The 57,434-nt window shown below is 41.8% G+C and overlaps 3 protein-coding genes and 2 pseudogenes across 3 annotated transcripts; 4 read left to right on the forward strand and 1 right to left on the reverse strand.

Moving 5' to 3' along the window:
• The first annotated feature begins 2,351 nt into the window (after positions 1 to 2,351).
• LOC138434599 (interferon omega-1-like) lies at positions 2,352 to 2,937 on the forward strand (annotated as a pseudogene).
• Positions 2,938 to 9,455: 6,518 nt separating this feature from the next.
• On the forward strand, positions 9,456 to 10,025 carry LOC138434600 (interferon alpha-H). The gene has a single exon (XM_069579412.1). It carries the CDS (start codon positions 9,456 to 9,458, stop codon positions 10,023 to 10,025), a length of 570 nt encoding a protein of 189 aa, XP_069435513.1.
• An 11,982-nt stretch (positions 10,026 to 22,007) lies between these two features.
• LOC138434601 (interferon omega-1-like) lies at positions 22,008 to 22,595 on the forward strand (annotated as a pseudogene).
• A 17,790-nt stretch (positions 22,596 to 40,385) lies between these two features.
• On the forward strand, positions 40,386 to 40,766 carry LOC138432386 (interferon alpha-H-like). Its single transcript, XM_069573732.1, has one exon. It carries the CDS (start codon positions 40,386 to 40,388, stop codon positions 40,764 to 40,766), a length of 381 nt encoding a protein of 126 aa, XP_069429833.1.
• A 9,083-nt stretch (positions 40,767 to 49,849) lies between these two features.
• Positions 49,850 to 50,437, reverse strand: LOC138434602 (interferon omega-1-like). The gene has a single exon (XM_069579413.1). The coding sequence runs from the start codon at positions 50,435 to 50,437 to the stop codon at positions 49,850 to 49,852; it is 588 nt and encodes a 195-aa protein (XP_069435514.1).
• Positions 50,438 to 57,434: the final 6,997 nt, after the last annotated feature.

Here is a 57,434-nt window from a genome sequence, read left to right on the forward strand (position 1 = left end):
GTTCAGTTTTTGGGAGGACTTGCTGCGGATTATAGCTAGGAGGACAGCATCTCATCAGCTCTCAGGAACTGCTCCAAGGAGGTCAGGGGAAGTCCATATATGTCATTGCGGTGAAGGGGTTACATGAAGACACCTCACGTCTTGGTAGAAGGTGGATTTAAGTCAGGATAACAAATGTCTCTATGAATGAGTTTAGTGCTTTTCTATGTATACGTTGCAAAAAAGTTAGCTTCGTAAAACTTTCTCCAGAAATGATCTACGTATCTTAAGGCCTATTCTGCTAATTTTCCCAGAGCACAGAGTGTCTCATTCCTGATTTCCAACCTGAACCTCTATCAGGGCGAATTGGAGATCAGGGACTGCAGTGGCTAGTGACTTCATTCACGTAGAACAAGATGGTGAATGATATTTTAGACATCATCCTGAAGGAGAAATGTTGGAGCTCATGTGGCAAGAAATTGTTAGGTACTTTTTCTCTGTTCATAAACTCATGAGAAAAGGGTGTAAAATACATAGATTATAGGGTTCACCTCTCATACAGTTAATAAAGTTAATTTACTATATTTTGCTGAAGAAATCACTCATAAAATTTCAGACTTTGTGCCTCAAGGTTTGTGGGATCTTGGTTTCCTACCAGGAGTTGAACTCAGACCTCAGAAGTGAAAGTGCTGGATCCTGACCACTAGACCACTAGATTAGAAAACTAATGCTTTTTTTTTTCTTTCATTTGGCAGAAAAATCTATACTCTTCTAAGTATTTATTAGTCTATTTTTGATTAAAACTTAATGTCAATTCTGTTGACTCAGATCCCATTCCGAATTGCCTTACAAAACCATAGAATGTAACCCTTTGGCATCTGAAATCGATTACAGGTCCTTCGTCACCTCACTCCTCCATGTACCTGTTTCATTGGTTCCTAAATATCATGTTCATCTGCACTCTTTACTTTTTCAAATGGGCTTGTTCAGACAAATCATTGCAAAGCTCCTAAAATGTGCCTTTGTACCTTTGGTATACTAGGAATAGTTCAGTGGTTCAGATTTATATTTCTTTCCAGCTGGATAAGTGGGTATGATCCCAGCAGGATTAATGACAGGATTGATTTAATATTTTAAAGACCTTAGAAAGTGCCTAGTGTGCTAGTAGCAAGCAATAAAATTCAGTTACTTTTTAACATCATGATTACTACTACCTGGGGATTAACATAAGTATATTTGGAATCATTTGATTCCCTTCTTTTTAACTCTAGTTTTTGCAAAGCATCTTCTCATTGTCTAAGTGGATTTATCATCTGAGACAGATGCTCAGCAAGGCTGGTGTCCATGATCCTGCCAGAGAGGGTTAATGTTGCAGCAACTGGGGTTCTAGTTGCCCACCTCTTGTGAGCATGTGGGTGTGACTTCTTCCTTCTCTCCTGAAATTGATCCTACATGGATTAAAAGAGAAAAATGATGTAGCTGATCTTGAAAAGCAAAGAGCAGTCAACTGACCCAGGACTTGACCTTAGCTGAACTTCTGTCAGAAGCAGCCATGTCCCAGTCTCTCTGTTCATCATACCAACCTCATCCTTCCCCTCTGCCACAGCCTCGTCCCCAGCTTTGCTGCACTGAAGTTTGCTAACTCAGGATATGTCATTGTGTCAGACTACTTCCTTTCTATAATATCCATGACATTGAGACTTACACTTGTTTACTTTTTGCCCACCAAAAAAATCTCAAATTTTAGTTTCTAGGAAGAGCTGCAAGGGAAAACAAGAAATCTAAAGTCTTGAAGGTGATAGAGATACAGCCCCTCTGCCTGTCTTTACTTCCCTTTATTGTTCTTGTCTCATCATGAATTAGAACTAGAGCAGGAGCAGCAGGACAAATCTAGCGCAGTGAGTCAGTAAATGAAAATGCATATATAAAGTTTAAACGAAAAATTACACTCAAGTAAAAGAAAGAAGGCTGTTTCTCCTAATCTAGTAGCCTGATCCTCAGACCCTGCATTCTCAGAGATGAGACAGAGGGACAGAGATGCCCAGTGAAACTTAGAAACCCACATCAATTCTGACGTAAGACAAAGATCTTTCTCATTTGATTGATAAATATCCACTTGGATGGGTACATTTGAAGCTGTTGGGAGATAGATAAAATAATAGTTTAGATTGATGACATTTTCTTTGACCATATTCAGAATACATAAACAAAAACCAAAAAAGGAGGTAAAAGTGCATAGAAATGATTAGAAAATGAGAACTATCATGTTCCCTATTTAATGGCCTCGCTTAGAAAGCATGGCATCAGAGAACCTACCTCAAGATTCCACCAGACGCCGTCTCAGCCAGCCCAGCAGCAGCCTCATCTTCCCCATGGCCTTCATGCTCTCTCTACTCATGGCCCTGGTGCTGGTCAGCTACGGCCCGGGAGGATCCCTGGGCTGTGACCTGTCTCAGAACCACGTGCTGGTTGGCAGGAAGAACCTCAGGCTCCTGGGCCAAATGAGGAGACTCTCCCCTCGCTTCTGTCTGCAGGACAGAAAAGACTTCCCTTTCCCCCAGGAGATGGTGGAGGGCGGCCAGCTCCAGGAGGCCCAGGCCATCTCTGTGCTCCACAAGATGCTCCAGCAGAGCTTCAACCTCTTCCACACAGAGCGCTCCTCTGCTGCCTGGGACACCACCCTCCTGAGCAGCTCCGCACTGGACTCCATCAGCAGCTGGATGACCTGGACGCCTGCCTGGGGCAGGTGACGGGAGAGGAAGACTCTGCCCTGGGAAGGACGGGCCCCACCCTGGCCGTGAAGAGCTACTTCCAGGGCATCCATATCTACCTGCAAGAGAAGGGATACAGCGACTGTGCCTGGGAAATCGCCAGACTGGAAATCCTGAGATCCTTCTCTTCATTAACCAACTTGCAAGAAAGGTTAAGATGATGGATGGAGACCTGAACTCACCTTGACATGACTCTCACTGACTAAGATGCCGCATCATCTTTGCACACTCACCTCACACTGGTCATTTCAGAGGCTCTGATTTCTGCTTTAGCCACCAAATTTACTGAATTTGGCTGCCGGTGCATCAGTTCCGAAGTGAAGATTGTCCTGATGTTATTGTTTGTTTGCTTATTTATTTTGTTATATTTATTCTTTTATCTTCTCATTTATTTTTCCATATAAAATATTTTTGTTTACATTGTATTAAAATTTAGCAAACACATTCACATTTATTTCATTAAATTTGTAATTCATTTTATTTATTAAATATTATCAAGGTGAACTTCTTGAGTTTTTTGTTGCTTTTTGTTTAGTTGCTAAGTAAAGTGCGACTCTTTTGTGACCCCATAAACTATAGCCCAGGCTCCTCTGGCCATAGGATTCTCCAGGCAAGATTACTCTGCTGCTACTGCTGCTAAATCGCTTCAGTCGTGTCCGACACTGTGCGACCCCATAGACGGCAGCCCACCAGGCTTCCCTGTCCCTGGGATTCTCCAGGCAAGAATACTGGAGTGGGCTGCCATTTCCTTCTCCAATGCATGAAAGTGAAAAAGATTACTCTAGTATGTTGCAATTTCCTTCTCCGGGGGATCTTCCCCAACCAAGGATGGAATCTGGAATCTTCATTTCAGGCAGATTCTTTACTGTCTGAGCCACTAGGGAAGGCCCTTGGTTGAAAGACATGAGAGAAAAAGGGATTTTGTAAACTGAATAGTTACTGGCTCATAGGTTAGTCAAATATGGCATTTGTGCAATGAAGTGAGATAAACTAGGAAGCAATTTTCAAAACATTACTGATGATTTTGCTTCCACTGAAGCCAAGAACTTAAACTAAAGTTTTGCTTGGTCATAAAATATCTTACATTGATATTTTAGACTTACTTATACATTTTAAGTTATTTATAATTACTTTTTTAAATTATAAGAATCCGCCTGTAATGTAGGAGACCCCAGTTAGATTACTGGGTCAGGAAGATCCCTTGCAGAAGGGACAGGCTAACTACTCCAGTATTCTTGGGCTTCCCTAATGGCTCATCTGGCAAAGAATCTGCCTGCAATGTGAGAGACCTGGGTTCGATCCCTGAGTTGGGGAGATCCCCTGGAGAAGGGAATGCCTACCCGCTCTAGTATTCTGGCCTGGAGAATTCCATGAACAGTGTATAATCCATGGGATCTCAAAGAGTCAGACATAACTTAACGACTTTCACTATAAATTCTGAAATATTTTTTAACCAATTAACATTGCAAGAGAAGTTAGCCATTTATATTAATATTAAATGAAATACTTTTCCCGTTAAGTTTCAGTCTTGTCCCCAAGTCTTCCCACTGGAGGGGCCGAATATCTCCTAGATTCCTGTCCAGACTTCACGTGCCTTTCCCATTCCCTGAATCCCTGAAAGAATTAGTCTTTCTCCACGGAAACAATCCTGAATTTCAAAATACTTCACAACATGCTCTGATTTCCAGCCATCAATCGCAGCATAAACGGGCACCGGTGTAAACCGCTCTGGCCAAAATTTCCTCCTAGGAAGGGGAGGGTGGACATGAGGGCAGGTGCAGAAATCTAAGAATCTGAGAAAAGTAGCATTAAAGCTCCCCTGGGCAGTGGGACCGAAAAGGAAACTTCCTTACTGTTTCCGCGGCACCACGGGCTCCCCGGGCTATAGAGGCGCCTCGCCGGGGTCAAGGCTCTTGACGGGGACTCCTTGGTTCTCCCCTGGATCCTGCGCAGGAGTTCGTGGCGCTGGACCTGGAGGCGAGTCCGGTCCATTACTGAGAGTTCAGGTGCACATCCCGGCCGCTGGGGCGCAGCGAAGGGCGCTTGGAGGACTTAGCTTAGTGCAGGACCTGAGCTGTTTCACTGAGACCCAGATGAAGTGCTGAATTTCTGAAACTCTGGTCTCCCTGCTGATGGCAACCGGGATGCTCTGCTCCATCCCTAACGTTTCACCCCTTAGCATATGTCGTCTTCTGTTCTTCCAGTCATTTCCCATATTCATGTATTTGGTAGCATTAAGTGTTTTTAACCTAAATCCACAAGAGCCCTGTCAGCTTAGTGTTTTCTACAGTTCTCATTGTTTAGTTGCCAAGTCTTATTCGACTCTTTGTGACCCAGTGGACTGTAGCCTGCCAGGCTTCTCTGTATGGGATTTCCCAGACAATACTGGAGTGCCTTGCCATTTCCTTCTCCAGAGGACCTTCCCAATCCAGGGATCTAACACCCCTCTCCTGCATGGACACGTAGATTTTTTAAGCCACTGAAAAATTCTTTCCCACAAGGGAAGCTTGTTTTCTACAGAGGCTCACTGAAATGTTTGTAATCCAGTCTCTTGCAATGGCTATAATTCTCAAGGGTCTTATTTATCATGCATCTCAAGTTTATGGTGATGGTTAATTGAGCAGTGTATATAAATAATCTTGGACAGTTAAATATGATTATTTTATAATTATTAGAATCATTAATTTTGTCAATCACATTTAGACTCTCAGGAAGAATTACCAGTTGATAATTTCATTTTGCTTATTACATAAAATAATCAGGATTCTTTGTCAATTGCTCAATTCATCTAGAAATTTGGAGGTAGATGATAAACTAATGAAAATATAGAGTACTGTAACAGCAACATATGGAAAACAAAGGCACAACATGTGTTAGTGAAATAGGAAAATAAGCGATGGTTCAATAAAGACAATTTGCACAGGTGTTTATGGAATGGATAGGGAGGTGGAGTTTGGAATTTGACATAATAGGTTTTGAAACCTGGACTTGCCATTTTCTCATTAGATTGCTTTATTCAAATAAAGTCTTAGCAGCTGGCTCCTAGAAATGAGAATATTTACAACTCAGGTTCAACTATGTTGGAAGGATTAAGTTTCCCTTTGAAGGGCTAAGGAATTTGTAGTTGCTGTCAACGTTATTTTTTATAAAGACTGAAAGTCTGTGGAATTTGTTTGGCAAGTTCTTGGTAATCATGTGCACAGTAGCATTGTAACATTTAATTAGTAATCAATTCAGGATGAATGAGCCATAATGAGGGATGACAGCATCAAGGAATGTGTTCTCCTCAAACAAATATCAAGAATGAAACATAGTCTAATGAATCTTCAATAAACACAATGCCTGGCTATCTTCTTGTTACCATGTTACAGGTTGAATGTGTGTGCGTTTCCCCCACCATGTGATCATATCAGGAGGTGGGATATTAGAGAAATCATTAGGGTTAGAGGACGTTATGAGGGGGATTTCCTCATGCACAGGATTACTGTCTTCATGAGGCTCACAAGACTCTTTGCTTTGTGTCTGCTCTCCACCATGTGAGGACATAGAGAGACGCTGGCAGTCTGAAACCCAGAAGAGGGTTCTCACCAGAACTCCATCCTGCTAGCACCCTGATCTCACACTTGCAGCCCCCAGGATTGTGATAAATGAAGTTCTGCCACTGATGAGCCACCAGTCTCTGGGACCTGTTAGAGCAGCCAGAACCAAGACACAGGGCATGGCACATTGAGCTCCTGCAGTCCTCTAGTTGAGGTTGTGTGTAAATACTTCATGTTCAAAGCATACATGACAGAGAAGAAACTGTCATGTGCAATTATTCTCAATCCCCTTCTTCAGAAAGAAAACTGATAATCTGCACTCACAAGTAGAAACCATAGAGTCTGAATCAGAGAGAGAAATGATGGCCCACCTGAAGGACATCTAAAGGACATTAAGAGCACTGATGAAAGAAAGGAAACAGCAAGAAAAATGAGGCAACAGGGAAGAATGCTCTGCCTTCTGGTTCTTCGCAAGGGATAATGGGAGAAATATACCTAAAAGAATTTTTATTTTAATGTATTTTGAAAAAAATTGGATATTTTAAAAATCATTTAACTGTTTAGCCAATAGTGTTCCCTATCCATTGCTTGATCCAAATCTTTGCATGAACCATTCCTTTCATCAGTAACCAGTCAGAGAGGGAGCAGTGAAATTAACCAATTTGCTTGACTTCATGTTTCTGTGAAAGTCAGTAAATTCAGTATCTTGAGAATTAAAATATTTCCCCTTAATTCCTGAGTTTTCCTGCCAACTTGATCAAGAAGCAATCTGCTGGTTCCATGTTCTAGATTAATTTATTTTATTTCCTTATTATCCATGAATATAGGAAATATTTTTAAATTTAATCTGTACAGGGATAAATATTCTTAAGACAGGAAATAACACCTCCTTGGTCCTTGGTGCTGGTGGTGGCTGTGCTCTGACACCCCCAGGACATCCTGGACACCTTCCAGAGGTCCCATCACCACCAGCTTCCCCTGTCTCTGAACTGTTGCTGGATGGTGCCAGAAGTGACCTGAATCTGTAAAATCGACCCCAACTTGTTGACTCCCCACCTGAAGTCCCTCAGTAAATGGGATCGTTCCTGGAAAATAAAGCACAAAACTCTAGGGAAGGCTCAGAAAATGCAAGGTTCTGAGCTCCCAGAGAACATTGTCACTGGCAGGGCTACAAGGCTCTCTCTTCAGCTCTCAGCACTGTGAAAACAAAAGGTTTTTCCCCCAGTAGTAAATCAGTATGAAAAAACTCACTTAGGATGCTGTGCCCTGACCGTCTGTAGAGCCCAAAACTCTGCAAAGAGTTTTGTAGAGCCCTGCAAACTCTCCAAAGTGGGCATCCCAAAGGAACCCGAGAAAAAGAGCTCTTTGGCCCTCCTACAGCTGCCTGGAGAAGTGCGCTGTCCAGGCCTCAAGGGAAGGGTATTTATTGCTATTTTTGAGTTGCTAAATCCTGTGCTCAATCCTGTCTGACTCTGTGATCTGATGGATTGTAGCATACCAGGGTTCCCTGTCCTTCACTATCTCCTGGAGTTTGATCAAATTCATATCCATTGAGTTGATAATGCCATCCAACCATTTCCTCCTCCTGCCCTCAATCTTCCCCAGCATCAGGGTCTTTTCCAGTAAGTTGGCCCTGTACATCAGATAGCCAAAGTACAGGGCTTCCCTGGTAGCTCAGATGGTAAAGAATGTACCTGCAAGTGCGGGAGACTTGGGTTTGATCCCTGGGTCAGGAAGATCGCCGGAAAAGGGAATGGCAACCTACTCCAGTATTCTTGCCTAGAGAATTCCATGGACAGAAGAGCAACTGGCTGGCTACGGTCCATGGGGTCACAAAGATGAGACATGACTGAGCAACTAATGTTTACTTACTTATTGGAGCTTCAGCTTCATTATCAATCCTTCCAATGATTTTCAGGGTTGATTTCTTGACTGGTTTGATCTCCTTGCTATCCAAGGGGCTCTCAAGAGTCTTCTCCAGCACCATAATTTGAAAGCATTGATTCTACTGCACTCAGCCTCACATACATACAAGACTATTGGAAATACCACAGCTTTGACGATACTGACGTTTGTTGTCAAAGTGATGTTTACTCTTTTTCACACGCTGTCTATTTTTGTCACAGCTTTTCTTCCAAGGAGCAAGTGTCTTTTAATTTTGTAGCTGCAGTCAATGTCCACAGTGTTTTTGGAGACCAAGAAAAGAAAATCTGTCACTGTTTTCTCTCTTTCCCCCATTTATTTGCCATAGATGTCAGAAGCTTAGGTGTTTTAATGTTGAGTGTTATGCCAGCTTTTTCAGTCTCCTCTTTCACCCTCATCAAGAGGCTCTTTAGTTCCCCTTCACTCTCCTCCATTGGATTGGTATCATGGTATTTTATTATTTATTCCTATCAAAGTTGTTAAGAACATCCGTAAGTATGTGAAGAGCTAAACAAGAAAAAATGCTGATAAAATTGAGATGAATATTCAGCAGACAGGAAATTAAAAATTGGTTTCTGATATGAAACAAAGTTAAAAGTGCCTCAAAATAAATAAGAGGAAAATAATCTAAGATTTTCAATGATTTTGAGTTTTAAAAGATTTTTAAGTCTATCTATACTGTTGTATTATTATAATTTTTATATGAATTTCATATGAGTATTCAATGTGGTACATTACTATTTATATAAGTATATATCCTCCATTAAAAGTCATTCTTCAAACTCATTCATAAAGTTAAATCAAACTCAACAGCTTTGCATTTATTGTACACCTTTCATTTTATGGCATTGTTAACCCTAGGGTGAATACAACAAGGAGTTTTGCACTTTCTTTTCCTATGTATAAAGATATGCATGGAGTGCGAAGATGGATCCACAGCATAACTGTGTTGTCAAAATTTCATGGTGGGGGTAATTAGGAAAAAAAAATCTCAGAAGACTCTGTCAATAGGGGAAGGGGGGGCAAGAGTGAAAACAACGTTTGCGAAATGCTGCCCTAACCCACTGGAGAGTGCAAATTGAAAAGGAAAAACAAAAGTAGAAAGTAAGAGGGAACTTTCAGAAAATGGAAATCATTGGCTCCTATTTAAGCCCCAGGCCTGAAGGAAGGTCTTCAGAGAACCTAGAGAGCAGGTTCACAGAGTCACCCACTGCCCCAGGCCAGAAGCATCTGCAAGGTCCCGATGGCTGCAGCCTGGTCCTTACTCCTGGCCCTGCTGCTGCTCAGCTGCAACGCCATCTGCTCTCGGGGCTGCCACCTGCCTCACACCCACAGCCTGGCCAACAGGAGGGTCCTGACGCTCCTGCGGCAACTGAGGAGGGTCTCCCCTTCCTCCTGCCTGCAGGACAGAAAAGACTTCGCATTCCCCCAGGAGGTGCTGGGTGGCAGTCAGTTGCAGAAGGCTCAAGCCATCTCTGTGCTCCACGAGGTGACCCAGCACACCTTCCAGCTCTTCAGCACAGAGGGCTCGGCCGCCGCGTGGGACGAGATCCTCCTGGACAAGCTCCGCGCTGCACTGGATCAGCAGCTCACTGACCTGCAAGCATGTCTCAGGCAGGAGGAGGGGCTGCGAGGGGCTCCCCTGCTCAAGGAGGACTCCAGCCTGGCTGTGAGGAAATACTTCCACAGAGTCACTCTCTATCTGCAAGAGAAGGGACACAGCCCTTGTGCCTGGGAGGTTGTCAGAGCAGAAGTCATGAGAGCCTTCTCTTCCTCAACAAACTTGCAGGAGAGATTCAGGAGCAAGGACTGATACACACCTGGTTCAAAACGGAAATGATTCTCATGGACCAACAGACCACACTTCCTCCTGTGCTGCCATGTGGAAGACTCATTTCTGCTGTCATCATGCACTGAATTGAATCAATTTGTCAAATGATTTCAGGTATATTAAGTGACATCATGATCTACTCTACAGGCACTACTCCATTGCAGATACTCAAGCTGATCCATCTACTTATTTATCTATTTGGACTTTTATTTATCTAATTTAGTATTTATTTACCTATATATAAAGAATTAAATTATTTTGTTCACATAATTATGTATGTATACTTAAGGGAAAAATATATTTTGTATTTAGTCAATGTATGAGTTTTCTTCATTCATTAAACCTTACTATAAAAAACTTTCTTTGTTTTTCTTTAAAAAAGAAACACCAAGACTGAGTATGCAACTTGATTAAAGAATGTATTTTACAATTCCTTCACCCATCTTTATGATTTGCGCATTACAAGTAAAAACATACTTTCTCTAGCCAGGTGGTGTGTTGCCCTCAGGACCTAGACATGAGCATCATTAATCCAATCATTTTTGTAACTTTGATTTTTTAAATGGAAAGTAACCTAAAAACAATAATGAGTTAATTTATAATAAAATGTTAACTATTTTGAAAATAGTATAATTAATAGTAGAAATGACTATCAGTTAGCTTGAATGCTACAATGAGAGGGAGAAAAGTGGAATTCCCCTAGTAGAAGGTGGATCAAGCTGTGAGAGGATGTAAAAATAAAAGTTAACTACTTTTCATTTCAGTGCAAATGTTCAATGGATATTGGAGATGGCAATTTACAAGCAATTTCATAAAGCATAAGGTGTAACAGAAGTACTGATCAAATAGGAGGAGTATAGAATGAGAAAAAGTATAGAAATAGTATAGAATGAGAAAAGGAGTTAAAATTGAGTGCCATGACCTCAGTCTTAAAAGGGAGGGAATGCCACAAAGGAAGCAGAGATGGAATGGCCCTATGTTAACTACACAAGAGAGAATGGTGAGAAGACAGAGATGCAAAGGCGGCAACCACTTAAGACTCAATGCATTCACGAACATGTAGATGGAAAGTGCTTTCTACTTGGAAAAGAGATGGCATGGGCCACCTTAATGAGAGCTTGCTTGGTAGAATTAATCAACAGACACCATAGTGGACAAAGTGGAAAGATGGAGAAGAGAAGGTAATAGTAATATGTATAGAAAATGGTTTTGAGATATTTGCTGTCTCATTTGAGGAGAGAATAGGGTGGCACTTAGAGTGGAAGGTGTTTTTTTTTTTTTTCCCCCCCCTGCTCTGCAGTGTTTTCCCTTTTTGGAATACTTTGCTTATGAAGAGAGTTCATGGATTTGATGCATTGAAAACACATATCACTGTTTAAGATCTGATTTACTTTAAATTATGAAATTTAGTAACACATAGTGATAAAGTATCATTCTTTTGATTGCATTATAGAGTGTTGAATGTCAGGAAGATGCTCTGTGGTTGAAAGCATTCACTGCACGGAAACAGATGGAACTGACCTGATGATGGGGTGGAATTAACCACCAGGAACTATATTGGGTTAGGTGGCATTTAATAAGAAACAAAGTCCCAATGTCACTGTTTCCTTTGGGGATTCTCTTTAGTTCTTTCACTCTCACCATAGTTAGAATAGCATTTGTTTTCCTTTTACCTGAGTGCTTCCAACACAGTGACAGCTTTCCAAGAAAGCTGAATGGAGAAGAAAATCAATGATGTATTGAACGTTATGGAAAATCATGGTACAGGCCCTTCCTTTATGTTTCCATTTTTACTTTCTTATTAAGCTACAACCTCAAAATGATACAGAAAGTAATTCAGAAGTAGCAAGACAACCACTGCCCAGAAAAATACTAAATGAAATAGAACATATAAAATTACAAAGACTCTGAAATCAGGAAAGCATGAGGGCTGATTACCTAGCATCACAGACCCTACAGCTCCACTGTGAGATGAAAATGATGATCCAAGAGGCTCAGTAGAAATGTACTCAGTCAGCTAATGATGCTTATTAACTACTTCTCTTAAGAAGGTCAATAAGTGATTCAATAGAAGATTCGGATGGGAGGTCTGATGGAAACTCTAGGAATACTCTGTGAATTTGGTGTAGTTATTATGAACTCTAGGCTCATGACAGAATGGTGAACAAGACATACACCTTTCTCCTATGGTGGTGACTTGTCAAACACATCTAATAAATCTGTTTTCAAGAAGACCAATCCAGTACAGTAAGCCAGTGTAGTTGATATAAAAAATCAAGAGGGCAGAAACAAAGGCAGAACTAGAAGTAAACACAGCCCAACTCCTCCCCAAATGAATGCTAATGATCACTGTCAAGGCCAATTTACCTCCGTTCCTTTTGTCCAGTCCATCATCATCAACTTTTAACAGACATTTATTGTACTAATAGCTGAAGAATGCACTTTGAGGACACACAGCAAGTATCCCAACTAGTCTCAGATACACTAGAGGTTTAGGAATTATCAGATCCAGAGTCAAAATAACAGCGATTAAAGTGCAAAGGGCTCTAATGTATTCACCTACTTACCCCTGTACTTTTCCTCAGCCATACTATGTATGGTGTTTAGAATAGTTTTGTTCATATAATATCATGTTCAAATTTATAATGTATTCAAATATAAGAAAAGATACTTACCTTTATTGTTTTTCAAATTATTTTCTCCTTTAATTTATGAAACTCTTCTCCAGAAGATAGCTTGGAATTGTTATTCTTATAAAAAGAAATAGCTTAAATTCACAATGCATGCTGAAACATAGATGAAAAATTCTACTCATTACTTCTTTCAGCAGGTTATAACTTAAAACTGCATATTTCTATATCAGATATATGATTTAAAATTGTTTATTTCTATATCAGATATATTTTAAGTTCTGAAAACACAGAGGTGGAAAAACCAGATGAGAAACCTCTTCTTTTGGAGGGTTTCATTTGGAAAAGAAAGGTTATAATTAATAATTAAGCAATAATCATGCTTAATCATTTAAGTTTCCTGTTACAATGAGAGCTAGACAAAAGGGGATTCTCCCACCAGAATCTGGTTGAGGCCTCTCGAGAAGGGGAGAAAGCTGATTAGTCTATAAAGTGCCAAGAAACACCTAAAAACAGATTTCCCATTTCCCATTGGTAGAAGCTTATGTGGATGTTGTGCTTTAGGATTAGAGTATAGAATGAGAAGATGACCTAAAGCTCATGAGGACCTGCCACTCTGAAGACTGAGAAAGTAAAGGAGAGTCTGCAAAGGGCCCAGAGGTGGAGCATCCAGTGCACTTGGGAGCCAACCTGGAGAAACGATCTCCCCAAAGCACCAGAGAAGAACACAAAGGGTTGAGAATCACATGGGTTAAAGTTAAAAAATGGTTCATGTTTGGGAACGCATGTAAGAATTAAAGATATTAAAATTTAAAAATAAATAAATAAATAAATTGGTCTAAAATTCACACACACAAAAAAGCACATCTGTGCCAGATTAAAAAATAATAATAATAAAAAATAAAAAATGATTTCTATGTGATATGAGGTCCTGCATAGAGTCTAGACTCTGTCAGGACATACGGGTAATCAAGGAAATCACTGAACTTCCCTGAGCCTCAGTCTCCTCAAATATGAAGTAAGTGAAAATGTTCATAGTGTTTGGAGTGTCAGACAAAGCAGAACATTTAAGAGCACTTAGCCAAGTATCACCTGCTGAGTGAGGGCTAAACAGGTAGTGCCTGTTTTCTTTTCTTTTATACAAATCTAAATAGGAATAATGAATTCTCCTACCCTCCCTCTTTCACTGACTGCAAAACAATAACAACCTAAATAAAAGTATTGGGGGAAGGTGTTTCATCAATTGTATGTAATTATATACATGATAAAATAATAATATATACATGTGTGGAAACAAAGTAATAAAGCATACTACATATATAACATACCATATACCTATCTGCTTATTCGGATACATGGCACCATTCTGCTTCATCTCTGCTCCCCTGGGTCTCATTGTTACACTCAAATATCACAATCATTCACTTCCTTCCAGTGTCAAAATCCCCAGTGTGCTCTCCTCATTCACCCTGCATGAAGGTGTCCTCTCCATTCATACAGCTGTGTCCTTCTCCATTACGCTTTCTGGTTGTCAATTTACCCTTTAGACAGCAAAGCCAACAGCCAAAAAGCAGAACCTGAGTTAATGTTCTAGGTCTGTCAGACACTCTCCGATGACTTTACCCACTCTGCCTGAAAGGCACTGCAGGTCCAGACTGTCCAGCCTCCCAGAGAAACACAGTAAATAGAGGGAACTGCAACACAGTGAACAATGGTGGAGACTCCAGGGGCTCCTCTGTGCCTCTACCTGGGCTCTGCCATGTGCTGATTACACTAGGAGGAGCTTGCCTGGGTCAGGAGTCTCATTTGCTCAAAAAGCCCAAAGCACCGGAAACTTGGAGTTGAAAGTCAGCAGCAGCTTGAGAACTTGGAAGGAGAACAGAGATGTTTAAAGTGTTCCCTGGAGCAGCAGCGGGTCAACACGGAACAACACAGATGAGCTGCACTGAGGCAAGTGTTTCTCCACAACATTCCTTTTCAGAGACGGAGAAGACTGAAGCGGATGCTGAGAGCAGAGACAGAGCACGAAGGCCTGGCCACCAGCTGTGTCCCCAGCATGGGAGATGCTCACAGCACAGCAGTCTGCAGAGTCCTGGAAGGGGCGACGGCCACTCCCATCACAGCTGCAGACTCGTGTCTTCCTTAGGACCCAGCAAGTTATCACAGAGCAGGGCAAGAGGTGCCTGGGGACAATGCAATCCAAGGAAGTTCTTAAATTCCATCCTGGTGTCTTTGCATCTCTGAAAGACAAATGCAATCAAACAAGATTGAATAGAAGGGGCACAGGCAGGGCTTTTAATACATTTAGCAACAGTGGGACAGAGCCTTCCTCGCAGGACATATGACAGTAACATGCACACTGGAAGATCACGTTTTCTAAGGTAGCAACGATTTTCGTAGAAATTCATTTATTTAGTGTGGGCAATTGAGAAAGAAGACATTGATGGATTGATTCTCTCTCTTCTCTCCAGTTGGTACATATAGCACTGAGTAGATACTTTTAAAGATAGAAGACATTTAAAGTACAGTTTAGGTTTGGAACCCTTCCAGAGGATTAGGGCCCTAACACTAGCAAAAACCATTCCTTTAATCCATTGTATATTCTTGCCTCCTTTGTCAAAGATAAGGTGTCCATAGGTGTGTGGATTTATCTCTGGTCTTTCTATTTTATTCCATTGATCTATATTTCTGTCTTTGTGCCAGTACCATACTGTCTTGATGACTGTGGCTTTGTAGTAGGGCCTGAAGTCAGGCAGGTTGATTCCTCCAGTTCCATTCTTCTTTCTCAAGATTGCTTTGACTATTCAAGGTTTTTTGTATTTTCATACAAATTGTGAAATTATTTGTTCTAGCTCTGTGAAAAAATACCGCTGGTAGCGCGAAGAGTCGGACACGACTGAGGGACTTCACTTTCACATTTCACTTTCATGCATTGGAGGAGGAAATGGCAACCCACTCCATTGTTGCCTGGAGAATCCCAGGGACGGGGAAGCCTGGTGGGCTGCTGTCTATGGGGTCACACAGAGTTGGACATGACTGAAGTGACTTAGCAGCAGTAGCTTGATAGGGATTGCATTGAATCTGTAGATTGCTTTGGGTAGTATACTCATTTTCACTATATTGATTCTTCTGATCTATTAACATGGTATATTTCTCCATCTATTAGTGTCCTCTTTGATTTCTTTCATCAGTGTTTTATAGTTTTCTGTATATATGTCTTTAGTTTCTTTAGGTAGATATATTCCTAAGTATTTTACTCTTTTCATTGCAATGGTGAATGGAATTGTTTCCTTAATTAAAATTAAAAGCTTCTGCACAACAAAGGAAACTATAAGCAAGGTGAAAAGACAGCCTTCGGAATGGGAGAAAACAATAGCAAATGAAGCAACTGACAAACAACTAATCTCAAAAATATACAAGCAACTTATGCGGCTCAATTCCAGAAAAATAAACGACCCAATCAAAAAATGGGCCAAAGAACTAAATACACATTTCTCCAAAGAAGACATACGGATGGCTAACAAACACATGAAAAAATGCTCAACATCACTCATTATCAGAGAAATGCAAATCAAAACCCCAATGAGGTACCATTTCACACCAGTCAGAATGGCAGTGATACAAAAGTCTGCAAGAAATAAATGCTGGAGAGGGTGTGGAGAAAAGGGAACCCTCTTACACTGTTGGTGGGAATGCAAACTAGTACAGCCACTATGGAGAACAGTCTGGAGAGTCCTTAAAAAATTGCAAACAGAACTGCCTTATGACCCAGCAATCCCACTGCTGGGCGTACACACCGAGGAAACCAGAATTGAGGGAGACATGTGTACCCCAATGTTCATCGCAGCACTGTTTATAATAGCCAGGACACGGAAACAACCTAGCTGTCCATCAGCAGATGAATGGATAAGAAAGCTGTGGTACATATACACAATGGAGTATTACTCAGCCATTAAAAAGAATACATTTGAATCAGTTCTAATGAGGTGGATGAAACTGGAGCTGATTATACAGAGTGAAGTAAGGCAGAAAGAAAAACACCAATACAGTATACTAACACATATATATGGAATTTAGAAAGATGGTAATGATAACCCTGTATGCAAGACAGCAAAAGAGACACAGATGTATAGAACAGACTTTTGGACTCTGAGGGAGAGGGAGAGGGTGGGATGATTTGGGAGAATGGCATTGAAACATGGATACTATCATGTAAGAAATGAATCACCAGTCTGTGTTCGATACAGGATACAGGATGCTTGGGGCTGGTGCATGGGGATGATCCAGAGAGATGATATGGGTAGGGAGGTAGGAGGTGGGGTTCAGGATTGGGAACTCATGTACAGCTGTGGCGGATTCATGTCAATGAATGGCAAAACCAATGCAGTATTGTAAAGCAAAATAAAGTAAAAATAAAAATTAAAAAACTAACCATTCCTATATTACTGCCAAAAATATCATTTTGTTAACAAATGATTTCTTAAGTAATATTTTTATTTCAACCCTACAGTATTATTTTTGATGTTTAAAAGACTGAGGTTAGAAGTTTAAATAAACACAACCATGCAAGATCATAAGGCTGACTCTGGAGTTCATTCCTGACCCTCCCTGCTAAGGAGCCCATGCAAACTGGTGCTGCTGTGCTCACCTGGGCAGCACATACACTAAACCTGCACTGCTTCTGTCCAGGAAGCCTGTATGCTCTTCCATCTTGGTCACGCATGAGGTCTCTTCATAACTAGTAGCTGGAAAAATAAAGAGCAGAAGGTCTTCACTGGACTCAGTGGACCACAGGATGACCCGTCTGGACTGGAGGTGGGAAATGGAAGAGAATGAGAGTGAGAGCAACAGGCTGACCTGAGGCGGTCTCCTGGGAGAGGTCCTTGTCGACTGAAAAACATCCAACAGTGTGAGAGCCAGGAGTTCAGTTTTGGGGAAGACTTCCTGAGGACTACAGGCTGGAAGACAGCCTCTCCTTGAGGACCTGCTCAAGGACTTGGTGGGAGGTCGGTGTATACGTGTTTGTAGTGAAGGGGTTACATGGCATCAAGCTCACATCTTGGTAAAAGGTGGCTGAGAGTCAGGAGGAACAGATGTCTCTATAACAGCTTTTCTAAGTATGAGAAGTTGCAAAAATTGGGTTCAAAAATTTTCTCTGCGAATTATCTAACTCTCTGCTGGCCTGTTGTGTCAATTTTCCCAGCCTCATTCCTGATCTCCACCCTTAATTCCTATCAGGGTGTATTGGAGGTCAGGGACTGCAGTGGGTATAATGACTTTATTCGTGTAGAACAAGATGGCAAATGACATTTTAGTTGTCATCCTGAAGAAGAAACATCAGAGCTAAAATGGGTAGGTGCTTTTTCTTTGTTCTCAAACTCACTGGAAAAGTCAAGAGTTAAAACGACAAAGATTTCAGGAGTTAGTCAGCTCCTGTAGGTTTAATAACATTATTTTACTAAATTTCATTGATGAAATAATTCATAAAATCTTAAGAGTTCTTGCTGTGTGGCTTGTGGGATCTCAGTTCCCCAATCAGGGATTGAACCTGGCCTGCAACAGTGAAAATATAGGATCCTGATGACTAGACCTCTAGGAAACTCTAGGAAATGCTTTCTTTTCCTTCTTCATTTGGCAGACATATTTATTCTATTCTAACTACACAATAGTGATTTTCTGTTTTTGATTAGAACTTAGTTCTGTTCACTCAGACCACACCCGAATCACCCCACAAAACCATAGACAGCACCCTTTGGCGTTTGTAGTGGATTAGGGTCCTCTGTCATCTCACTCTCCTGGATCTACTTATTTTGTTCATTCCTAAATATCATCTTCAACTGAACTCTTGACTTTTTTAATGGGCTCTTTAAGAAAAAATCATTTCAGACCCACTAAGGTGTTCCCTTATATATTTGGTACCTTAGGAATAGTTCAGTTGTCAAGATTTACATTTCTCTCTAGTTGCATGACTGACTATAACCTAATAATGTTAGTGAGAGGACTGAGTTAAAATTTGAAAGAACTTAGAGAAGTGGCTAGTCCATTAGTAGCAAGCAATAAAATTCAGTTATTATTTGTTAATATCACAATTACTATTATCTAGAATAAGATTAGAATCTTTAAAATCATCTAATTCCTTTCCTTTTAATTCCAGCTTTCCCAATCGTCTTCTCAGTGCCCAGGGGTATTTATCACCTACACAAATGCTCAGCAAAGCTAGATTCCACGATCCTGCCAGAGAGGGTTATTGTTCTAACAACTGGGTTCTGCTTGTCAGTCTCTTGTGAGCTGGTGGGTGTGTCTTATTCCTTCTTTCCTTATTACTGATCCCATGTGGATTATATGAAAGAAACATCAGATGACTATTATACAAAGCTGAAAGCAGTCAATAGAGCCAGGGCTTGGCCTTTATTGAGCTTCTGTCAGAAGCAGCTGTGCCCCAGCCCTTCCTTGTTCATATTGGCCTCATCCTTCCCCTCTGCCACAGCCCTGTCCCCAGCTGCGCTGCACTAAAGTTTGCTAACTCAGAATATGTCACTGTGTCACAGGAAAACCACTTCCCTTCTTCCACATTCATGACATTGAAGACTTAAACTTGCTTTGTTTTTGTCCACAAAACACATCTCCAATTGCACTTTCTAGGAAACTGGCAAAAAGAAACAAATTGAAAGTGATAGAGATGCAGCCCCTATGGCTTTCTTTACTTTCCTTTATCTCATCATGAATTAGAACTAGATCAGGACCACTGAGATAAATCTTGCCCAGTAAGTCACTAAGTGAATATAGGGTATTAAAAACTAAATGAAATATTACATTCAAGTAAAGGAAAAAAGGGTATTTCTCCTGACCTACTAGCCTGGTCCTCACTGCCATGAATTCTCAGAGGAACAGAGATGCCCATGGAATTCAGCTGGCTTAAGCAACAGTTAGAACTGGACATGGAACAACAGACTGGTTCCAAATAGGAAAAGGAGTACATCTAGGCTGTATATTGTCACTCTGATTATTTAACTTATATACAGAGTACATCATGAGAAATGCTGGGAGGATGAAGCATAAGCTGGAATCAAGATTGCCAGGAGAAATATCAATAACCTCAGATATACAGGTGACACAACCCTTATGGCAGAAAGTGAAGAAGAACTAAAGAGCCTCTTGATGAAAGTGAAAGAGGACAGTGAAAAAGTTGGCTTAAAGCTCAACATTCAGAAAACGAAGACCATGGCATCTGGTCCCACCACTTCATGGCACATAGATGGGGAAATAATGGAAACAGTGTCAGACTTTATTTTGGGGGGCTCCAAAATCATGGCAGATGGTGAGTGCAGCCAAGAAATTAAAAGACACTTGCTCCTTGGAAGAAAAGTTATGACCAATCTAGACAGCATATTAAAAAGCGGAGACATTACTTTATCAACAAAAGTCCACCTAGTCAAAGCTATGGTTTTTCCAGTAGTCATGTATGGATGTGAGAGTTGGACTATAAAGAAAGTTGAGCACCAAAGAATTGATGCTTTTGAAATGTGATGTTGGAGAAGACCCTTGAGAGTCCCTTGGACAGCAAGGAGATCCAACCAGTCCATCCTTAAGGAAATCAGTTCTGAATATTCATTGGAAGGACTGATGCTGACGCTGAAACTCCAATACTTTGGCCACCTGCTGTGAAGAACTGACTTATTGGAAAAGACCCTGATGCTGGGAAAGATTGAAGGTGGGAGGAGAGGGGGACGACAGAGGATGAGATGGTTGGATGGCATCACTGACTCAATGGACATGAGTTTGAGTAAGCTCCGGGAGCTGGTGATGGACAGGGAAGCCTGGCGTGCTGCAGTCCATGGGGTTGCAAAGAGTCAGATGCAACTGAGCGACTGAACTGAACTGAATTGAATGAAACAAATGAAGCTCAACCCTTGGCTCTGTGAAATAGCCTCTAATCAAAAACAACATCATCATTGAATCTCCTACCTCAAGCTCAGAAAATTTCAGTAGAACAAGTGCTCACCAGTAATAGGGTTGAATAATTAAATCTATACTTGGTCAAATAAAAATTATTTGTCTGCTAAGGCTAGGGCTTCCCTGGGAGCTCAGATGGCCAAGACTTGTTCTGTGATGCAGGACACCCAGGTTCAATACCTGGGTCCTTTTTATTTTTATTAAGATTAAGGGAGTGCAGTTGGATTAGTTCCTCCACTTACTTGCACAAATACACATTTGCTCTTAGTGTTTGAGGGCCGCTGACACTATGGACACCTGAGGACACGGATCAGGAGAAGAGGAAGTCACCTCAGAGTAACAGGGTCCTTCACACAAACACTACGGGGGAGAGGAAAGGGGTTCTGGGCAATGAATTTTTTCTCAACAAGTAAACAGGCCCTCCATAGAAAGGAGATTTTCAAGTCCTCAGGATTCTGAGGATTGAGCCTGCTCTCAGGGAGGGAATCCATCAGGTTTGGAAGCAGACCCTATCACTCTAGAGGACAGGGTGAGTCTCCATGTCATCTCTCCCTTACGAGGTGCTGCTGGGAAAATACCATTGTCCTACATTTAGAGTCTCCTCACCCATGTTCCCTGAGAAGAACCAGGATTCTGGTGGAATTATTGGCTCAGTCTGTGGAGGAAAACAGGTCTCCAGTAAGAAAATGGTGGAAAGAAAGGGTGATGTCTGTAACAGTCCTGACCTCAAGGAAAAATGGACTGTCTGTAACAGTCCCTGACCACAACCACAGGGACCTGCAGGAAATTGTTCTAGAAAGAACGGATACATGGAAGAAGATCTTGGACTCATAATAATCAGCCTCTTCTGTAAATCAAACACTGAAGAAAACCCATCATTTGTTTTAAAGAGCTTAATTGCCAGAGTGATCTGGTAAATTCCTAATAAATATGGAAACCACAGAGCTGAGACAGACTAGATTCCCATGTAAAGTAAAAGGGGAAAATGGAGCCTAAGATCAGGGCTACAAATGTGTTCTTGGATAAGAGGAGAGCAACATTTATGCATGAGAGACAGTGAGCAATAATGTGTGTAATTACAAAAGTACATCTGACTTAAGACAAAGACTTTTCTCAGTTCATTGAAAAATTTCCATTTGGCTGGGAACATTTGAAGTTATTGGGAAATAGATAATAGTTTAGATTGTTTTCCTTGATCATACTGGAATACATAAATGAAAATCAAAAAAAGGAAGTAAAAGTGTAGAGAAATGACTAGAAAATGAAAACTATCATGTTCCCTATTTAATGGCCTCGCTTAGAAAGCCTGGCATCAGAGAACCTACCTCAAGGTTCCACCAGACGCCGTCTCAGGCAGCCCAGCAGCAGCCGCATCTTCCCCATGGCCTTCGTGCTCTCTCTACTCATGGCCCTGGTGCTGGTCAGCTACGGCCCAGGAGGATCCCTGGGCTGTGACCTGTCCCAGAACCACATGCTGGTTGGCAGGAAGAACCTCAGGCTCCTGGAGCAAATGAGGAGACTCTCCCCTCGCTTTTGTCTGCAGGACAGAAAAGACTTCGCTTTACCCTAGGAAATGGTGGAGGGCGGCCAGCTCCAGGAGGCCCAGGCCATCTCTGTGCTCCATGAGATGCTCCAGCAGAGCTTCAACCTCTTCCACACAGAGCGCGCCTCTGCTGCCTGGGACACCACCCTCCTGGAGCAGCTCCGCACTGGACTCCATCAGCAGCTGGACGACCTGGAGGCCTGCCTGGGGCAGGTGATGGGAGAGGAAGACTCTGCCCTGGGAAGGATGGGCCCCACACTGGCCGTGAAGAGGTACTTCCAGGGCATCCATGTCTACCTGCAAGAGAAGGAATACAGCGACTGCGCCTGGGAAACCGTCAGAGTGGAAATCATGAGATCCTTCTCTTCATTAATCAGCTTGCAAGAAAGGTTAAGAATGATGGATGGAGACCTGAGCTCACCTTGAGATGACTCTCACTGACTAAGATGCCACATCATCCTTGTATACTCACCTGGGGTCATTTCAGAAGACTCTGAATTCTGCTTTAGCGACCAAATTTATTGAATTAACTCAGCCAATACATGTCAGTAGTAATAAGCAAGTAGATACAAAAATAATCAAGTATGGGGATATCAATCCATAAATGATGACTTCCCTGATGTTATTTATTTATTCTTTATTTCATTAATGTAATATTTTATCTCATATTTATACTTTCATATAAAAGATGTATATGTTTACACTGTATCAAAATTTAGAAAATATATTTCCCTATTTCATTAAAATTGTTATTTATTAAATAGTTATCAAGATAAATTTCTTGAGTTTTTATTTTGAAAACCTAAATCCTATTCTGTCTACATATACCTATCATAAAATAGTATTTGTTCACTTTATACTGTGGAACATTTCTATAATTTTCTAGGAAATGTTTGTCAAAAGGTGGAATTTTGAGAATCTTCTGTGGGTGCAGTTGTTAGGACTCTGAGTTTTTCCTCCAGGGAGCCTCGGTTGAGGAACTAACATCCTATAAGCTGTGGAGGGTGTCAAAAAAAAAAAAGTTAGAAAGGAGATTGTGAAATTGTAGAAAATGGTTAGTCTTGATGTCACAGGTGTAACTAATTTGTACCCACTCATTAAAGAATGGTTGATGTACATATCTGAGGGAAGCAGTCACCTCCTGCTAGGAAGCTGATGCCATATGGTGTTGACTGGCTGCTCCTGACTCCTATTACTTGGCCTCCCACCTTCTCCTCAGTACTGCCTGCCTTACGGAGCAATTCACTCCCTTCCACAGTAACTTCATTGCCTCCAACACAGGAGCTCTGTTCTGTGCTGGTTTCTAGCTGCGTGGTGTAGTCAGAGTGGAAGCCCAGGAAGAGAGCCCAAGTGAGAGGAGAGTTCTTGCCTGGAGAATCCCAGGGATGGGGGAGCCTGGTGGGCTGCTGTCTTGGGGTCACACAGAGTCGGACATGACTGAAGCGACTTAGCAGCAGCAGCAGAAATTCCAAAACCTCTGAATCCCAGCTCTGCTATTTACCAACAATGTGACTCTGAAAAATCTCACAAACACAACAGATCAGTTTCCTCATCTTTAATATGGGGACAATAAGAGTAGTTTTCACAGGATTACTGTTTGGATTCAGTGAGTCCATATCACACAAGAGGCATCACGCGCTCCTGGCAGAAATCATCAGGACCGTGAGAATCACGGAGTGGCTGCCCTCAGCGAGGAAACAGGACAGCTGCTCTGAGACAGCGACTGGAGGGCAGCATGGAAAGGTGCTGGCCCCTGACAAAGGTATTTTCTTTTCACCTTGGGTGCTAGTTTCATAGTGTTTTCAGTGTGAGAACTTTCCTTTGCTGTATGCTGAAGAGCATTCCAATTTCTGGGTTTCATATCTCTAAAAGCACTCCTATGAGTTCATAAAGAGCTCTTTGAGAAAGATGAATTAGTAGAAAATGCTTAGAGATATCATAACAATCCAGAAAATCAAACACATGCAGAGGCAGGAAGGAAAGAGCAGGCAGTCTGAAATGTATTTCTGCCCTCCAGTCCTACGCTGTAAAGGTTGGATCCTAGTTATCTTTTCAATAAAGTCCCTTGTCCATACTTGCTGGCAATGTCACCTCTTGGAGCCTTTGCATTGCTGCTGCTGCTGCTAAGTCACTTCAGTCATGTCCGATTCTGTGCGAACCCATAGATGGCAGTCCATTAGGCTCCTCTGCCCCTGGGATTCTCCAGGCAAGAACACTGGAGTGGGTTGTCATTTTCTTCTCCAATGCATGAAAGTAAAAAGTGAAAGTGAAGTCGCTCGGTTGTGCTTGACTCTTAGCAACCCCATGGACTGCGGCCTACCAGGCTCCTCCGTCCATGGGATTTTCCAGGCAAGAGTACTGGAGTGGGGTGCCACTGCCCTCTCCACATTGCTACTGAAAGGCAAAACCCAACAAAGAGTTCAGAAACCAATTGTTACCCTTCTCATACTAAAGATGTGAGAAACATTATTAATGAATGAAGTGTGGTTTTCTGAAATCCCCAGGGGACTCACACCAAGGGGCACCTTCCAGGATTGCTGCTGCTAGTGCCCTTGTCCCCACGGCAAGCCCCTGCTGACCCACCTCTACAGGAGACTCCACTTTAGGAGGTAGGTCTGCTTCAGTCTCCTGTGGGGTCACTGCTGCTCAGTTCCCCTGCATCTTGGTGCTCGCAAGATTTTGTTTGTCCCCTTTAGAATGGAGTCTCTCTTCCACACAGTCTTGTGGAAAACTTGTAATCAAATGTTGCTGGCCTTTAGAGTCAGATTTCCTGGGGATTCCCAGGCCCTTTGCAGACCTGGAAGCCTGATGTGAGTCTTAGATCCTTCACAGCAGTGAAAGAACTTTTTTGGTTGTATTGTTTTCCAGTTTGTTGGTTTCCCAACGGGCAGGTATGGGATTTATTTTTATTGTGCTTGAGCACCTCCTACCATCTCATTATAATTTCTTTTTTGTCTTTGGACATGGGGCACCTCCTACCATCTCATAATTTCTTGTCTTTGGACATGGGGTACCTTTTTTGGGTGGGCTCCAGAGTCCTCCTGTGGATGGTTTTTAACAGCTCCTTGAGAATTCAGTGCTCTTGCAGGAGATGTGCCCCCAGCCACAGAGGCATGGGGAAGGCAGTTTTGTGCTCCTTGTAGAGCTGTAGTCCTGGGACTCAGTTTCACTGAAGCGCTGAGTTTGGCGATTCCTGGTCTCTAGGAGGATGGCAATGGTGATGATCACCATTCTCCAGGGCTGGAGAACATCACCCTCTGTGTCATCAGGGAAGGGGTTGGCATCTGGTGAGCTTGGCGATGCTGCAGATGTTGGGCTGTGCCAGCCTTTATCCAGCTGTTCCCAACACCTGCCTGCAAATAAGATCTTTAAATAGGGCAGAATTGTCATTTTCTGCACTTTTGTCAATATTATTTTCATGGAGAAACTTTTCCCTTGTATTCTGGGCATCAGAGAATGTCACAGCTTCGATGATTCTTTTGTGTTATTGCACTGGAAATGAAATATATTCATGGAAACATCTCAATCAAAAAGGAGATATTCATCTATATGAGTCAACTCAGCTTGAAATAAAAACCCGAGGCTCAATCTAACTCTCTTTTTAGTCTAAAAGAAAACTCAGAGGTGTGACTACACAGTCTATTTTGATAGTTTAAATTGCACAAAATAAATTTAGGCACAACTTTCTGCATTTCCTTTTTAAGGTCTAATACATAAGGTTTGAATTCTTTCACAGTAATTTACAGGACCATAGTCCTCATTTTCTGATGGTCCACAGATAGATGGTCTGATAGATAGAGTGCCTGATGAACTATGGAATGAGGTTCGTGACATTGTACAGGAGACAGGGATCAAGACCATCCCCATGGAAGAGAAATGCAAAAAAGCAAAATGGCTGTCTGGGGAGGCCTTACAAATAGCTGTGAAAAGAATTGAAGCAAAAAACAAAGGAGAAAAGGAAAGATATAAGCATCTGAATGCAGAGTTCCAAAGAATAGCAAGAAGAGACAAGAAAGCCTTCTTCAGTGATCAATGCAAAGAAATAGAGGAAAAGAACAGAATGGGAAAGACTAGAGATCTCTTCAAGAAAATTAGAGATACCAAGGGAACATTTCGTGCAAAGATGGGCTCGATAAAGGACAGAAATGGTATCGACCTAACAGAAGCAGAAGATATTAAGAAGAGGTGGCAAGAATACACAGAAGAACTGTACAAAAAAGATCTTCATGACCCAGATAATCACAATGGTGTGATCACTCATCTAGAGCCAGACATCCTGGAATGTGAAGTCAAGTGGGCCTTAGAAATCATCACTACGAACAAAGCTAGTGGAGGTGATAGAATTCCAGTTGAGCTATTTCAAATCCTGAAAGATGATGCTGTCAAAGTGCTGCACTCAATATGCCAGCAAATTTGGAAAACTCAGCAGTGGCCACAGGACTGGAAAAGGTCAGTTTTCATTCCAATCCCAAAGAAAGGCAATGCCAAAGAATGCTCAAACTACTGCACAATTGCACTCATCTCACATGCTAGTAAAGTAATGGTCAAAATTCTCCAAGCCAGGCTTCAGCAATACGTGAACCATGAACTTCCTAATGTTGAAGCTGGTTTTAGAAAAGTCAGAGGAACCAGAGATCAAATTGCCAACATCCACTGGATCATGGAAAAAGCAAGAGAGTTCCAGAAAAACATCTATTTCTGCTTTATTGACTATGTGAAAGCCTTTGACTGTGTGGATCACAATAAACTGTGGAAAATTCTGAGAGAGATGGGAATACCAGACCACCTGACCTGCCTCTTGAGAAATCTGTATGCAGGTCAGGACGCAACAGTTAGAACTGGACATGGACCAACAGACTGGTTCCAAATAGGAAAAGGAGTACGTCAAGGCTGTATATTGTCACCCTGCTTATTTAACTTCTATGCAGAGTACATCATGACTGCCGGGAGAAATATCAATAACCTCAGATATGCAGATGACACCACTGTTATGGCAGAAAGTGAAGAGGAACTAAAAAGCCTCTTCACGAAAATGAAATAGGAGAGTGAAAAAGTTGGCTTAAAGCTCGACATTCAGAAAAGGAAGATCATGGCATCCGGTCCCATCACATCATGGGAAATAGATGGGGAAACAGTGTCAGACTTTATTTTTTGGGGCTCCAGAATCACTGCAGATGGTGATTGCAGCCATGAAATTAAAAGACGCTTACTCCTTGGAAGAAAAGTTATGACCAACCTAGATAGCATATTCAAAAGCAGACACATTACTTTGCCGACTAAAGTCCGTCTAGTCAAGGCTATGGTTTTTCCAGTAGTCATGTAACGGTGTGAGATTTGGACTGTGAAGAAGGCTGAGCGCCGAAGAATGGATGCTTTTGAACTGTGGTGTTGGATAAGACTCTTGAGAGTCCCTTGGACTGCAAGGAGATCCAACCAGTCCATTCTGAAGATCAGCCCTGGGATTTCTTTGAAAGGAATGATGCTAAAGCTGAAACTCCAGTATTTTGGCCATCTCATGCGAAAAGTTGACTCATTGGAAAAGACTATGATGCTGGGAGGGATTGGGGGCAGGAGGAGAAGGGGACAACAGAGGATGAGATGGCTGGATGGCATCACTGACTCGATGGACGTGAGTCTGAGCGAACTCCGGGAGTTGGTGATGAACAGGGAGGCCTGGCGTGCTGCAATTCATGGGGTCGCAAAGAGTCAGACACAACTGAGTGACTGAACTGAACTGAACTGAACTGAATACTGAACATGGGTTAATTCAAAGTTTCTTTATTCTGTCACCAAAGTGTGCTGACCGCACACACATGTGACAATGTGCTTGATGATGTGCATTCCAGAACAGTCAGGTACGAATGGTGACTGCCCTCCTGGGAGCAGGGAAGAGGACATCAAGGCAGGATGAGGAGGAAGGAGGCAGCACGTGCTCAGAGAAGCTGAGGGCCAGTACTCAGAGCTGATGAAGAAGAGGGAGGGAGCAGCAGGAAGTTCTATTCTCACACAACCTGGGGCTCCTGAGTGTAGCCGTTCCAGACTTTCACTTCCTCTTCTAAAAGATGACGAAAACTTTAGTAGCAGCCACAGAGGACATTCGTTACTTCAAATAATACAGTTTGCAAATTAGGCTGAGAATATGAAACTTAGTGAATGATAATAGTCTTTCATACCAATATAACCAATTCAATTCAGTTCAGTTCAGTTCAGTAGCTCAGTCATGTTTGACTCTTTGTGACCCCATGAGCCCCAGCATGCCAGGCCTCCCTGTCCATCACCAACTCCCAGAGTCCACCCAAACCCATGTCCATTGTGTCGGTGATGCCATCCAGCCATCTCATCCTCTGTCGTCCCTTTCTCCTCCTGCCCTCAATCTTTCCCAGCATCAGAGTCTTTTCAAATGAGTCAGCTCTCTCCACTTCAGGTGGCAAAGTATTGGAGTTTCAGCTTCAACATCAGTCCCTCCAATGAACACCCAGGACTGATCTCCTTTAGGATGGACTGGCTGGATCTGTCTCTCTCCTTTTCATTTCCCTCTTTTATCCTCCTGGCCACCTCTGTCTACTGCCTCCCTCTCCAAGGGACTCTCAAGAGACTTCTACAACACCACAGTTCAAAAGCATCAATTCTTCTGTGCTCAGCTTTCTTTATAGTCCAACTCTCACATCCATACATGACCACTGGAGAAACCATAGCTGTGCAAGGAGATCCAACCAGTCCCTTCTAAAGGAGATCAGTCCTGGGTGTTCTTTGGAAGGAATGATGCTAAAGCTGAAACTCCAGTACTTTGGCCACCTCATGTGAAGAGTTGACTCATTGGAAAAGACTCTGATGCTGGGAGGGATTGGGGGCAGGAGGAGATGACAGAGGATGAGATGGATGGATGGCATTACCGACTCGATGGATGTGAGTTTGAGTGAACTCTGGGAGTTGGTGATGGACAGGGAGGCCTGACATGCTGCAATTCATGAGGTCACAAAGAGTCGGACATGACTGAGTGACTGAACTGAACTGAACTGACTAGACAGATGTTTGTTGGTAAAGTAATGTCTCTGCTTTTTAATATGCTGTCTAGGTTGGTCATAATTTTCCTTCCAAGGAGTAAGTGTCTTTTAATTTCATGGCTGCAATCACCATCTGCAGTGATTTTGGAGCCCAGGAAAATAAAGTCAGCCACTCTTTCCACTGTTTCCCCACCTATTTGCCATGAAGTGATGGGACCAGATGCCATGATATTAGTTTTCTGAATGTTGAGCTTTAAGCCAACTTTTTCACTCTCTTCTTTCACTTTCATCAAGAGGCTCTTTAGTTCTTCTTCACTTTTTGCCATAAGGGTGGTGTCATCTGCATATCTGAAGTTATTGATATTTCTACCCACAATCTTGGTTTCAGCTTGTGCTTCCTCCAGCCCATCATTTCTCATGATGCATATAACTAATAGTAACCTCTTTACTCCACTCTCAGTCCAACCAAGAGAAGTTTTGCCTGCAAGTCTCTTAACACTGCCAAGGGTCTTCATGTTGAGGCTCAAGTATTAATTATAGGAAAGGGACCGCCTGCATGGCTCTGAAGGAGCCCAGGAGCCCACGTTTCCTCCCTTTTGATCAGTGCCTGGTACATTATGGAGGGAAATACCACAGTACTTTAAGTTCTTTGCAGAGAAACAGATGCTAGGAAAGTTGTCTAATAAAACACAATTGCTCTGCTAATAAATGAGATAATAAGCAGTCCCTTTCCTCAGTCTCAGTATGTTTTAGACCACCTCTGATGCTACTTTTAAAGCTACAGATTATGTTATACTTCAAAATCATACTGAGAGAAAAAGAAATCAGATTTGTCACTAGGAAATTTTTTATAAAGAAATTTTTTTTTTCCTAGAAGGAAAAAAATGAGGGGGCAGTCCTAAGATGGTGGAGGAATAGGACGGGGAGACCACTTTCTCCCTCACAAATTCATCAAAAGAACATTTCAACGCTGAGTAAATTCCACAAAACTTCTGAATGCTGGCAGAGGACATCAGGCACCCAGAAAAGCAGATCATTGTTTTCAAAAACAGGTAGGAAAAAATATAAAAGACAAAAAAGGAGACAAAGGAGGTAGGGAGGGAACTACATCCCAGGAAGGGAATCTTAAGGAGAGGTTTCCAAACACCAGGAAACACTCTCACTGCTGAGTCTGTGGTGACCCCTGGAACACAGAGGGCAACATAACAGGAAGGAAAAATAAATAAATAATTAAAACCAACAGATTACAAGCCCAACAGTAACTCTCCCAGCAGAGAAGCAGTGCAGACGCCTGCATCCACCACTAGCAAGTGGGGGCTGGGCAGGGAGGCGCAGGAGGTGCGGGCTGCAGGGCTTTGTAAGATACGGGCCGGAACGCCCCGCGCATAACCAGAGCGAACTAACTTGGGCTAGCAAACCAGGCTGTGGGATAGCTACCACGCAAAAAGCTCGAACATAGGACACCACCAGGACTGCACACAGAACAAAGGACGGAACAGAAATAGCCAGCTGCAGACCATCCCCCTCCGGTGACAGGCAGCCAGAGCCTGGAAGGGGGCAATCGCAGCCCAAGAGAGACATTGCCTACCAAAATGCAAGCAGGCTTCTTTGCTAACTAAGACTTATGGGGGTTCTGGACAGTCATCATCCGCCTGAGAAGGGACGCCAGCGATTCACCCAGAATACTGAGCAGCAGAGACGGGAAAGGCGATAAGTCGCAGCGACTGCACTCGCCAAACAGTTGAGCTACTCGGACCTGGGAAGGGCACAAAACGCAGGCCCAACTGAATCTGTGCCTCTGAGGGCTACCTGAGTGCTGAGCCTGAGCGGCAAGGACCGAGGAGGTGCATGCAGCCTAGGGCCGGCCTCAGACGGTTCCGGAGGAACAACGTAGAGCCTGAGTGGTGCGTGCTGTGAGCAAGGGGAGGCCCAGCGGGGCTGAGACACTGCGTGCAAACACCAGTGTTATTTGTTTGCAGCATCCCTCCCTCCCCACAGCGCGACTGAACAAGTGAGCCTAAAAAAAAAAAAAAAAGTGTCCACCACTGCTTCCCCCCGCCCCCCGCCCCGCCCCACTGTGTCAGGGCGGAAATCAGACACTGAAGAGACCAGCAAACAGAAGAAGTTAAACAGAGGGAACCGCCTTGGAAGTGACCCCACACTGCCCACAACACCAGTGAAAGGCCTAGATATATCTTTGCTATTTTTACGATCATTCTTTTTGTTGTTGTTGTTGATATTGTTGTGTGATTGTTTTTTCTTCTCTTTTTCTTCTTCTTTTTTTAAAACTTTTAAAAGTTTAAGTCCTCTATTTCTCCTTTAATTTATATTTTTATAACCTACTATTACTTTTCCAAAAAAAGAGACCCTATTTTTAAAGCAAATGCTGTATATAGTCTTTTTGTGGTTGTTGTTGTTTTTAAATAATTCTTGTGGCTTTTTTCTTTTTTTCCTTCTCCTTCTTCTTTTCTTTAATATTGTATTTTTGAAAATCCAACCTCTACTCTAGATTTTTAATCTTTGCTTTTTGGTATTTATTGTCAATTTTGTACATTTAAAAACCCAAACTTCACTACCCAATTTTACCTGAGAGCAAGATTACTGGCTTGACCACTCTCTCCTCCTTTGGACTCTCCTTTTTCTCCACCAGGTTGTCTCTGTCTCCTCCCTCTCTCTTCTCTTCTCTACCCAACTCTCTGAATCTCTGTGTGTTCCAGATGGTGGAGAACACTTAGGGAACTGGTTACTGGCTGGATCTGTCTCTCTCCTTTTCTTTTCCCTCTTTTATCCTTCTGGCCACCTCTGTCTACTTCCTCCCTCTCCTCTTCCCTATATAACTCTGTGAACACCTCTGAGTGGTCCAGACTGTTGAGTGCACATAAGGAAGTGATTACTGGCTAGCTTGCTCTCTCCTCTTTTGATCCCACCTCATCTCATTCCAGTCACCTCTAACTCCCCCCTCCCTCTTCTCTTTTCCATGTAACTCAATGAACCTCTCTGGGTGTCCCTCAGTGTGGAGAAATCTTTCATCTTTAACCTAGATGTTTTATCATTGGTTCTGTATAGATGGAGAAGTCTTGAGGCTACTGTAAAAATAAAACTGAAAACCAGAAGCAGGAGGCTCAAGTCCAAATCCTGAGAACATCAGAGAACTCCTGAATCCAGGGAACATTAATCGATAGGAGCTCATCAAACATCTCCATACCTACACTGAAACCAAGCACCAGCCAAGGGCCAACAAGTTCCAGAGCAAGACATACCATGCAAATTCTCCAGCAACACAGGAACACACCCCTGAGCTTCAATATACAGGCAGCTCAAAGTTACTCCAAAACCATTGACATCTCATAACCCATTACTGGTCACTTCATTGCACTCCAGGGAGAAGAAATCCAGCTCCACCCACCAGAACTCCAACACAAGCCTCCTTAACCAGGAAACCTTGACAAGCCACTGATACAACTCCACCCACAGTGAGGAAACTCCATAATAAACAGAACTCCACAAATTCCCAGAGTATACAAAGGCCACCCCAAACTCAGCAATATAACCAAGATGAAGAGACAGAGGAATACCCAGCAGGTAAAGGAACAGGAGAAATGCCCACCAAACCAAACAAAAGAGGAAGAGATAGGGAATATGCCTGAGAAAGAATTCCAAATATTGATAGTGAAAATGATCCAAAATTTTGAAACCAAAATAGAATCACAGATAAATAGCCTGGAGACAAGGATTGGAAGATGCAAGAAAGGTTTAACAAGGACCTAGAAGAAATAAAAAAGAGTCAATATATAATGAATAATGCAATAAATGAGATCAAAAACACTCTAGAGGCAACAAACAGTAGAAAAACGGAGGCAGAAGATAGGATTAGTGAAATAGAAGACAGAATGGTAGAAATAAATGAATCAGAGAGGAAAAAAGAAAATGAATTAAAAGAAATGAAGACAATCTCAGAGACCTCCAGGACAATATGGAACGCTCCAACATTTGAATTATAGGAGTCCCAGAAGAAGAAGACAAAAAGAAAGACCATGAGAAAATACTTGAGGAGATAATAGTTGAAAACTTCCCTAAAATGGGGAAGGAAATAATCACCCAAGTCCAAGAAACCCAGAGAGTTCCAAACAGGATGAACCCAAGGCGAAACACCCCAAGACACATATTAATCGAATTAACAAAGACCAAACGCAAAGAACAAATATTAAAAGCAGCAAGGGAAAAATAACAAATAACACACAAGGGGATTCCCATAAGGATAACTCCAGATCTTTCAATAGAAACGCTTCAGGCCAGGAGGGAATGGCAAGACATACTTAAAATGATGAAAGAAAATAACCTACAGCCCAGATTACTGTACCCAGCAAGGATCTCATTCAAATATGAAGGAGAAATCAAAAGCTTTACAGACAAGCAAAAGCTGAGAGAATTCAGCACCACCAAACCAGCTCTCCAACAAATGCTAAAGGATATTCTCTAGACAGGAAACACAAAAAGGGCGTATAAACCCAAACCCAATACTATAAAGTAAATGGCAATGGGATCACACTTATCAATAATTACCTTAAACGTAAATGGGTTGAATGCCCCAACCAAAAGGCAAAGACTGGCTGAATGGATACAAAAACAAGATCCCTATATGCTGCCTAGAAGAGACCCACCTCAAAACAAGGGACACATACAGACTGAAAGTGAAGGGCTGGAAAAAGATATTCCACGCAAATAGAGACCAAAAGAAGGCAAGAGTAGCAATACTCATATCCGATAAAATAGACTTTAAAACAAAGGCTGTGAAAAGAGACAAAGAAGGCAACTACATAAGGATCAAAGGATCAATCCAAGAAGAAGATATAACAATTATAAATATATATGCATCCAACATAGGAGCACTGCAATATGTAAGACAAATGATAACAAGTATGAAATGGGAAATTAACAGTAACACAATAATAGTGGGAGACTTTAATACCCCACTCACACCTATGGACAGATCAACTAAACAGAAAATTAACTAAGAAACGCAAACTTTAAATTATACAATAGACCAGTTAGACCTAATTAATATCTATAGGACATTTCACCCCAAAACAATGAATTTCACCTTTTTCTCAAGTGTGCATGGAAACTTCTCCAGGATAGATCACATCCTGGGCCATAAATATAACCTTGATAAATTCAAAAAAATTGAAATCATTCCAAGCATCTTTTCTGACCATAATGCATTAAGATTAGATCTCAATTACAGGAGAAAAACTATTAAAAATTCTAACATATGGAGACTGAACAACACGCTACTGAATAACCAACAAATCACAGAAGAAATCAAAAAAGAAATCAAAATATGCATAGAAACTAATGAAGATGAAAACACAACAACCCAAAACCTGTGGGACACTATAAAAGCAGTGCTAAGACAAAAGTTCATAGCAATACAGGCATACCTCAAGAAACAAGAAAAAAGTCAAATAAATAACCTAACTCTACACCTAAAGCAACTAGAAAAGGAAGACTTGGAGAACCCCAGAGTTAGTAGAAGGAAAGAAATCTTAAAAATTAGGGCAGAAATAAGTGCAAAAGAAACAAAAGAGATCATAGCAAAAATCAACAAAGCCAAAGGCTGGTTCTTTGAAAGGATAAATAAAATCCACAAACCATTAGCAAGACTCATCAAGAAACAAAGAGAGAAAAATCAAATCAATAAAATTAGAAATGAAAATGGAGAGATCACAACAGACAACACAGAAATACAAAGGATCATAAGAGACTACTATCAGCAATTATATGCCAAGAAAATGGATAACGTGGAAGAAATGGACAAATTCTTAGAAAAGTACAATTTTCCAAAACTAAACCAGGAAGAAATAGAAAATCTTAACAGACCCATCACAAGCATGGAAATTGAAATGTAATCAGAAATCTTCCAGCAAACAAAAGCCCAGGTCCAGATGGCTTCACAGCTGAATTCTACCAAAAATTTCGAAAAGAGCTAACACCTATCCTACTCAAACTCTTCCAGAAAATTGCAGAGGAAGGTAAACTTCCAAACTCATTCTATGAGGCCACCATCACCCTAATACCAAAACCTGACAAAGATGCCACAAAAAAAGAAAACTACAGGCCAATATCACGGATGAACATAGATGCAAAAATCCTCAACAAAATTCTAGCAATCAGAATCCAACAACACATTAAAAAGATCATACACCATGACCAAGTGGGCTTTATCCCAGGGATGCAAGGATTCTTCAATATCCGCAAATCAATCAATGTAATTCACCACATTAACAAATTGAAAAATAAAAGCCATATGATTATCTCAATAGATGCAGAGAATGCCTTTGACAAAATTCAACATCCATTTATGATAAAAACTCTCCAGAAAGCAGGAATAGAAGGAACATACCTCAACATAATAAAAACTATATATAACAAACCCACAGCAAACATTATCCTCAATGGTGAAAAATTGAAAGCATTTCCCCTAAAGTCAGGAACAAGACAAGGGTGCCCACTTTCACCGCTACTATTCAACATAGTTCTGGAAGTTTTGGCCACAGCAGTCAGAGCAGAAAAAGAAATAAAAGGAATCCAAATTGGAAAAGAAGTAAAACTCTCACTGTTTGCAGATGACATGATCCTCTACATAGAAAACCCTAAAGACTCCACCAGAAAATTACTAGAGCTAATCAATGAATGTAGTAACATTGCAGGATATAAAATCAACACACAGAAATCCCTTGCATTCCTATACACTAATAATGAGAAAGCAGAAAAAGAAATTAAGGAAACAATTCCATTCGCCATTGCAACAAAAAGAATAAAATACTTAGGAATATATCTACCTAAAGAAACTAAAGACCTATATATAGAAAACTATAAAACACTGATGAAAGAAATCAAAGAGGACACTAATAGATGGAGAAATATACCATGTTCCTGGATCGGAAGAATCAATATACTGAAAATGAGTATACTACGCAAAGCAATCTATAGATTCAATGCAATCCCTATCAAGCTACCAGCAGTATTTTTCACAGAGCTAGAACAAATAATCTCACAATTTGTATGGAAATACAAAAAACATAGAATAGCCAAAGCAATCTTCAGAAAGAAGAATGGAACTGGAGGAATCAACCTGCCTGACTTCAGGCTCTATTACAAAGCCACAGTCATCAAGACAGTATGGTACTGGCACAAAGAAAGAAATATAGATCAATGGAACAAAATAGAAAGCCCAGAGATAAATCCACACACCGATGGACACCTTATCTTCGATAAAGGACGCAAGAATATACAATGGATTAAAGACAAACTCTTTAACAAGTGGTGCTGGGAAAACTGGTCAACCACTTGTAAAAGAATGAAACTAGATCATTTTCTAACACCACACACAAAAATAAACTCAAAATGGATTAAAGATCTAAACTTAAGACCAGAAACTATAAAACTCCTAGAGGAGAACATAGGCAAAACACTCTCCGACATAAATCACAGCAGGATTCTCTATGATCCACCTCCCAGAATACTGGAAATAAAAGCAAAAATAAACAAATGGGATCTAATTAAAATTAAAAGCTTCTGCACAACAAAGGAAACTAAAAGCAAGGTGAAAAGACAGCCTTCGGAATGGGAGAAAATAATAGCAAATGAAGCAACTGACAAACAACTAATCTCAAAAATATACAAGCAACTTATGCAGCTCAATTCCAGAAAAATAAACGACCCAGTCAAAATATGGGCCAAAGAACTAAATACACATTTCTCCAAAGAAGACATACGGATGGCTAACAAACACATGAAAAGATGCTCAACATCACTCATTATCAGAGAAATGCAAATCAAGACCACAATGAGGAACCATTTCACACCAGTCAGAATGGCTGTGATCCAAAAGTCTGCAAGCAATAAATGCTGGAGAGGGTGTGGAGAAAAGGGAACCCTCTTACACTGTTGGTGGGAATGCAAACTAGTACAGCCACTATGGAGAACAGTCTGGAGAGTCCTTAAAAAATTGCAAACAGAACTGCCTTATGACCCAGCAATCCCACTGCTGGGCATACACACTGAGGAAACCAGAATTTAAAGAGACACGTGTACCCCAATGTTCATCGCAGCACTGTTTATAATAGCCAGGACACGGAAACAACCTAGCTGTCCATCAGCAGATGAATGGATAAGAAAGCTGTGGTACATATACACAATGGAGTATTACTCAGCCATTAAAGAGAATACATTTGAATCAGTTCTAATGAGATGGATGAAACTGGAGCCGATTATACAGAGTGAAGTAAGGAAGAACGAAAAACACCAATACAGTATACTAACACATATATATGGAATTTAGAAAGATGGTAATGATAACCCTGTATGCGAGACAGCAAAAGAGACACAGATGTATAGAACGGACTTTTGGACTCTGAGGGAGAGGGAGAGGGTGGGATGGTTTGGGAGAAGGGCATTTAAACATGTATACTATCATGTAAGAAACGAATCGCCAGTCTATGTTCGATACAGGATACAGGACGCTTGGGGCTGGTGCACGGGGATGATCCAGAGAGATGTTATGGGGTGGGAGGTGGGAGTGGGGTTCAGGATTGCGACCTCATGTATACCCGTGGCAGGTTCATGTCAATGTATGGCAAAACCAATACAGTATTGTAAAGTAAAATAAAGTAAAAGAAAAAAAAAAAGAATGTAATCAATCTGATTTCAGTATTGACCATTTGGTGATATCCATGTTAGAGTCTTCTGTGTTTTTGGAAGAGTGTGCTTGCTATGAGCAGTGAGTTCTCTTGGCAAAACTCTGTTAACCTTTGTCCTGCTTCCTTCTGAACTCCAAGGCCAAATTCGCCTATTATTCCAGGTTTTTTTTTTTTACTTCCTACTTTTGCATTCCAGTCCCGTATAATGAAAAGGACATCTTTTGGGGGTGTTAGTTCTAGAAAGTTTTGTAGGACTTCATAGAACTGTTCAACTTCAGCTTCTTCAGCATTACTGGTTGAGGTATAGACTTGAATTACTGTGATATTGAATGGTTGGAAATGAACAGAGGTCATTCTGTCATTTTGGGGATTGCATCCAAGTACTACATCTCAGACTCTTTTGTTGACTATGATGGCTATTCCATTTCTTCTCAGGGATTCTTGCTCACAATAGTAGATATAATGGTCATCTGAGTCAAATTCACCCATTCCAGTCCTTTTTAGTTCACTGAATCCTAAAACGTCGATCTTCCCTCTTGCCATCTCGTTTGACCACTTCTAACTTGCTCATCCACTTCCAATAGATGAGGTTATGAGGAGGGGTTCCTTAAGCACGGGATTATTGTCTTTATGAGACTCACAAGACACTTTGCTTCCTCTTTCCTCTACACCATGGAAGGACAGAGAGAAGCTGGCAGTTTACAACCCAAAAGAGGTTTCTCACCAGAACTCAACCCTGCTGGTACACTGATCTCACACTTCAGCCGCCACCATTCTGACAAACTTCTATCTCTGATGAGCCACCCAGTCTTTGGGATCTTGTTAGAGCAGCCTGAATTAAGACACAGAGCATGGCACATTTAGCTCCTGAAATACACTAGTTGAACCTGTACATAAATATTTCATGTTCAAAACACCCATGACAGAGAAGAAATTGTCATGTGTAATTATTCTCAATCACCTTCTTAACAAAAAGAACTGATAATCTGTGCTCACAAATAAAGATCATAGAGTCTGGATCAAACAGAGAGGAATGATGGCCCATCTTAAGGACATTAAAAGTATTTTGAGAGGAAAAAAAAACATCAAGAAATATGAGGCAACAGGAAAGAATGCTCTGCCTTCAGGTTCCTCCTAGGGGATAATGGGAAAATATACTCAAAATAATTTTTAATTTTTTTAATTGTATTTTTTAAAGGCATTTAATCTTTTAGCCAATTGTTCCCTATCCATGGCTTGGTCCAGATATTTGCATCAGCCAATCTTTTAATCAGTAACAAGTCAGAGAGGGGGAATGACATTAACCAATTTGCTTAACTTCACGTATCAGTAAGAGTCAGTAAATTTCAGCATCTTGACAATTAAAATATTTTCCCTTATTCCTGAGTTTTCCTGCATCTTTTGGTTCCATGTTCTAAATTACTTTTCTTTTCTTTTCTTATTATCTGTGATAGGCCAAGAAGATTTTTTAAAATTTAGTCTGCGCAGGGATAAATATCCTTAAAACAGGAAATCACAGCTCCCCAGTCCTTGGCCCTAGTGGTGGCCACCCTCTGACTCACCCCCAGGGCATCCCGGACACCTTCCAGAGGTCCCATCACCACTGCCAGATTCCCGTCTCTGAGCTTTCACTGGACCACACCAGAAAGGATCCGAATCTGTAAAATAGACTCCAACTTGCTGACTCCCCACCTGAAACCCCTCAATAAGTGGAATTCTTCCTGGAAAATAAAGCACAAAACTCTAGGGATGGCTCGGAAAATGCAAGGTTCCATGCTTCCAACCAGAGAACACTGTTGCTGGCACGGCTATGACAAGGTTTCTTGTAAAAAAGAAAGGTTTTTCCCCTGACAGTAAGTCAGTATCAAGAGGCTTACTGAGGATGCTATGCCCTGGTTGTCTGCAGAGCCCAGAACTGCAAACTCTCCCAAGTGGGCATTTCCCAAAGGAACCCAAGAAAAAGACCTTCTCCCTCCTGCAGCTGCCTGGAGAAGCTTACCATTCAGGGTTCAATGGAAGGAAATCTTACTGTTATTTTTGAGCCACTAAATCCTGTCTGACTCTTTGCGACCCCATGGACTGCAGCACACCAGGATTCCCTGTCCTTCACTATCTCCTAGAGTTTGCTCGAATTCATAGCCATTGAGTTGGTGATGCCATCCAACTGTCTCATCCTCTGTCGCCCCCTTCTCCTCCTGCCCTCAATGTTCCACAGCATCAGGGTCTTTTCCAGTGAGTTGGCTCTGTACATCAGATGGCCAAAATATAGGGCTTCCCTGATAGCTCAGATGGTAAAGAATGTACTTGTAATGTGGGAGACCCGAGTTTGATCCCTGGGTCAGGAAGACCCCTGGAGAAGGGAATGGCAACCTACTCCAGTATTCTTGCCTGGAGAATTCTATGGACAGAAGAGCAACTGGCTGGCTAGAGTCCATGTGGTCGCAAAGATCAGACACGACTGAGCAATTAACACTTGTTTATTGGAGTTTCTGCCCAACAGGAGGGTCCTGATGCTCCTGCGACAACTGAAGAGGGTCTCCCCTTCCTCCTGCCTGCAGGACAGAAATGACTTCGCATTCCCCCAGGAGGCGCTGGGTGGCAGCCAGTTGCAGAAGGCTCAAGCCATCTCTGTGCTCCACGAGGTGATCCAGCACACCTTCCAGCTCTTCAGCACAGAGGGCTCAGCTGCCGCGTGGGACCAGAGCCTCCTGGACAAGCTCCCCACTGCTCTAGATCAGCAGCTCACTGACCTGCAAGCCTGTCTCAGGCAGGAGGAGGGGCTGCGAGGGGCTCCCCTGCTCAAGGAGGACTCCAGCCTGGCTGTGAGGAAATATTTCCACAGAGTCACTCTCTATCTGACATGTCTCCTGCACTGGGAGGTGAATTCTTAACCGCTGTACCACTAGGGAAGTCTGATAATTTCTTTCTTAGAAAGAATTCCTTGAAAGCATATGCTCACTGGATATTTTTTTCTCTCTGTGGGCTCACAGGAGCTATGTCATGATCACAAGCACCACAGTTTTCAGAGCCAGAAGAAAATTCACTGTGGGAAACAAAAATACACACTGATATGAGTAGCTCATGATGAGGCTAGAAATGTAATTTTTCCAGCCAGATTCAACAACCTTCCTGTAAACATTCCAAATCTCTGGACTACAGAAAACCAGGTTTCAGCTCCATCTCTTGGAGCGCAGTTTCCAGGCCCCTTTCAAGGAAGTTGGACCTGACTATACCTACACCTGCTGACAGTCCTTCCCCAAGAGGTTGCCCCACAGCCCTCTCCTGAGATGACATCTTAGCCTAGCCCAGCCTGAGTTCCTATCCCTTTGTAGAACTCTGAGGCGGAAAAGATAGGAGTATGATGAGTGAGCAATCCGCCCTTTCTTCCACAGTTCTGCTGACCCGGAGTTCAGATTCGTGTCAGGATTTGAGCAGACTTCTGCTTCTGGAATGTGGTGACCTGTCTTCTGGGATATGGTGACCTGTTGCATCTGAGGGGTACTGAGGGGGATGGCAGTGAGACTTCTAGCTTGAAAGATGGTAGGATGATGAAATCTTTCACCTACTCAGTGATATCAAGGGGAGAAACTAACTAGGCTTTCATTTTTCATGCCTGAGTCCCATTCATGAGTGCTGTTAAGCTGGAAGAAGCAGGCACAACAACACCCTTGTCAAGGATCTTCGGTAGGTCTAAATTTCATATTGTTACCGAATCCATGCTTGCTCTGCTCACCACACAACAGGTCAGCGAATCCGAGGGAGGAGGTGTTGAGGCAAGGAAGAGACTTAAATCGGGGAGCCGGCAGCCAGAGAAGATGGGAGGCTAGTGCCTCTTTAAACATCTTGTTTAGGCCTAGATGCCAGGTTCTTTTATGGAACAGAGATGCAAGGGAGGAAACAGAGTAAAAAGACTTTTAACTCTGCACACTTGCAAATGTCCCCTAGAATGGCAAGCCCCTGGCAGGGATATGTGTTCGTTTTACTTCCTTACAGTTAGTCATTCACAGATGGGCAGGGTCAGGTTATCTCCCTGAGGCAGGCCATTATGGATGTTTATAATAACAAAAATGGGTTAAAGTCACAGAAGCAGATCCAGTGCAAATTTAAAATTAATTCTTCCCGGTTATAGTATCAGTCCTCATCTGGACTCCAAGGCTGCAGTCACATTAACAAAATGCCTGTGTTGAAAGCTGTTGTCCACATCGTCCACAGTGTAGGAGACTTGCTTGTGTTTCCCACCATAGAAGGGCAGCAGATCAAGTGGCAAGATTGTGCTGGATTTGAAGTCAGAAAGACCTGGATTCAATTCTGAGTACTATTTCGAACCATTTGAGCTACAAAGAAAATCACTGAAGCTGAGTCTGTATTTTCTCATCAGTAACAATTTCCTACTCACGTCTGGTTGTCTCTAAGGTTCTACAAGTCCTGTTTGATGGGCTCAGAGACAGATGACTTTTAGAAACGAAAGTTCACAGAACCTGAGGATAAGAATACTGGCAACAATGACCGTCTACCTTGTCCAGTTCCTAAAGCCTCCAGCCTGTGGAAAACGAAAGCAGGAACACTGGTGACAGCAACGCTGCAGAGCTCCTGAAGGGTTCGGATTTCTACTCTCGTTTTTCATCTTACTGTAAATTCACCTGATTGTAAAGTGTACGTCAACACTTCTATAATGTAGATGTATCGTTTTTATTATGTACAGTCTCCAGAAAAGACAAAAAGCTTTAGAAATACTCAGTAATTTGCCTGAGGCCACACAGTTACCAAGTGATGAAGTCAAGACTGAAACTCAAGGTAGTCCATCCGGACTAACCCCTTCTACCCTTATACATTGCGCAGGGAGCAGAGATGAATGGATAAGCTCTTAGCCTACAGCTTACAAGTAATTAATAATAGGCCAGAAGCATTTTGCCAGGGCCTTGCTGAAAGGTCGAATGAATGAATGGTAAGGAAGAGCTGTAGGGTAATCAGCATGGCTACGAGCCAGCAGAGACTGATTTGTAAGGACCCCACCTAAGAGCTGGACATGACCAAGTGACTAAGCACATGCACACACATGCTCTCAACCCAGAAGCAGGTGTGTTTCAACTTTAACCTATGCCCTCGGGAACCACAGGGCCAACAATGTTGTAAACACCTGTGCATTCTTCTCTCATTCTCACATGCCTTGCCTGGTTTTAATTTGTGGAATCAGATCTGCAGTCAGAATTTCTTGGGTAAAACGTACACCAGCAAGAAAATTAGCTCTTTCTTCTAAAAACAGCGTTAGTGCACATAGTTTAAAAATGAACAGGGTTCTTCTTCAGCAAGCTTGAATCTTCTTCCCACCAGCCACAAAATTAGACTCCCGTTCCTAGTCTCTTTACAGTGAGGAATGGTCATGAGAATGAATTCTGGCCAGTTGAACATGGTTGGAAGTCATGTTTTCCTTGCACAGGTCTGGCCCTTGAAAACACAGCCATGTACTCCATCAAGCTTTTTCCCTTTACCAAGGAGAGGAATAAACCCAACACCACAGAGACATTTAAAATCACATATTGTTGATAGCAAAGGCATTGTAGGGAAGTGTCCCTGATTCACTGTTTGGGAGAGAACCATCTGGTCAGGAATGCTTACACTGAGGTGTTAACATGGATGAAAGATAAACCTCTATTGTGCTCAAAATGCAGTTATTTTCATGTTTTTCTGTTTGAGCAGCTAATATTAATTGCCTTAACAGACCAAAGTCTGTAACAAAATAATGAAGAAAGTTTGCCATGAAAAGTTACATCTCAGCTTCTAGTAAGAAATGGAATATTTCCTGCCATATTAGTAAACAAGGATGTTACAGTCATCAGCGATTGCAGCCCTTCCCAGGAGCCTGTGAGCCCTGAGGGAACTCCGGAAGGAGAACACATGCCATCTAGCAGCCCTCATACTGTAGCCACTCCCTACAGTGAGCCCTGAGGAAAAGAAGATCAGGATGTGTCAACACAAGAAACTGGCCCCAGACAGCCAAGGTGCAGAGCAAAGGAATGATTCCGGTCAGCCCAGACTCTTGCATCTTCCATACATAGAAAACTGCTAAATTCCTTTACTGGGCATATCTAATTTTAGTTCAGGATAATCTTTTGATGTTCAGACTACCTGCCCTTTGTTGCAAAACTTCTAGGTAACCTGGGTTTTCCCCATTCCTCCTCGGGGCAGTCCTCTCAGGATGACTCAAGATGTTGTCTCCCAGGCTTGAAGTCCTAAAATTTCCCATTGAATAAAACATAACTCTCAATTTTTAGGACATGAATAATTTTAAAGTTGACACAAGGGACAGCATATACCTTCCAAAAAAACAAAAAAGATAAATGATTTATTACAACGAGGTTAAAGAAGCATAAGTTTAAAAAAATAGCGTAAGTCATTTACATTTCTGAAACTTTCTTTTTTTGGAAACCCTATGTACTTTAAATATAAAGCCTTGAATTTCAGATTTTTGTAGCTGATACAGAAAATACAATCTAGATTGCTTGCTTGGATTTGACAAACAGTAGTATTAACATAATTGATTAGAGAGTTATGAGAATCATTTTATTATTTTCTGAATTTTCTGTGAAATTTATTCAATGGGGAAAACACACTTCACTCATCCTTTGGACAATCTCCAAGGCAAGGCAGCTGTAGTCCTCCCCTTCTAAATAGCTGCTGACTCCTTGGAGGCACTTTTGGGACAACTTTCCCAAGCAAGGACAAGCTAGAAGATTGTCTATTTTCATCTTCTGCTCCAGCTCCAGACTGGCTAGAGAGTAATTTAACAAGCAGGTCTTACTCCAAACTATACTGTAGTTTTCTGAGTGGAACAGGTTTAAGATCTGGAACAGATTGAGAATCCAGTGGTAGACACAGGTGGCTTGCCTAGTTGTAGTGAAAAAAAAGAAAATGAAAGCCGGTCCTGTCATGCTTGCGTGATTGATCTGATATCTCAAAACGGAGGATTTCCTACTTTTCACAGCTTTGAGCCTAGAAGAAGCTGAAGCAAGGTATCACTAGCACCATTAGCAAATAGATTTTGCCATTCCGCTCAGTGATTCAGCGGACCACGGAGAAATGGCACGCGCTGCTGCGGTTCAAGTGAGCCCAAAGCTCCTTTGGCTGCGCCCCAGCGGCCGGGAGGGCGCACCCGAATTCGCCGTAACGCACCGACAGCGCCGCCCACCCAGGGGGACCCGCCTCCAGGTTCAGCGCCGCGAACCCTAGCGCGGGATCCACCGGGAGAACCCGGGAGTCCCCGTCGGAAGGAGCCTCGGCCCCGGGCGTGGCGCCGCCGGGGCTCAGAGAGCGCGTGGGGCCGCCGGAGCCGAGGAAATTTCCTTTTCGGGTTCGACTGCCCACGGCAGCTTTGCCGCGGCTTCGCTCAGAGCCTTTGATTTCTGCACCTGCTCCTGCGTTCACCCTCCCCTTCCTGGGAAGAGATTTTAGTCAGAGCGGTTTACAGGGTGCCTGTTGATGCTGCGACTGATGGCTTGAAATCAGAGCATGTCGTGGTATGTTTTCAGATTCAGGGTTGTTTCTGGGGGAAAAGACTAATCCAGGGAAAGGGGACAGGCATCTACAATCTGGACAGGTATCTACGAAGTAATGGGGTCCCCCAGTCCTGCGAGTGGAATGACTTAGGGACCCTGCTGATGCGCGGATCAAACTTACTGGAGCCTGAGGCAGAGGTAAGCTTTGTTTCTATAGGCTTCCTTTTATGATTTTTAATGGTTTATTTTTCCTACAGCTTTAAATTGGTGGAGAAATATTGAAACTATTATTGAAAATATTAATATTAATAACCATGTATTATTATAAACTGTTATTAACATTAAAATGCACAGCAACATTTAAAATATTGAAACTATTATTTAAAATACTATTAATGATTAACATTGAAATTTTAAATATTGAAGCTATTATTTATTAATAGCTGCATAATTATTATACACTGTCAATTATTCATATTCAAATTCACAGCACCTGTAAAAATTTATGTTTATTTATACCCAAACCAGAATTCATTATACTTTTTTCTTCGTTCTAATAAAAGGAAACTAATCAGTTTTCAAAATATGCTTCTTTAATTATCTAGTCATTATTAAGAATTGCTATTTTGACTTTTTTTGTGGTTTTAAAGAAGTTTTAATTAACTTCAGCTCACTGGAATTTCTTTTGCAGCATCCCACTGTGACTGGTATTTGCTATAAATTTTCAAGGTCACTTCTGATTTTGCTTAAGATTGCACTAAATCGAATTTGTGAGTCACTTGGGAAGATACAAACACAAAACTGATTTTATATTACAAATTACTGATGTTGCATCTTGCTTGTGTGTGGGTGTGTGTGTTAGTCGCCCAGTCATGTCCCACTCTTTGCAAGACCATGGATGGTAGCTCGCCAGGCTCCTCAGCTCATGGAATTCTCCAGGCAAGAATACTGGGATGGATGCTATTCCCTTCTTTAGAGGATATTCCCAACCCAGGTCTCCGTATTGCAGCGGGATTCTTTACCACCTGACCACCAAAAAACCCCACATCTTGCCTGAAACCACTTAAAATGAATTTCTGCAGAACCTAAATCATCAAAATACATAAGAGCCAAGTCAGTGGCTGCTTTTTGCATATCAGATGTATTTACATGAAAATAAAGTTCCTTTGTTAAATACTCAAAATGTGAATGCACTTAGTTTAGATTTTCATATTCATATGTAAATTTCAAAGTTGAAATCAGGACGTTTATAATCTAACTTTAAAAATATGCTTATAGCCCATAATAATTGCTACTTTCATCCAGTTATTCCTGCATTTCCAATTTCTAATTCCTGTTTTCCCATTTATGTTCAAGTTCAGAAAGTGCGTTCATATCTATCCCAAGCATTTACACTTATTAACATACTTTCAGGGCTTCCCAGGTGGCTCAGTGGTAAAGAATCCACCTGACAGTGTAGGAGCCACAGGAAACAGGGGTTCAGTGCCTGGATTGGGAGGATTCCCTGGAGGAGGAAATGGTAACACACTCCAGGATTCTGGGTGGGATAATCCCATGGACAGAGGAGCCTGGTGGGTAAATCCATGCGGTCGCAAAGAGTTCAACAAGAGTTGAACACCACTAAGCCTGCGGGCAACATACTTTCAAACTTACTGTGTTTCATTTGTTGGAAGCAACATGGTGGGCCTCCTATGAGTAAGCTGTTTTGTTTTTGTTTTGTTTATTTATTTGGCTGTGGTGGGTCTTAGTTACCGCTTGCAAGGTTTTCCATCATCCTTGCAGTGTGATCTTTAGTTTCGCCTGTGAGACCTAGTTCCCTGACGAGGGATGAAACCGGGCCCCCTGCACTGGGAGCTCTGAGTCTAAGCTACTGGACCACCAGGGAATTCCCCGAACAAGCTGTTTTATTTCAAGAAGGGTTTATGGAGGGTTTTAGTAGAGCTTTATAAACTTTTACCATTTGGTTTAAATAGCATCCTGCCAAATTAAACTGTATGAAAGTGTATAATCTCTTTGTGCCAAAATCCTTTAGATTTTAGCACAACATACATTGTCACTGGATACTTTATCTTTTACTATTTGGCAGACATCTTTGTGTGTGAAGTGCCATGATTGCACATGACCTTGATACCCATCAGATGTCTATTTATGTTTTTAGTATGGATTTTAGAATAGGAAAACTGAAAAACACATTTATCCTCTGTACAGTACTAAAAAAGCTTATCATATGTCAAGTCACAAAAGCAATATGTTGATGATTGAACTAAAACTATGAGTTGAATAAGGCACAAATTTAGCATAATGATTCTTGAGGGAAATAATGACTTGTTCATCATTGCATGCGCTTCTCTGTCTTTCCACTCTGACAAGTCTACCACAAAGTGATATTATTTACAAAAATGAGAAATTGGTATGTTAGCCAAATAGTGATTTTAAATAGTAAAATATTTAAAATACTCATGTTTCTGTCATTTCCTACATTCTTCAAAATAACTCTCAGAACATATTGCAAAAACATAAAAAAATATGCACAGAGATAGTAAGCTACACTTTCCTCAAAGTTCCACCTTATTTCTCTCCTCTGCTTCACAAACAAGTTTGCAAAATCGTTGTCTGTACACAGCACCCTTAATCCCCCTTCCTCTTCACTTACTCCCATCTGGTTTTTGCCCTGTTAATTCTGCTAAACCAGATCCTGCGATGGTCACTGGTGGCGTATGTTTCAGGGCCGCTGGCACAGTTCGGTCCTCACCCACCCTGCAGGCCCCACTGTGTCTTTGAAGCACACGCCTTCCCTTCAGTAGTCTCTCCCTTGGTCATCCTTGTGTCCTTCTCGCTGCCCTGCCCCCTGCCTCAGTGCCTGTTGCAGACTCTCCTCTGCCTGACCCTTAAACACTGAGGGTCCTCTTCTCATTGTCTATTCTATTTATAAGCGACCACATCCATCCCCATGTCCTTATTACCAGACTCACAACGCTGCTGCTACTGCTGCTGCTAAGTCACTTCAGTTGTGTCCGACTGTGCGACCCCATAGATGGCAGCCCACCAAGCTCCTCTGTCCCTGGGATTCTCCAGGCAAGAACCCTGGAGTGGGTTGCCATTTCCTTCTCCAATGCGTGCATGCGTGGTAAGGTGCTTCAGTCGTGTCCGACTCTGTGCAACCCCATGGACAGCAGCCCACAGGCTCCTCTGTCCACGGGATTCTCCAGGCAAGAATACTGGAGTGGGTTGCCATTTCCCTCTCCAAGACATACAGTAAAGAATTTCAAATCAGCACTTATACCCGTGGCACTTGTTTATTGTAGACCCACTTGGCCAACAGCCATTCAGGCTTCTACAATTACATACCTCTCACGTATGACTGAAAGACTTCACTTTCACTTTTCACTTTTGTGCATTGGAGAAGGAAATGGCAACCCACTCCAGTGTTCTTGCCTGGAAAATCCCAGGGACAGAGGAGCCGGGTGGGCTGCTGTCTCTGGGGTCACACAGAGTCGGACATGACTGAAGCAACTTAGCAGCAGCAGCAGCAGCAGCAAGTACCACAGCAAAGGTATCCCTCTTTTTTCCCCTGAAAATTACCTGTAAAAGTTACTGTAAGTATCTTCTGATGTGAGAACCCAGTTTTCCATTACTTCTTTTTGTATTTTTTAATATAATTGACATTAAAAAAAATACATTATTTTTATGTGTCGTTCTCTATGAGACTGAAAGTTTCAACATAGAAGGTACTGAATTAGATTTATTTACCAGTGTTTCTTAAAGGCAGTTCCACCATCTGCCACTTTGATACTCAATTAATACATGTGACATGAACTGAATGAATGAATGAGTAGATAAGTGTTACCATCAATTACTCTTGTTTAGAATACTGAAGATTGAATTTAGGTGTTAAGAATAAACAGACTCAGTGTCTGGATTTCCACACAGAGACCACTGCACAAATATGTTTCCAATGAGGCAGTGGAGATCTTTACCTGTGGAGATTTCTTTCATCAAAACACAGGATTTTCTACGTAAATGCTCATTGCTGGATTAGTTCATTTTGGGGTTTATTCAATCATTCAGTAAAAATATGTTTGGAAATGCCATCCACTAAAAGAGAGGAGAATAAATTTGATCTCACACACACAAAAAGAAAACTAAAAGAGTTTGATAAGAATTTAATAAATAAAAAATCATCTTTAATGAAATGGAAAGCTGAACATATTTCCTAAATCTTAATACAATGTGAAGGCAAATATCCTTATATGAAAATATAAATATGACAAGTATAAATAAATAATAAATAAATCAGGGAAATAATCACTTAAGGACTGATGACCCTAGAGCTAAGTTTTTAACATCCTTGCTTAATACTACAAAATATATGCTTAAGTAAATCAGTAAATTTTGTGGCTAAAGCAGAAATCAGAAACTTCTGAAATGACCACAGGTGAGTGTGCAAGGCTGATGTGACATCTTAGTGAGTGAGAGTCATTTCAAGGTGAGTTCAGATCTCCACCCATCTTTCTTAACCTTTCTTGCAAGCTGGTTGATGATGAGAGGGCTTTCATCATCTCCACTCTGACAGTTTCCCAGGCGCAGTCGCTGTATCCCTTTTCTTGCAGGTAGACATGGATGCCCTGGAAGTACCTCTTCACGGCCAGGGTGGGGCCCGTCCTTCCCAGGGCAGAGTCTTCCTCTCCCGTCACCTGCCCCAGGCAGGCCTCCAGGTCGTCCAGCTGCTGATGGAGTCCAGTGCGGAGCTGCTCCAGGAGGGTGGTGTCCCAGGCAGCAGAGGAGCTCTCTGTGTGGAAGAGGTTGAAGCTCTGCTGGAGCATCTCATGGAGCACAGAGATGGCCTGGGCCTCCTGGAGCTGGCCACCCTCCACCATCTCCTGGGGGAAAGCGAAGTCTTTTCTGTCCTGCAGACAGAAACGAAGGGAGAGTCTCCTCATTTGGCTCAGGAGTCTGAGGTTCTTCCTGCCAACCAGCATGTGGTTCTGGGACAGGTCACAGCCCAGGGATCCTCCTGGGCCATAGCTGACCAGCACCAGGGCCATGAGTAGAGAGAGCATGAAGGCCATGGGGAAGATGCGGCTGCTGCTGGGCTGGCTGAGACGGCGTCTGGTGGAACCTTGAGGTAGGTTCTCTGATGCCATGCTTTCTAAGTGAGGCCATTAAATAGGGAACATGGTAGTTTTCATTTTCTAGTCATTTCTCTACACTTTTACTTCCTTTTTTGATTTTCATTTATGTATTTACAATATGATCAAATAAAATGACATCAATCTAATCTATTACTTTTGTGTATTTCCCAATAACTTCCTATGTGCCCATCCAAATGGATATTTATCAATCAAATGAGAAAGGTCTTTTTCTTAACTCAGGAGTAATGTATGTTTGTAATTACACACATTATTGCCTTTTCTCTCTCATGCATAAATGTTGCTTTCCTCTTGTCCATAAACACATCTGCAGCCCTGATCTTAGGCTCCACTTTACCCTCTTACTTTACATAGGAAACCAGGCTCCCTCAGCTCTGTATTTCTGTATTTATAATTTACCAGTTCCCTCTGGTAATTAAGCTCTTTGAAACAAATGATGTTAGTCTTTAGTGTTTGATTTAGAGAAGATTCTGAATATTATGAGTCCATGAGCTCCCCCCATGTTTCTCTTCCTTCTAGAACACGTTCCTGCAGGTCCATGCGGTTGTGCTTCAGGGAACCACGGAGTCAGGACTATTGCAGACATGACGCTTTCTTTCCACCATTTTCATACTGGAGACCTGTTGTCCTCCACTGGCTGGGCCAATACCCCCACCAGAATCCTGGTTCTTGTCAGGGAACATGGGTGAGGAGACTAATTCCAGGATGACTGTGTTTCCCCAGCAGCACCTCACTCTCAGGGAGAGATCACATGGCGCCACCCCCTGTCCTCTGGGTGACAGAGTCCCCTTGCTCACCTGCTGGACTCCCTCCCTGCGAAAAATCTCCTTTCTGTGGAGGGCTTGTTTACTTGTTGGGAAAATGGATGGTCTTCCTAAACCCCCACCTTCTCCTCTGGAATGTTTGTGTGAAGGACCCGCGTTCCCAGTGGTGACCCCTCTTCTCCTGGCCCATATCCCCAGGTGTCCTAAGTGTCAGTATTGCCCACATGCTGAGAGTAGGGTGCATTTGTGCAGGTAGACAGAGGAATTATCCAACTGCCATTATTTTCCCTTTGGTAGAGAGATAATTTTCATTTTACCAAGTGTAGGTTGTATCATTCAGCTCTCTTAATTTTTTGAACACGTGTGATGTTCAGAGTTTCTGAGTTGGAGGAATGAGATTCAGTGGTGTTGCTGTCTCTCATCAGAAGTTTATGTCACAGAACCCAGTGAGCTTCAGTTGCTCCTTCAGTCAGTTGATTCCACTGGGCTCCTTTGTTCCTGTGTCTCTGTCTTCCTCTGAGAATGCAGGGCAGTGAGACTCATGCTACTCAGTCGTGGGAAATAGCCTTCTTTCTTTGCTTGTGGGTGATTCTTGAGTTGAAGTTGTTTTAATTTATATTGACATACTGGACAAGATGAGTCTCACTGCTCCTGCTCTAGTCCTAATTCATGATGAGGTGAGAAAAATAAAAGGAAGTAAAGAAAGCCAGAGGGGCTGTACTCTATCATTTTCAAGACTTTAGATTTTTTTGTTTTTCTTTGCAACTTTCCTAGAAAGTCAAATTCGAGATGAGAAAACAAATGTAGACCAAAAAAAAAGAAATGTAAATCTGAATGTCATGAATATGAAAAAAGGGAAGTGGCTTTCCCCTGACACAATGACATATTCTGAGTTAGCAAACTTCAGTGCAGCACAGCTGGGGACATGCTGAGGCAGAGGGGAAGGATGAGGCCAGTATGAACAACAGAAAGGCTGGGACAGAGCTGGGTCTGCCAGAAACTCAATGAAGGAAAAGTTCTGGGTCAGTTGACTGCCCTTTGCTTTGCAAGATCAGTGGCCTCATTTTTCTTTCATTTAATCCATATAAGATCAGTTTCAGGAGAGAAGGAAGAAGTCACAGCCATCAGCTCAAAGGAACTGATAAGCAGAGCCTCAGCTGGTGAACACTAACCCTCTGGCAGAATCGTAGGGACCAGCCTTGCTGAGCGTCTGTCCTGGTGATAGATCTGCTCAACAATGAGAAGATGCTTTGTGAAAGCTAGAATTAAATAAAAGGGGATCAGATACTTCCAAAGATCGTTATGTTAATTTGGGTAATAGTAATCATAATATTAACAAGTAATAACTGAATTTTGTTTGCTACTAATGGACTTGCCATTTTAAGCTCTTTAAAATATTAACTCAGTTCTCTCATTAACCCTGTTTGGATCAGACCATTTATACGACTGGAGAGAAATATCAGTCTGGAGCACTGAACTATTCCCAATGTACCAAATACAAAGGTACACCTAAGGAGCTTTACAATGATTTGTCTGAACAAGCCCATTAAAAGAGTGAAGGGTTCACATGAACATGATACTGGGAAACCAACAAAATAAGCTGAAGGAGGAGGAGGAGATGACAAAAGCCCTTAATCCCCTGCAAATGCTAAATGGCTTTGTGGGGCAGTAAGGGAGGTGGTCTTAAGTCAAGAGAAATCTCTTTAAGGTCTAATCAAAACAAACAAAATTGCTCTTGAGTAGTTAGAGGGGAATAGATTTTTCTGTTAATTGAAATAAATAAATAAATGAGGGACTTTCCTACAGGTGAGGATCTGGCCCTTTCACACTGTGACCTGGATTCAGTCCCTGGTATGAAAAATGACATCCCACAAGCCATGAGGTGGTAAATCTAAGATTTTATGAGTGATTTCTTCAATGAGATACAGTAAAATAACTTTGTTAACCCTATAAGAGCTGACCCCTGGGATCTTTGTATTTTAAATTCTTGACTTTTCTCATGAGTTTAAGAACAAAGGAAGAGCATCAATTTCTAGCCACATGAACTCTGACTTTTCTCCTTGAAGATGACAGCTAAAACGTCGCTTGGCATCTTGTTCTACAGGAATGAAGTCATTACCCATTGTGTTCCCTGGCCTCCAGAAGGCTCTGATAGAAGTTCAGGGTGGAGATCAGGAAAGAGGCACTCTGTGCTCTGGGAAACTAATGCAACAGACCAGCAGAGAGTTAGATAATTTTCCTGAGAAAAAGTTATGAACCGTTTTTACAACTTCTCATAGGTAGAAGAGCACTACAATCATTCATGGAGATGCCTGTTCCTGCTGACTCTCAGCCACCTTCTACCAAGTGATGGCATGCAACCCCTTTACCACACTCACATTTGTATACTGGCCCCTCTAAAACCTTGAAGCAGTTCCTCAGAGCTGCGTAGACTCTCTCCTCTTGGCTAGAATCCTCAGTAAGTCCACCCAAAAAACTGAACTCCCGGCAGTCATGTTGCCAGTATTTTTCCAGTTGACAAGACTCCTTTGTGGGGTTCCCTCCCTTTTAAGGTTGAGGTCATAGGACTCAATTTTAAGTCCTTTTCTCATTTTATACTCTTTTCCCATTTGATCAGTTTTTCTGTTCCATGCTTTCTATTTAATGGAATTGCTTGTAAATTGCCATCTCCAATATCCAATGGGCATTTGCAGTGATATATCCTCTCACCGCTTGGTCCATATTCTACTGGCAGTATTCCAGTTTTCTCCCTTTTATTGTAGAACTCAACCTAACTGATATTCATTTCTGCTACTAATTAGTACTATTTTTAAAATAATTAACATTTTAATATGCATTAACTGATTATTGATTTGATATAATTTCCTTTTAAAAAAATCAAAGTTACAAAAATGATTGAATTAGTTATGTTTATATCTAGGTCTTGAGGGCAACACGCAACCTGGCTAAAGGAAGTGTATTTTTCATTCTAATCTGCACATTAAAAAAATGGGTCAAGGACTTGTAAAATAAATTCTTTAATCAAGTTGTGCAATTTAGCTTGGTGTTTCTTTTTTAAAGAAAAAAGCAAAGGATGTTTTTTAATAGTAAAAATTTAATGATAAGAAAAATTATAAGCTGACTAAATACAAAATATGTATTTCCCCTTAAGTGTACATACATAATATTATATGAACAAAATAATTTAAGTAAATATAAATAGATAAATAAATATTAAAGTAGATAAATGTCCATGTAAATAAATAAGAAGATAGATCAGCTTGAGTATCTGTGAGGGAGTAGTTCCTGTAGAGTAGAACATGTTATCCTTTAATGTTCCTGTAAACCTTTGACAAACTGAATCAATTCAGGCCATGATGACAGCAGAAATGAGAGTCCTTGACATGGCACCACAGGAGTAAGGGTGGTCTCTTGGTCCATGAGAATCATTTCCATGTTGAACCAGGTGTGTGTCAGTCTTTGCTCCTGAATCTCTCCTGCAAGTTTGTTGAGGAAGAGAAGGCTCTCATGACTTCTGCTCTGACAACCTCCCAGGCACAAGGGCTGTGTCCCTTCTCTTGCCCTACTGGATCCCTGGTCTGGAAGATCCGACAGGCCCTGAGGCAACTAAGCCTGTGTCCCATAACTACTGAGCCCGTGCTCTACAGCCTGTGAGTCACAAGAGAAGCCACCACAGCGAGAAACTTCCTTACCACAACAAAGAACAGTACCCCTTGCTGCAATTAGATAAAGTCCAAGCACAGCAGTATGACCCAGAGCAGCCAAAATATTAATTTAAAAATTAAAAAATTGTATATTTAACAATAAAGAAATTATTAATGTGCAGAACTTGCAGGTAATTGATCATAGAGGTGGCGGAGTAAATTTGCATTGCAGAATTCAAGGATCCTTTGAGAAAGCGAAAAACAAAACCCAGTGCCTTCATCCCAAGAGTCAGTTATTACAGCTTGTCTTTACATGGTGCTAGACACACTGTAAGTCAGCTCAGGGATAACATTTACAAATAAATTGTTAATTAAATATGTGTCTCTTTTTTGGTTTAATTTATACAATTATGCCCGTTATATGTGTAAACCTACTTTGGAGTAAGATGAATATGTGCATCCAAAAGCATACTGGTCACATCACTAGGATCTCTACTATGAAGAAGAATTGTTTTTGCTTTATTTCTACTTTTTTTTTTTTTTTTTTGCTTTTAAACTAGTAGGACATCAAAATGTTCTTTGCGTTCTAATTTCCTGCCTTCTTCTCAGCTGAAGTTTGAGAGACCAATATAGCCAGGCTCTAAGCCAGTATTTGACTACATCCCATAGGTGGCAGTAAAACTCCAATTTCATATCTTTTGTTCAGGAATGCATTACTCACTAGTCAAGTAAGACTCCAAAGCTGAGGGCCTGGAGCACAGGGGGGAGGTTTGCCTAAATCTTCCTCTCACTGCTTTAGCTTGCTCCAGTCCAATGCTGGATAGTGAATCCCTAAAGAGAGGCCATGAAAGGCTTCCAGGAACAGATGGAGAGCATGGTGCCCTGCCCTTATGCTCTCCCTCAGACCTAACTTGATTCACCTGCTTTCTTGGTTAAAGCTCACAGGGTAGCCATCAAAAAAGAGTAGTTTATGTGACACTCTGGTAGATCTTCTAGTTGTTTCCTTAACTATATTTGTGGCTGGATGCAGATTCAGTATGTCCTGAAAAACAGGTCAGAAGCTGTAATCATTAATGATAGCCAACAGTATCATCATCATTCAAAAAGATTTTGATTCTCAGGATGAGAACTGTCTTTAGAGTAAGTTTACAAGCTAGATAAGAATACCAGACTCACTGCTATATCTTCATATGCTCCATCTTACAATGAGAATTGTTTAAGTTGATTACGGCCTTACTGACCACAGGACTCCAAAATATTTTCCAGCCATCACATTTGAAATACATGGCATTAATTTTGCCTACTGCATTCAACTTACCATCATGACTTACTACTGCTAAGTCGCTTCAGTCATGTCCAACTCTGTGCAACCCCATAGACGGCAGCCCACCAGGCTCCCCCGTCCCTGGGATTCTCCAGGCAAGAACACCGGAGTGGGTTGCCATTTCCTTCTCCAAAGCATGAAAGTGAAAACTGAAAGTGAAGTCATTCAGTCGTGTCCCACCCTCAGCGACACCGTGGACTGCAGCCTTCCAGGCACCTCTGTCCATGAGATTTTCCACGCAAGAGTACTGGAATGGGGTGCCATTGCCTTCTCCGACCATCATGCTAAGCACATTCAAAATTACCATGTTTTTATTTTCTTAAATAAACTGTCAATTTATTTTCACTAGTCTTTTAGGGCCTCTTGTCTGCTTATACTTGAACATAAATTCATGTGCATACCCATTCCCATCATGTCTCCTATGAACACTTACCCTATTGGCTAAAAGCAAGAGCCCCAATAAGAACTAGAAGGGAACAGTAAAATCGGTTTAAATTACTTTTAAAAATGTATTTATTTATTTTTGGGTGTGCCATGCAGGTTGCGGGATTTTAGCTTCATGACTAGGGACTGAACCCAGGCCCACAGTAGTGGAAGTCCTAACCACTGGACCACCAGTTCAGTTCAGTTCAGTCACTCAGTTGTGTCTGACTCTTTGCGACTCCATGAATCGCAGCACGCTAGGCCTCCCTGTCCATCACCAACTCCCAGAGTTCACTCAAACTCCTGTCCATCAAGTCAGTGATGCCATCCAGCCATCTCATCCTCTGTCATCCCCTTCTCCTCCTGCCCCCAATCCCTCCCAGCATCAGAGTCTTTTCCAATGAGTCAACTCTTCACATCAGGTAGACAAAGTATTGGAGTTTCAGCTTCAACATCAGTCGTTCCAATGAACACGCAGGACTGATCTCCTTTAGGATGGACTGGTTGGATCTCCTTGAGGGCATGGGACTCTCAAGAGTCTTCTCCAACACCACAGTTCAAAAGCATCAATTCTTCAGCACTCAGCTTTCTTCACTGTCCAACTCTCTCATCCATACATGACCATGGGAAAAACCATAGCCTTGGCTAGACGGAGCTTTCTTGACAAAGTAATGTCTCTGCTTTTGAATATGCTATCTAGGTTGGTCATAACTTTCCTTCCAAGGAGTAAGCATCTTTTAATTTCATGGCTGCAGTCACCA

This window comes from Ovis canadensis, chromosome 2 (genome assembly GCF_042477335.2).
Source record: "Ovis canadensis isolate MfBH-ARS-UI-01 breed Bighorn chromosome 2, ARS-UI_OviCan_v2, whole genome shotgun sequence".
Taxonomy (NCBI): Eukaryota; Metazoa; Chordata; class Mammalia; order Artiodactyla; family Bovidae; genus Ovis; species Ovis canadensis.

What these genes read in the sequence shown, in the direction of transcription:
- LOC138434600 (XM_069579412.1), top strand. Translation starts at nt 9,456, where the DNA reads ATGGCTGCAGCCTGGTCCTTACTCCTGGCCCTGCTGCTGCTCAGCTGC.
- LOC138432386 (XM_069573732.1), top strand. Translation starts at nt 40,386, where the DNA reads ATGCTCCTGCGACAACTGAAGAGGGTCTCCCCTTCCTCCTGCCTGCAG.
- LOC138434602 (XM_069579413.1), bottom strand. Translation starts at nt 50,437, where the DNA reads ATGGCCTTCATGCTCTCTCTACTCATGGCCCTGGTGCTGGTCAGCTAT.